The following is a 65,577-nucleotide window of genomic DNA, read 5'->3' on the forward strand; positions in this document are numbered from 1 at the left end:
AAAATGAAAAAAATATGTGCTTTCTATTGTTTGGCTGTTAAGAGAAATAAAGTGAGAGAAAGAAAAAGGGGGAAGGGGATGCTTAGGTGGAGATCTATTCATTAAATCCTTTACACATAAGATAGACCATTAAACTAAACAAAGAAGTTATATTCTTCCCATAAAAAAGAAGAAGTTATATTCTCAATATATTTTATCATTATCTTCATCATTATCATCATTAAATGTTTGAAGATGCAAAGCACGCTTTGACCTAAGTTTTATATCAGAGTTGACAGAGTGAGGTCATATTAGTAATAGGACAAACCAGTATCTAAGCCTAGACTGGCCAACCTTTTCAACAGTTTTCCATATTAATGTATATATATATATCCTCTTCCATCTCCATCAAGTTCAAGAGGGAGATGTCTATGATGAGATCCTTAAGTCAGCTCTAGATGAGCTTATAACCCATCTATAAAAAAAAAAAATTTAAAATAGTTTTCATGTGTGGCCAAAATCATTTTTTAAATCAAATTCAAAAAAGAAGTGGAAGTTGAATGACTTGAGAAAGATAAAAAAAAGGAGAACTTTCACATTCCACAATCAATAAAGCTCTTACCCATTTCTTTCTGATGGTCTTCTCCATTAATTGTAAGCATCACTATACTATTAATATCTTATCATTGGAAGAGAGGTCCACTCAAAACGGCTCAACCATTTTACATCATTCAAAAGCATATTAGTCTTTTTTGTATTTGGTTAATTCGTCTTTTAGTTGCTTGTATTGTTGGTGGAATCATTGCTTACCCTCTAAACACACAAAAAAAAAAACTAATTAATTATGGGCAAGTCCACAAAGGTCTCTTCTTATGCTTTGGAATTGGAACCTCATATAGTCTCTTAGAAAGGACCCATGCAACAAAGACTTTATAAAGGAAAAAGAAAAAAAAAATGAGACAATCATAAGCTTGTTTAATTTTTTTTGTTAATCTAATACCATTTAATAGGGACCCATATATCTTGTTTTGATTCCATACGACCCCACATAATAAGATCAAATACCCTTTGAAATTAATGGCCCTATGAAGGAGTTATTCACTTTTACATGAAAAAAAAAAAAAACAAAAAACAAAAAGGAATCCATTACTCAATTGGTTCATTGGTTGACAGTCCGGGTCACAAGCCACAAACAAGAGATTGGTGAAGAATCCAGCTTACCCACGCCTAATCCCTTCCCTCCCATCAAGCCTCTTTCCATTTTTTTAATACTTGATTGATGGGATAACTGATCATAAACATTCTATTCTGTTTATTTCTATTTATTGAAAAGGATGAATTTATGTGGTAAAAGAGAAAGGGAGAGAATGTAAATATATATATATATATAATCAGATCGACTTTATACAAATGATTCTGGTTGGAAATTAAAAATATTCAAATCTTTTCAAAGTTTTTGTCATTTTTTATACCATGTAGTCTTTTGTGGAACAAAATCTTACTTGTCACAAGAAGCCAAGCATTGGTTCTTGCTTTTATGGGTTGAAGACCTTAAGAATGATTTTTAAGCACTTTTATTCTATTTATCTTCCATTCCTACATATATATATATATATATATGAACAGAAAACAAATTTTCCTGGATAATGGGATTTTATTGTTTTAAACGCAAGTAATGTAGAACCTACATATTGAAAACCCTAGGTTTCATCTATATATTTAAACTGAGTTTGGTATGTATTCTAAGCCTAGAACGCATTCTGAGGTGATAAAAATATTGTTTGTTATCCATTCTTGATCACGGACCTTGGAATGCACTAGAAAACGAGGCTCATTCTTCAATGCACCGTTAAAGTGACAACTGACAACTACCTGATGATCAACTTAATATGCTAATCTAGACCTAATTAATATTCTAATCTGGCATATTAAAATCCTTGTGTTTGTTTCTCACCTCATAAAAAAATTAAATTTGTTGATGTTTTGGTCTCTCCATTTTTTTTTTGTTTTTTTTTTAACTTACGCTACCATGATTCAAGAAAGAAATTGAAGAACAAACAAGAATACAAGCAAGATTTACATAGTCAAACTAATTGTCTATCTCCTTTTAAAAAAAGCGGTTGATTTTACGTTCTTTCCGCGTAAGAATAATTTCTCTTTCCTTTCGAGGGAAAAAAAAATATTAGAATAACTTTTTAAAAAAATATTAGTACTCAATTGTCCTCTATTCTGAAAATTCTTCCACTCCCCCCACCCACTTTCCGTACAACTGATGTATCCTTTAGATAATCAATCACCAAAAAAACGCGGAACACTTATCACAAACAATAATTCATGTAGTTTGAAGTGATAGAAGGAAAAAATACCATGGACTTTACTTCTCTAACTACATTTAATTCCTCATCTAATTTTTTTTTTGGATTTTAAATGTAAAATTATCCTTTTCTTAGAGTTCTCTTCTTCATTTTTAGTGGAGGATGTTGACTAACTATCAAGTCTAATCATAAATAAGAATCTCACTATTGAACTCTTTAAGGCCTGGATTTAGAGTGGTGATCATTCTCAAATTATGGTTTACAAACCTGAAAAAAAAAGGGCACAAATATATCCAAAATACAAAATTGAAAACAAAAGAGATCGAATAGATGCAAATTAAAAGCCTATAGTACACAAAGGATTGATTCAAAAGACTATGCATGGACAGATTCTCTGAAACGAGTTACAAATGAAATATTTTGGGTTTTGAAAAAAAAAAAAAAAAGTTCCACTTGAGAATGTTAGTTGTTGAAGTTGTGATTGGAATAGGTGGTGGGGGCCATCAATTAGGTCATTTGGATCCAACTTGATCTCATGCAGTCTAATTAAATGATTTAACTTTTAGTAATGAATGATTTTTGTCATTTCACACTTTATTTGAACCCATGCATTTAGATAGATAGGTTGGTCCCACTATTATGCAAGTTCACGTTTCCTACAGGACAGCTAAATGTGGGTCACTTTTTATAGGGCCGCCATTTTTTAAACTTATTCATTTCACATCCTATTTCTCAAAGCGATAATCATTGGTTTTCACGGGTTACAATATAGAGAAAGCCCTAATATACGAATGTACAAAATTGCCCCAAGAAATCCATCCGGTCTGGTCTTAAGTACAAACTAATATAAGATGAATAATATATCAAATCGAAGATCTCGACAAGCTTTTCAGGGGATAGAGCCTATTGGCGCTGTTGTATGCACTTTTTGATCATTTTCATGTGTTTTGAAGGTAAAACAGTCCGCCGAAAAATCACAGTACTTTCTGGATTAAAAGTGAGATCAGATTTCTTCAATAACAAGAGATCGATGACCTTAATAATCAACCATTGTCAACGAAGAAAAAGACTGCGTGTAGCATTGCAGACTTTGTGCTTTATTTTGCAGGACAAATGAAACAAATTGAGAGCTATGAAAGCTGTCCACTCCACTCTTGACTTCAACTTAGCCTTCAGACTTCTTAGGCTTTTGGAATTGGAATATCATGATAAGGAGAACTATTGCAAGTAAAATGACTTTCTTCACATCAGAAGAAGAATGATTCTTTTCACTTTTTATCCATAATTCAACTTGATTGCTCTTTATATCCGTTATATGAATCTCTTCCCATGTGTTTCCTTTTGGCTTTTCTTATTAACACAGCTCAGGTCTCTGACTGCTACACATTGATGTACTACTCTTGCAAATGCCTAAAATAGTCTATGTTCTTATCCTTTACTACATTCCATGCATCTCTGTCCACAACAGGCCAGGTCACAGTAAAGGTTCATGGGATTTTTGAAGATTAGAAAATTTTCACAAGTGGGCCTTATCATGCATCATGAAACCACCTCATTTGGACTGTCATCTCGTTATTAATCAATTTGATGGCTTAACTTGCATGCAAGAGTATTCCACTTTGGGAGAATATAAAGGTAAGCTGAGTTCTTCAAAGTGGAATACTTGCAGTATAGCTCCACGTTTAGGTAAAAAATGTAAACTCTTGTTCAGGCCACCGAAGCCCTAACACTCAGCATTTGTGTAATCTGATCTTTTAGCCACAAAAAAAAAAAACAATATATATAGAAAATCTTGTTGTCATAAAGTTTGGTCACTACAAGATTGTAACCAAACTCTTTTGCCCTTTTAATTAGTATAACACATTTCTTTTTTTCATGAGTAAATCATGTCATTTCACATGGAGAATAACAACTATTTTTATCACATTTATGGGGATCGAGTGTGGCCCTGCATGCGCGAGAGGCAATATGAGCACACACATTGGCATCATGGGGGTGGGATTTCGACCTCTCATGGGGGCAGAGCAATCATTTCGCCCCCTGTATCTGGGCGTGTGCGGTATACTCTCCCATGGGCAGTACACTTCCCCACAAAGAACTTTTCTCCCCCATTTATATATGGATATTTCTTAATATCACCAAAATGGTGAAGTGAGAAGTTGTAACCTTCTTTTGATTGCCCCATGTCTTACTCCCAAAAGTTATTCAAGATAGGAGTTAAAAAGTGTTTTCAAAATAATTTAAAATTTACTTACCATTATGTCATTATCAAAAGTTTTCATTATCTTGCACATTTTTTGAGTACGCATGTGAAATAACAAGAGTTATCCTTGATGCGGGTGAAAATTGTTGAAAGATCTTGGTTGTCAGATTGATGTACCTGCAAACATCAAGAAAGGCTTAAGAAGAGGCCGAAGAAGACTTTGGGGGATCTTCTGATGCCAAAGTTAGCTCCCAGAGCAATTAGTCGAAGGTGAGAAAGAATAGTGGTTGGGATAAACATCAAGAAAGGCTTAAGAGGGGGCTGGAGAAGACTTTGGGGGATCTTATAGCTCGGATGCTAAAGTTAACTCTCAGAGCAACCAATCGAACGTGAGAAAGGATAATGGTTGGGATCGAATAGCATCCAAGCCTTTACCTGAGACACTTGTCCAGCATTTATAGTCGGATTGGAGAAAAGATTTGGGGATGGCGGTAATATAATAGTGCTGGAATATCTCAACATAGGAATAGATAGCCTGTCGAATCAGTGTTGAATGCTTAATGATCCGGCTAAAGAGATGTCTGAAATAAATGCCTAATATGGCCCGACAATCGGGCGCCTACGGCTTTCAGTGGGTATAGAACCGACCATATGTGAACTTGTGCCCTATGTCATCATACCAAATTGTTTAATTCGGCCCTGCCTTCAAAGAGACGGGACGTGTATGGAACGTGAACAATGTGGCTTGGCTCCCAAGTTACTCGCCTTAAATGCACATATCGGTCATGTCTCTGCTTTTCTTATAGGCATAAGGCTATGATAATTAGGATAATAGGTCTATAATGATGAGATTATCTCGGGGAAAGTGAGAGAAGGGCTACAAATATCATGTTTTCCCTTATCCCTACCACGTGTCTATCATCCATAGCCCGAATTATTTTTGGTATATCAATCCTCATTAAAAAATAAAATGTGTTATACTAAAAGGGCAAAAAAGTAAGATTATAAATTCTTTTTCACCAACATTGGTTACAACAAGATTTTCCCTATATATAAATGGGATAAAAATTGATATGTTATATATAAAAAGAAAAAGAGCTTTGTACACCCTCACTTGGAGAAGATAAATCTGTACACCCTAGTTTATTTGAGGTGGGAAATTTGTGTATTGGTGGACCCCAAGTTCCTTTGCTCATATATCAAATTTCAATCCAATTGAGTTTTCCAAGTGGTAAAACAATGTATTGAAAAAAATTAAAGACTACTAAGTGACTGCAATGGGGGTGCATGGACATACACGGGGAGGTAATGCCTTCGTGTGAGAGGATACATTGAATCTTGGTATGAAATTTGATGTGGCAAATCCATATCATTTCCCAAAATTTAAAATCAAAATTTCTAGATCACCCTTCCATGTGTCAAAAAACATAGGGCACACTAGTCTACTTTTGGGTGAAAGTGTGCTTGAATCTTTTTACCTTTATTAATATAGAAGAAGTGGAAAGGTAAACCTCAAGGAAAGTAGAATTCATTGTTAGAATTATATTTGGAATATAATTCTATATTCCCTATTATGGACTAATATTAAATAAAATGAAACTCAGGCTAATTATGGTATTGGTCTAATTAAGGGGGTCATTGAGTTATATTAGGAATCCTATGTGGACTGACTTTAGTGTGGGCAGATAGATTCCTATTGGGACTGTGATGAATCAGACCCTTTAGGGATTACTATATAAGGAGAGTTAGGTCCCCCCTCTACCCAACACAACTTATTATTCTCAATTGCTATTGAGGAGTGCATTCTAGTCAGAGAGGGAGATATTCAGTGTTCATCGTCCCTGGGCATTCGGTAGCCTCATCAGGCCAGTTACTTTGGGAATAGAGGGGAAGCACCTAGATCTTTGTTCTTTATTTTTCGCTGCAATCATCATCACTATGGATGCAAAACAAGGTTGATGGTTCTATCCCTATTTTCTATTATTTATTTGATTGTGTTCTTGAACGCCCTATGGAGATCCTGACTTTTGGGATTTTGTCCTATTCGGATCGATTTATTCTAACATGTGATATCAGAGCCTCCATAGATCCATTCTTGAACCTATATGGATTCAAAATAATAGAACATGCTAAGGGAATCGAAAAATTTTCAGTTCGAATCAAGTTTTTTGGGGTTTTTTCAAATTTTAGAAAAATTTGTACGGACACAGCTTACTGCCAATTTTTTTCTCCCGCGAAAGTCGAATCTGATTACATGGGTGGATAGAGCATAAAAAATCAGAAATTCCAGTATGTGGATCATCGCCGACGGCCGCTGGACGTACCCTCACGCGCCGGCGGCAGCGGCGAGTGGATCTCACTCTCCAGCTGGGTTTAAAAAAAGGAATTTCTAGGGTTTTGCTATCGTGCGCCTGTTACTAATTTCAAACTTTGCTAACGTATGACTTCGGGTCGGGTCGACCAGTTTCCCGACCTGAAGACCCGACCCGTTGACCAAAAAATTTGATCAGTTAGGTTTGACCCGATCCCAGTTGGACTGGGTTTGGTCCAGATTTGATTTAGGTTTGACTGAACTGGTTTGACCATATGGACCAGTCAAACCAGTACAGTCAACCACTTTTGGCCTAAAACTTTGACCAGGCTTTCTGGGGGCTACGAGACTCCGTTTGGGGTTTTATTTTTTGCGTTGGCTCTGTTTTTCTGTGCTCTACACAATGGTATCCTCTGTTTTGATCAGATATGCATATTGTAAATATTTTTGATATTCTTTTGATGCATGCTATTTTTTGGAATTTGTCGATTCGTTCCATTGGGAACCGAACTGATTTTTTAACTTGCTGGAATACCTACTTTGATGAACAATACTGTTGGCATATTTGTATTAATTTTGAGACATTAGGCCCCTTGTCATAAATTATAAAATATCACAAATTGTTTAAGGATGTAAGTAATTTTAAAAAATTCCAAGAGAGGATTCCATGGGTTTGACAGGATGCAGCCGCCAAAGTGACCTTCCTTGTTGGATTTGTGAAACACCGGTCTCATACAGTTGTGGGATGTCCTTCAACTCTGATGTGTGGTCATACATCCAAAGGTGGTGGATTTTGAAAGTTGAGTTGTATTCCCATGGCCACTGGTATGTAGGGATTTTTACAATTGCATTTTGGGAATTCAGCCCAAAGGTATTTTCACAACGATGTGTATAAAATTCTCATTAGCTTATAAGGTTTCAAGCTATACTTGCATCATGCTGATTATTGTACTGTTCATTGTTTAAATTTTCAGTCACTTTTTCTGTCAACAATATGGTCACTATTGAGATTCTTATCGGATCAAATTTTAAGAAGTGGAAAGAGGACACTATGTTTGCCATGGAGATGGAGAATGTGCATACGTCCCTTGTTATAGATAAACCAATGGACCTAACAGATGATAGTACTGATGATGAAAAATCTTTGCATTCTGCATGGGAAAAGAGTAATTGCTTAGTTGTACTATCTATAAAGAGGTCAATACCGGAACACCTAAAAAGTGGTCTGCCTGATAAATGTACTGCCAGGGAGTTGCTGGATGCAATTTCTAAGAGATACCAAGTTTCATCGAATGCTGAGATTGGGAGACTTCTGCAAGGGCTATTTAATATGGAATATCATGGTTCTAGGGGTGTTAGGGATTATATTGTTTGGATGGTTGACTATCAAACCAAAATCAAAGCCTTGAATGTTGTTCTTCTTGATACCTTGATTGTTCATCAAGTTCTTGATACCCTACCTTCTGAGTTTGATACCATCAAAACCAACTATTTTTCCCAGGATGGTGTCTGGAGTATTAATGACCTTATTTCTAGGGTTGTATTTAAGGAAAAGAAACTAAAGAAAGATAAACCCCACACTACCCTTGTTACTTCCAAATCCCATGAAAGTAAAAAGTCTAAAAACCATACTCATAAGTGTGCCAATAAAAAGTGCGATCGGATTAATAATTTGGGACCCAAGAAAGACTCTTTCAAGAAAGAGAGTGATCGATGCTTCTTTTGTAAGAAGAAGGGTCACATAAAGAAGGACTGCAACAAATACAAGATTTGGTTATCAAAACCCAAGTCATCAGGTATTGATTCTTTAGCTTTTGTTTGTGAATCTAATCTATCAAAAGCCTCATCCAGTTGTTGAAGGCTAGACGGCGGGACAACTAACTGTGTTGCTTTTATCATACAGGAATTCATAAACCGATAGAGGCCAAATCAGGATGAATCAAGGCTTGTCATAGGGAACGATGGATAGGTTGATGTAAAGTTCATGGGAGATATCATTTTATTACTAGTTTCTAGTTTTAATTTGACTATAAAGAACACCTTTTATGTACCGTCATTCAGGCGGAATTTAATTTCGGTTTCAATTTTGGACATTAGTGGTTTTCATTTTGAAATAAAGAACATTATAGTTAATTTGTTTTTTAATTCAACTAAAGTTGGTCCCTGCCTTATGACCAATGGATTGTACAGATTGTGTTTGTCTCCCAATGATATCTACGTCTCATATAATATTGAAAGCGTTGTTTTTAAAAGACCCTTACCTAAAGAACGGTCTTTCACATTATGGCATAAGAGGCTAGGTCATATTTCTAAGGCAAGAGTGAAAAGGCTGATAAAGTCTGACATCCTACCTACTCTCGAAAGTGATCTAGAAACTTGAGTAGACTGTTATACGGGAGAGATGGCCAAGATAAAGAAGAAAACTGTAGTCCGTAGTTCTAACCTGTTGGAGATCATTCACACTGACAATAGTGGTGCCTATTCAGCCATATTATGTAAAAAATTTTATTTCATCACTTTTATAGACGACTATTCCCGATATGGCTATCTGCTCTTAATTAAAGAAAAGTCTGAACCTCTTGACAAGTTCAAGATTTTTGGGACTGAAATTACGAAACAGTTGGGGAAAGTTATTAAAATTATTAAATTCGATCATGGGGGTGAGTATTATGGCAGACATGGCGATGCTGGATAGCTTAAGGGCCTATTTGCCAAATACCTAAAGGATTCTGGGATAGTTGGTTAGTTAACTATGCCAGGAAGTCCTGAGCAAAATGGTGTCGTCGAAAGGCATAACTGCACTGGTGAGGAGTATGGTTAGTAAGACAAATTTTCTTAAATTCTTATGGGAGAGGTTTTGAAAACTACTCCTTATATCCTTAACCATGTAGTTATTGAACACAGTTTAAACCATCTTAGAGTTTGGGGGTGCCCTGCAGATGTAAAACTATATTATCCGACTTTGAACAAGTTGGATCCCAGGACTACTCGTTACTATTTTGTTAGCTACCCAGATCATTCGAAGGGATATAAATTTTATAATCCCTGCGGAAATACTAAGATTATGGACTTATAGACAGTGAAGTTTCTAGAATTTGATGTGGCCAAAAGGAATGATTGTTCTTAGACTGTTTAAGATAGTGACATGATTGGTACATCAGTACCTGTTCTTTTACCTATTCAGACGAATATGGGGCATACTACGCCATTAGTTACACCTGCTGGAGTTCAGGAGCCTGATATTGATACGGTCCTTGACATTCATGTAGCACCTGATGAGATTCCTCTTAATCAGGATGCGGTTGAGGATCCTATCATTGATGTAGTTTCAGCTGAGATTTCTCAGATTCAGGGTGAGGCAGTGGTAGCACTATTATGAAAATCCATTAGAGAGAGAAATTCAGAAATACCTTCTATCTATGAGGTCTATCTGGGAGAACATGACTACGACATTGGTTGTATGATTACTCCAGTTACTTATTCGGGCATTGTTTCTAGTTCTCAGTTAGATTTGTGGTTAGATGTGATGAGAGATGAGCTACAATCGATGAAACATAATGTTGTTTGGGAGCTTGTTGATTTAAACTTGAGGGTTTTGCGGTGGATGGTTCAGACCATCTTGTGTAGACTCAAGAAGTTTATTTACGGTCTTAAGCAAGCTTTCAGGCAGTGGTATTTGAAGTTCGACAGTGTCGTGACTTCATTCTGTTTTGTGAAAAACAAAGTGGATCAGTGTGTATATCACAAGGTCAGTGGGAGCGAATTCTGTTTTCTCATATTTTATGTGGATGACATCTTGCTTGCTAGCAGTGACCTAGGGATGTTGCATAACTGAAAACAACTACTATCTAGGGAATTTGCCAAGAAGGACCTTGGTGAGGTTTCTTTTGTCCTTGGCATTAAGATCCATAGGGATCATTCTTACCATTTACTAAGTTTTTCTAAGAGGGCTTATGTTGATCGTATTCAGGAGAGGTTCAGTATGCTAAATTGCAAATCTGAGAATGTTCCTGTACTCAGGGGTGACAAACTGAGCTCGACACAATGCCCAAAAATGAAGCTGAGAATGATGAAATAATGAGGTGTCTTATGCTAGCGCACTAGGTAGTATCATGGATGCTCAAGTCTGTACCAGACCGGATATTGCCTTTGTGACGGATCTTCTTAGCAGATATCAGTAAGATCCTGGTCTTAACCACTGGGTTGCTACCAAGAAAGTATTGAGGTACTTGAAGGGGACAAAAGATTATATACAACATAAAGACACATTCTAGTTATGAGGATGCTAGGAGGTCCACATCTGGTTATGTTTTCCTGATGGCAGGAAGGGCAGTATCATGAAACAGTGTAAAACAGACATTGGTAACCATTTCAACTATACAGGTAAAGTTTGTAACATGCCATGGGACTGCTGCTCAGGTTATTTGACTCAGGAATCTCATAAAGTAGTTGACCATTTTAGATTATGTGGATAGATCCATCCAGATATATAGTGATAACAGCTTTGCTGTGTTGTTTATAAACAACAATAAATGACTTAGAGGGTCTAAGCACACGGAGGTCAAGTTTTTTACCATAAAAGAGACAGCAAAGAAAGGTGAATTACAGTGGAGCATATTGGTACAGATGATATGGTTATAGATCCCCTAACCTAAGGTCTTCGCCCTTGTGTTTTGAAAGACATGTCCTAAGCATGGACTTAGGTGCATCATGGGATGCAGTTGGTTAGTGGGAGTTGTTTATTGTTCCATTGAAAAATGAATTTTCTTTTCATCTGTAATTTTTACAGTGTGGTAAACTTTGGCTTATATATATTAGTTGTCATTACATGCAAATTTTTTTTGCACACATGGGTGTTTCATTTATTGACATGATGTATATATATATATATCCGATTTTAAAGACTTAAGGAATGTGTTAACCTTAAGCAAAGCTGGGGCATTAAGTTATTAGCCTAAAGGTATATCTTGTAACACATAAAGTAAAACTCGAGTTATTCAAGATGAGACATACAGATTCGTTGGAATCATAAAGATTATTTCTCTAGTGAGCCTATGCCACTTAAAGAAGAGAAATTTTGGGCTGACAAATGGATAATACATAAGAAATCACCATGTGAGTATTATCTCATTGCCACACTACCACATTACATCCATGTTAGTAGAGTTGAGGGCTCTCGTGACCATGGAAGGTTCTGTGTCGCTTGATCATAGATACAATTACTGCCATGATTCGGTGTCTAAAACTCTATGGGACAGGATTAATTTTCTAATACGACCTCTAGACCAATTTGGTTTTTTAAAAACTGTACACATAAAGTTTTCATAAAGGGTTGTTAGCCTGTGATTTATTTTGGTCAAAACTATTTTTAAATCTCTTTAAAAATGAGTGATTTAATATAAGTCCAAGTGGGAGAATGTTAGAATTATATTTGGAATATAATTCTATATTTCCTATTATGGACAATATTAAATAAAATGAAACTCAGGCTAATTATGGTATTGGTCTAATTAAGGGGGTCATTGAGTTATATTAAGAATCCTATGTGGACTGGCTTTAGTGTGGGCAGATAGATTCCTATTGGGACTGTGATGAGTCAGACCCTTTAAGGATTACTATATAAGGAGAGTTAGGTCCCCCCTCTACCCAACACAACTTATTATTTTCAATTGCTATTGAGGAATGCATTCTAGTCAGAGAGGGAGATATTCAGTGTTCATCGTCCCTGTGCATTTGGTATTCTCATCAGACCAGTTACTTTGGGAATAGAGGGGAAGCACCTAGATCTTTATTTTTTATTTTTCGTTGCAATCATCATCACTATGGATGTGAAATAAGGTTGGTGGTTCTATCCCTATTTTCTATTATTTATTTGATTGTGTTCTTGAACGCCCTATGGAGATCCTGGCTTTTGGGATCATCATCACTATGGATGCGAATCAATTTATTCTAACACTTATGACCTCTTAATTGTGAAGTGTTGGTCCTTGTCAACTGTGCTATCATATTGCCTATCCAGAGCAATTTGAAAACCCCTTCTAATCCCTCCATCTTCAAGCCATAAGACCAATTTAGACATGGGAGCCCTAACTCCAACCAGAAAAAGAGGGTTGGAGAGGTGGTCATAAGTAATAATCCCATAACCAACCCCAATCACTATGCTTTGATTCATTAGGTTTTTTTTTTTTTTGGGGGGGGGGGGGGATGTTACAAAGGAAGATGGAGGGAGGAGGACAAAGAGAATACAAAGGGGAAGGGTTCCCATGAGGTGGTCATAAGCAATAACAGCATAACCAACCCTATCACTATGCTTTGATCCATCAGTGTTATTTATTTATTTATTTTGGATGTTACAAAAAAAGATGGAGGCGGGAGGACAAAAAGAATACAAAGGGGAAGGGATCCTATGAGGGAACAGGGGCTCAAAACCGAGACTCCAAGGGAGCAAAATGCTTTACCACAAAGCTCATATCAACTGCATTAGCAGTTGTTCTTGTGATCCATCAGTGTTGATCAAAATCTACAAGGCTAATAGAAGAATCGTAAGTGAAAATTTTATGAATGAAACAGGTCCCTTGCTCTTGGGTTATCCTCTATAGATTCTGTAATTTCAAAAAACTATAATGTTGATAATAATTTGAGTAGACCTGATAAAAATTTATAAAATATCAATCTGTTGGAGTTATGGCCACGTTGGCCTCATCCAACATCTCTTTTCGAGATCCCGTATAAGCAGGAAAGTGGAGAGATTTAAGGAGGACAATTCCTAATGGATAGGAACTCCGTTATTCTCCAACGGAAACATGATGGAGTCTATAAATAGTAGATTTTGGAATATATCTCAATCCATTATTGTAGAGCCCTAAAATTCCTATGAAAACAAAAGTCATTTTATGACTCTGTGGCTGATTTCTTCATTTTCTACTGGTGCCCATCGTTCATAGTATGGAGTAGAATCCAAGACTCTACGTTGTGCAATGCTAAACGGGTATCAGAGCCAGATCATTAAACGACTCCATCTAAAAGAGAGAAGGTCTTGATTGTGAGAAAAGAGCTAGTAGAACCATTTTTATTCTCAGTTTCGGAAGACTTTGATCTTACATCTTCATCCGCCTTCAAACTTTACGAAAGGCACTTTTTGGAAGCAACTTCGACACTCTTGGTCGCAACTTCAACGTCTTTGATCACCTCTCTAGTGCTTCAACTCTGTTTCTACAGTCGAAGGCACATCGTTGTTGCTCCTTTCGCTACCGCTGCAACTACCCGCTATCTTCTGCTTGAAATTTGGTCGTCCCTTCTCAAAACTAAGGTCAAATAGTCGATTCTCCATTCTTTAAATTTAATATTTTTCTGACATTGGGTTTTGCCTTTTTTAACCATCTAATTTTAGCTGTTAGATAATCTCTAAAATTGCATAGGTATCAAAACTCTGGTTAATAAATCATGCTTACACTCCATTGAGGATCAATTATTTTTATTAAAAATAGACAATGATGTGACTGTGATTATCATTATTTTTTAGGTTTATAGTTCCAAGACTATAAGAGAGAGAAAGAATCATTTTCAAGATAGTTTTATATTTTGTAATTAGTAAGAACTTTTTTTAAGGTAGCTTTGTCATCTATTTTTTGTTTAAATTTTTTTTAACATCACTTGCTACCATGCTTTATATTTATCAATAAAAAAAAGCTCACATCTTACCCATCACATCATTATTAATTTGTTATTGAATTGCTTCTTGATTACTATTAAAACATCATATGGCTCGATTATTCAATGTGTTTTATTGTTTGGATTTTTTTTTAACCTCATCCGTTTTTTTCTCATTGACATATTAAAATATTTTTTTGTGTGCCTTGAGATTACAATTCTGTTGCATACTATTTTTTTTTTTTTATGAAAATCTATTGTATACTGTAATTATAAAATAAATGTTGCATTGTTTTTGTTTGTTAATTCTGTTGCTTCTTAAATAGTGAGATAAAATATTTTTTTTTCTAAAGATTGTATTTTTCCACTTGGTTTTCCCCTTTAATCCTGTCTCTGTTTTTAATTTAAGTTTGCACCATTTTTATTTAATTTATTCATTTTATTAGTATGAATGTTAGCCACTCATATAGTTGAACCTAACCGATTCATGCCCTTAAATATAGAATATTACAGTTAATTTAGTGACTTTTAGAGTAAGATTGAATCGAAATCTAATGTGTGAAGAAGTGTTGGATTTTTTTCTGGAACTAGAGTGTGAAAATATAATTAGAATAAAAAATTAAATTTATTCATTTTAATATACTATTAAATGGTGTTGTTCAAGTGCGGGTACCCTTGTAATCCTGCCAAATGACTAAAATACCCTTATGGCTGTGTAGGTGACTGTTTGACCATTTCAGCTCTTCCAACTCACCAAATACCACTGTCGCACCACCAATATGGCTAATAAGGTTGCCAACAATGACAACACCACTCCAGCAAACCTCAGTCAACCCAGTTGACCAACAATCTCCCCCTTTGGAATTGTTGGCAATCCTTTACACACACACCAACTTCTCCCCCTTTGACAACAAGTACAAAGGGTCATGGAAACTCCCCCTATCTAGAAGTTCCCTTTAAACATGTGCAATCTACTATGCAATTGGAGTCACAACTCCAAGTTTGTCTTGAAGTCGCTCAAAATTCTCCTTGGAAAGAGGTTTTGTGAAAATACCTGCCACTTGTTCTGATGTAGGGACAAAGTCTAATCTCACCTCATTATTTGTCACCTTCTCCTGCAAAAAGTGATATCGAATGTCGATATGCTTTGTTCTTGAGTGTTGCACCGGATTCTTGGAAATGTTGATGGCACTCATATTATCACATATAATAGGAATTGGTTCAGTAGTAATGATGCCATAGTCTGCAACTTGCCTCTTCATCCATATCAACTGAGTGCAACAAGCTGCCGATGCAATATATTCGGCCTCTGTTGTTGATAATGAAACAGACTCTTGTTTCTTATTGTGCCATGCCATCAAACTCTGCCCCAGATAGAAAGCACCACCACTAGTACTTTTCCTATCATCAATGTTGCCTGCCCAATTCACATCTGAAAATGCCGTGAGAGTGAATTTATCAGTTCTGGAGTACCATAATCCCTAATCAACTGTACCCCTAAGATATCTGAAAATTCGTTTGACTGCTAAAAGATGTGTCTCCTTCGGGCTTGCTTGAAATCTAGCCACCAAACATACTGCTTGTAAAATATCAAGTTATGATGCCGTCAAGTATAACAGACTGCCAATCATTGATCTGTAACGTGTCTGGTCAACGGAGGGGGATTCATCATCAGTACTCAATTTGCATCCCACGACCATGGGTGTACCCACTAGTTTACTGTCTTCCATCTGGAACTTCTTTAACATTTCTTTTGTGCATTTCATCTGAGAGATGAAAATACCTTTTTGACGTTGACTTACTTGTAAACCAAGAAAATATGAGAGTTCACCAAGCATTGACATCTCAAACTCATATTTCATCTTCTCTGCAAACTGTTTGCATAGGTCATCGCAATGTCCTCCAAAGATGATATCATCAACGTACACAACAATAACTAGTTTACTGCTATCTTCTGTCATAATATACAGGTTGTTGTCCACCATACCATTGCGAAGCCCCAACTGATGTAAGTATGTATCTAACCTTGAGTACCATGCCCGTGGTGCTTGCTTTAAGCCATATAAAGCTTTCTTCAGTCTACATACCATATTGGGGTCATCACCAAGCTGAAACCCATTAGGTTGTTCAATGTATACCTCTTCTTCAAGATTACCATTCAAAAAGGCTGATTTCACGTCCATCTGATATACCTTGAACCCCTTGTACACTGCTAATGCCAAAAACATCCAAATAGATCCTGCAACTGGTGCAAAAGTCTCATCAAAATCGATTCCTTCAACCTGTGCATATCCTTTGCAAACCAATTTGGCCTTGTTTCTGACAACTTTACAGTCTTCATTTAGCTTGTTCATGTAGACCCACTTGGTGCCAATTACATTTTTGTTTGCAGGCCTGGGAACTAGCTCCCATGTTTTGTTCTTCTCTATCTGATCCAACTCTTCATTCATTGCCTTTACCCAATTTTCATCTTTACTTGCCTCATCAACTGCTTTGGGCTCAACTTGTGACAATAAAGAAAACATCTGCTTGGGCTTCTTTATTTTCCTTGTTTGAATTCTAGCACTTGGGTCACCAATGATCTGTTGAGGAGGATGGTTCTTCTGTATTTGGGTGTCCTTAGGTCTACCATCTCTCTCAGTCTTTGTGTCAATTTTTGGACCATCTGAGCCATAATCATTATGCCTCTGAACTTCTGAATGACTATCTAACTGCTTCTCAACATCAACTGCATCATCATCAGAATCATCATCTTCAAACATTACAGCATGTGGTTGTACTTGTTTGAAAGATCCTATCTGTTCATCAATCTTAACATCAGAACTTTCCACAATCTTACCAGACCTTTTGTTATAGCATCGATAAGCTTTGCTTTTAGAAGAGTAGCCTAGGAAGATCCCTTCATCTGCTCTGTCATCGAATTTCCCAAGGTTATCTTCCTTTCTTTTGATGAAGCATTTGCTACCAAACACTCTAAAGTGTTTCACTGTGGCTCTTCTCTTAAACCATAATTCATATGGAGTTTTGGATTCTTTTGGTCTCAATAGGCATCTGTTACATGTGTAGACAGTTGTGTAGATGGCTTCTTTCCAAAAATGCTTTGCAACATTATTTTCTATTAACATGGCCCTAGCCATTTCTTGAACTGTTCTGTTTTTCCTCTCAACTACCCCATTTTGTTTTGGGGTTCTTGTTGCTGAGTGTTGAATCCTGATGCCATGATCATTACAAAAACTTGAGAAAGCACTCCATGTGAACTCTTTTCCTTGGTCAGACCTAATGCACTTAATTGACCTACCAATTTCATTCTCAACCCTTTTCTTGAATACCTTGAAACAGTCCAAGGCCTCCGTTTTGTCCTTGAGAAATGAAACCCATGTCATCCTAGAGAACTCATACACAAAAAGCATAAAGTACCTCTCACCTCTTATTGCTTGAATCCTCATCGGTCCACACAAATCGGTATGAATTAAGTCTAATGGCTTACTTGAGTGATACTCCTTTGGCTTATAGATAGCTCTTGTTTGCTTACCCTTTTGACATGGTCCACAAACATGATTCGAAGGATTTTTTATTCTTGGAAGATCTCTCACTGCCTTGTTATAACTTAACTTGGCTAAATTTTTTAAGTTGATATGTCCAAGTCTTCTGTGCCATAGATTATTTTCATCTTCCTGATTAATCATGCATTTATCTTCCATACTCTCTGAGAGGACATACAAATTTTTAGGTGTCCTAGAACCATGAGCCACAATTCTTCCATTTTTGGTCCTCTTAATTACATAACCTTTCTTTATAAATACAACCTCATTTCCCTGGTTGCATATCTGGTTAACACTAAGAAGGTTATGTTTCAGCCCACTCACATACAATACATTGTTAGATTTGATTCTTCCTTGGTCCAAGTTAGCTATTCCCTTGCCTTCAATCTTGGCACCATCATTGTTCCCAAACCTAACTTAGCCACCTTTAATCTTGTCAAGATTAGAGAATCTGTCCTTGTCACCAGTCATATGTGTAGAACACCCACTGTCAAGAATCCAAGGAGATGGTTTGTTATTTGTCTTGAAAGTTGTTTGAACAATTAATGAGCTATTGTTGTCCTTTCTCTTTTTCTTCTCAACCCAAACTGCTTTTTCAATAACAGTGATGGGTTTTCTTGCCTTCTCTTCAATAATCATCTTCTTTTTCTTATGTTGCCTATTTGGGAGGGTTTGCTTTTGACTTCTTATGGCTAATCTTTGAGATGGAAGTAAGGTCTTGCAGTTCCTTGCTAGAAATCTTTCCACACCTATAGCACTCTATGCTATCATCTGCAAGAGCTACAAATTTATTCTTGCTTAAAAAATTTATGGGTTTTTCATTCCTTCTACACTTTACCACACGATGCCCAAACATGCTGCAACCATAGCAATACCCATTGAACCTCTGAATCTGCCATAAGTTCCTGTTGTAGCCATTTGACCTATGATGATTGATTGCAGTGAATCCATCCTTATCAACCTTCCTTTTATTTGAATTTTCAGAATTAGAGCCATTTTTCTTTCTTTTCTCCCCAACAAACCGAACTAGATTTTGTGCCATGCCTTGTCCTTTGGTTTTCACACCACTAGAAACTCTTCCTTTCTCATACCCCAAGACCAGATTTGTTATTACTGGGTCTTTGGACACTAAGTATCTCATCCAAGATTGTACTCTCATGAACTTCATGATGATCTTCCTCAGGTACTTATACACTCACTTCTTTGCCTTTTGAACTTGACACTGTAACTGTTGGAGTTGAGGTAACAGCTGCCCGATAGTCAGTCTTTTTCAACAATTCACATTGAGCTCTCAAAGTGACAATTTCTTCTTTAAGTTGAGTGCATTCGTCAATCTTTGAGGATAAGCTAAAGCTTATATTTTCATTGATCTTCTTGGTTTCTTCTATGATAAGTAACAACTGACTGATCTTCTCACTTTCTTCTGCAAGTTGAGTCTCAAGAGTTTTTATCTTCTTTCTTTCTATCTTGAGTTTCTTTAAGGCGGTGTATAGTTCTGCTTGAAGATTATACTCATCTTCTGATTGCTCTTCTTCCTTATCTGATTTTTCTCCTTCTTCATGTATATCATTGGTGGAGGTAGCCATGAACAAAGTCTTATAGTTTTCATCATCAGACTCCTCATCCTTAGATGACTCATTTGTGGTAGTGCTATCTTTGTGTGTAACCAAACTCTTCTTCTTGTAGTTGTTTTTCTTCTTAGGAAATGACTTCTTTTTCTTAAAACTTGATTTCTTCACTTGTGGGTCTTCATCATCTGATTCATCAGTTTTTCCCTTCTTTGGACACTTAGAGGCAAAGTGCCCTATGCCACCACAGTTGAAGCACTTCAAAGGAAGTTTTCCCTTGTATTTTCCTTTTCCACTCTTGAGCTTCCTTGCTAGGTATGCAATTAATTCATCTTCAGAGTCTTCATCACCACTTTTCTGCTTTATCTTGAGTTTCTTCATAGTTTTAAAGGCGGACTCTTTCTCTGTGGGCTTGGTTTTCACCATTCTCGTCTCATAGGCAGTTAAATAACCGTGTAACTCATCCAGACTCAACTCATTCAAGTTCTTGGACTCTTCTATGGCTGACACCTTTAGATTGTACATATCAGGTAAGGATTAGAGGATCTTCTTAACTACCACTACATCTTTGAGAGTTTTACCAAGTCCTCTGATTGCATATATAACCTCATTCACCTTACTCATGTAATAATCAATTGAATCTCCATCTGACATCTTCAAGCTTTCGAACTGTGCCCTAAAATCTTGTAGCTTGGCTTCTTTGATTTTCTCATCACCTTCATGAATGCTTTGCAGCTTGTCCCAAACTTCCTTTGCAGTCTCACAACCCATAACTCTAGCAAACTCTGTATTGATTAACGCACTTAGTAGAGCATTCTTGGCCTTTGAATCATTGTCATATTTCCTCAGTTCAGTTGCATCTGTGATATCTGTTGTGGGGATTGTGTAACCATTCTTCACTGACATCCAAACTCCATAACCAAGGGATTTTAGATATATTTCCATCCTGATGCGCCAGAAAGAGTAGTTTGATCCGTCAAACTGTGGAACCTTGTTGTTGTTGTGACCACTGTTGCCCTCGTCGAAAGCCATTGCACTATCCCTCAGTAATTATCCCAAAGTTGTTAAACTCTATAACTGGGTAACCTAGTGTGCTCTGATACCACTTGTGAATCCCAAGTGCCATTGAGAGGGGGGTGAATCAGTGGAACTCAATAATTTTTCTTCCAATCTCAAGCAAATAACTTACTGGCGACACTTCACCTATTGTAATTCAAGATTGGTCGGGGCAGTCCCGTAATTACCAATCACACACAGACACTTCCACCACACACCACAATGTGGTTGGGTCTACCAGATAGTGTCCCACTACTCTGCACAACAATCACTTCAAGTATTTGTTGAAAATCAAAGTAATGTAATGACACTAGATATACGTGGTTCGACCAAAGTGCCTACGTCCACGTAGGAATACCCATAAAGGGTTTCGTATTTCCCCAATACACTACTCAAATTATGATCTCTACAACGATCTAGGTGCAACAACACCTGCTTCTGACTATGATCCTACACAGTCTAGGGCTACAATTCCAAAGCCAATCAAGCCCCAACTTGATTGGTATTATAATGTTGAATTGAAAATCAATTACAAGCCCTTCCTCAAAAGATGAACAAAACTAAGGGTGTTTTTAACAAATAAGCAAGCCCCAAAAAATTAATAGGACTTGTAAAATAAAAGAATACCTCTCTCTTGTGTATTCCAGAGATCAATCTACTCCAGTACCCCTTCAAGAGTTGATGCACACATCTGAATGTTCATTGTAGCTTCACATATCTATCCATTGAAGTATTCTGTGCATAAAAAAAATTTTCTCTACATTTTCTGCTTCTGGAAGTAGCTCCAATGGATTCCTTTCGAAAAAATACCCAATTTCCAAAAAAATTTCCTCCTATTTGGACACCGAATGAGAGAGATATTGCCTTCCAAAGTTGAATGATACAAAAATGGCAAGTGGAGGGCGAAATTATAATATTCAGAAATATCAGTGACAATCGGCAAGGTACGACCTGCATAGCAAGATTGACCGAGAGATCACTTTCCAAAATATGGTGACAGCTTGTTTCAATGAGATCTTGATTCGATGTAGTGCAACTGTACCCAATACCAAAGAACTAGCCAATGGAGATGCGCCCGTTCGGATCAATAACAAATGACGTGATGAACAACATCCAATGGCCACCATGATTCTGTAACTTTATAAAACAATGGGAAACGTCTGTCTCCAGTAGCACTTAAAAGAAACGACCAAAAAATTTGACGAAGTATAAAACTTTTTGCCTATTCCAGATTTGCTCTATTTTTATGCATTGACACGGAAACAACTGTAACTTTCTTCTTTGACACTTAAATGATGCTAGACTAGTTGCGTTGGAACCATGATTTGATGAGCTTCATTTCTCATGAAGACCACTTCACCCAGAAATACCATTAAACCTTTCAAAAATGACCTTAAAATCATTGTCATTGCATGAACCTGTGAAATCACAACTTTAACAGAATGAAACCTTCACCTGCTGCTTCACCCCTTTTCCAAACACTATATAAGGACTCAATATGCTGTTAAATGGTGTTCTTCAAGTGTGGGCACCCTTGTAACCCTATCAAATGACTAAAATACCCTTATAACTGTATAGGTGACTGTTTGGCCATTTTAGCTCTTCCAACTCACCAAATACCAATGTTGCATCACCAATATGGTTAATAAAGTTGCCAACAATGACAACACCACTCCAGAAAACCTCAGTTGACCCAGTTGATCAATAGTCCATATAAAAACAATTTGGATTCTAGAACGATCAAATGCAAGTTCATAAGATATCCAGAAGGATCAAAAGGGTATAGGTTTTATCACCCTGAAAAAAGGGTTATTGAGAGTCGGGATGCGGAATTTCTAGAGTAACAAGAAGAGGAACCGTAGTAGGGAGGATACAGAACCACTGTATGTTATTGATGATGACTATGGTATCGACCCTAAAAAAATTTTTGATCAAGGAACTTATGTTCCTGAAAATCAAGTTGATCTTCAAGGACAAGGCCCGGAACCTAGGGTAAGTGGGAGTAAAAGAGAAAGAGCACCCCCAACTTATTTAGATGATTACTACCATTATTTATGTGAATCAATTTGTCATACGATTGAAACCGATGTGGAAGAAGTAGTCGATCCCGTAACCTATAGCGAAGCAATAAAATTGCGAGAATCAGGTGAATGGCTAAATGCCATGCGGGAGGAAATTGATTCTATTACAAAGAATCAAGTATGGAAACTAAAGGATAGAAATGCCATAGGTTGCAAATGGGTGCTTAAGAAAAAGTATAAAGTAGATAGGTTTATTGATAAATTCAAGGCCCGTCTAGTCGCTAAAGGTTACCCCCAAAACGGGAGGAATAGACTACCAGAAAACTTACTCACTGGTCACAAAGTTTGCCTCATTAGACTGTTATTGACACTAGTTGCACATCTGGACTTAGAATTGTTTTAAATGGACGTGAAAATCACCTTTCTAAATGGCGATTAGAAGAGACCATATATATGCGACAACCTGAAGATTTTCAGGTAATGGGACAGGAAGATAAAGTATGTAGACTTAAAAAGTTCTTGTACGATTTGAAACATTCCTTACGTCAGTGGTATCTTGTATTCTACAAAACGATCCTTAAGTTAGGATTCGTGGCAAATAAGTTGAACAACTGTGTATATATTTTGAAGAGTGGGAGTAGTTTCACTATACTCTTGTTGTATATTGACGACATATATTGGCTGAAAATGACTTGGATATGTTGAACAAAACCAAGTTTGAACTCAGTAATAGATTTGAAATGAAGGATATGGGGGAAGCATCCTATATTCTAGGAATTCAAATCTTTAGAGATAGAACACAACGTATGTTGTGTTTGAGTCAAGAGAAATACTTGAGTTCTGTGTTAAAGAGATTCAGGATGCAGAATTGCAATCCCTCGTCAACTCCAATTATATTGGGAAAGGCTTTGTCGAGAAGCCAATGTCCTCAAGAAGGACAGAAAAAGTTAAATGTATCTTATGCTCAGGCAATAAGTAGTTGGATGTACGCTATGTTGTGTACACGATCGGATTTGGCCTATCCAATCGGATTGGTAAGTAGACACCAAAGTAATCCCGGTTCTGCCCATTGGAAAGCAGTGAAGAGGATTATGAAGTACATCAAAAGAACTAAACACTTGAAATTATGCTTTCAAGCGAAAAAACTTGAGGTCATTGGATACTGACGTTGACTTTGGAGGGGATAGAGATGACTGTAAATCCACCTCTGGTCATGTGTTTATATATGGAGGTGCAGCTATTTCTTGGGGTGACAAGAAACAGGGGTTTGTTGCTAGGCACACACAGGAAGCCGAGTGCATTGCTTGTAGTATGGCAAGTACCCATGCAGTCTAGATTAGACGGTTCTTAATGGAATTAAGGTTGGATCTTGTAGATGGACCAGTGGAAATATTCTGTGATAATAAAGCAACAATAAGCTTGATACGCAGTGATGCAAATAGCTCAAAGAAAAAACATATAGAAATTCAATACCACTATATACGTGATATAGAAGAAAAAAGATGAAATTAAAGTAACCTATATACCTACGAGCGATACGGTTGTTGATCCCCTCACAAAGGGAATTCATGCGAAAGCTTATATTAAATATGTGAATTTGATGGGACTTAGAACAATCTAAGTCTGAAATTTGAACTCAAATGTTCGAAATATATATGGGACCTAGAGCAGTCTAAGTCTAGAATAGGAACTGATTGTTCCTCGTCATGACAATGGAAATCTTTTTATGACTATTCCTGGAACTAGGAACAAAAATGAAAATGTCATGACGGATATTTCTGGAAAATGGGAACTGAGAATGTGCATTCGACCAACATGGTTAGATGAAAGATGTTGGAGTTATGGCCACGTTGGCCTCATCCAACGTCTCTTTTTGTGATCCCGTATAGGGAGGGGAGTGGAGAGATTTAAGGGGGGCGATTCCTAATGGATAGGAACTCCGTTATTCTCCAACGAAAACATGATGGAGTCTATAAATAGTAGATTTTGGAATACATCTCAATCCATTATTGTGGAGCCCTAAAATTCCTATGAAAGCAAAAGTCATTTTGTGACTCTGTGGCTGGTTTCTTCATTTTCTACTGGTGCCCATCTTTCTTAGTACGACGTAGAATCCAAGACTCTACGCTGTGCAATCCTAGACAATCTCAGGCTATAGTTGGAAAATGAAAGACCAAGTCCAAGATGAGAGATCATATATATCCAATATAATATGGAGAATATATATGACCATGCAATCGATATAAATGAAATGTGTTTCAGACATAATCGGATCCATGATCAAAGAAGGTTATTTGCAAGAACACTCTTTTGTTTATGATAGTTGTTGGTTTTATCTACCATCTTCTCTTTTCAGAACTCTAGGATTTTTTCATCATGCATCTAATGGACTAATCCTGACTATATAAAGAGTAAGGGTATGACCAACCTTTCATAGAAAATAAAAGGTCTCCTTTCTATTAAAGGATATTAGAATCAGATCTACACATATGCATAAATATTTATACTAATTAAGGCGTGTCAAATAAAGCCCAATAACCCAGCATGAGATCGCTTCTCAGTATTGGATTTAACAGACTTCCCCCAATAGTAGTCAACACTTCACTAACCCGGTTTTTACAAACAAAACAAGGATTATACTTGTCGACCAAAAGAAGCCTTATAATGAATATAATCTTCCACTTGGCTAACTTATGTCATTGATTTAAAATTTAAAAACATTTTATAAAATGACTTTGAATTAGACAAATAGAAGGTGGTTACAAACAAGAAGTGTTGAGTGGAGTGTGTACCTTAAGCAAAACATCTTAGTCCAAATGAGACTGCAAACACCCAATCATGTGAATCATCACATATTAGAAGATATGGGATCAAACACGTCAAAAAGCTTATAACCTCATTGACTTGGGCAATATAGTATGAAAGTGTGGTATGGAAATTACATGCAATAGTGATTAACATGACAATGCCAAATTGGTCCAGGCTTCAAACAAATTAAGCCATGTAAAATAAGTATAAAATGTCTCATCAACAATAGACGTGTAGCGACCCCAAACTCGAACAAGGTATAAGGTACTGCCCTCACAGGCGTTGGCCAGAAAACCACCATTCAAGTTTAAATAATAACACAACTCTCATACAACCATAGTTATTAAAGCGTCGCCATGGCGTCCAGGCGGAAATTGTGGAGTCAAAGTGTTGTATTATTTTTTTATTATTATTTTAAATCTTTTATTCTATTTGTGATGTTCCTATTGGGTTGTGTATGTTATTAGTGTACACTGCTTCACACCGAATCACCTAAAAGGCAAACATAAATCAAATTAACCCTTGATGATGCCCTGGCTCACGGGAAGATGAAACCCTTGATTCCTGCTCCAACTCTCGCCTCCAATGACTCCGGCGACCACGAACTTGGCTCCGATTATCCGATAAGTTCTCCTTTTCTATGCTTCTTCTTCTTCCCCTCCTCCGACATTGGCTCTTCTTTTTTTTTTTTCTTTTCTTTTCTTTATTCTGATTATTTTAGTTATTTTTCTGCTCAAGCTCTACCTCCTGCAACTGTGGCTAAGATGAAGTCGAAGAGAAAGAAGAACTTGAAGGGGGGAACTCGATGGAGCTCGACGCTGCTGCAACCGACGAAGATGACGCAGATGCCGCTGTCGAGTTGATTCTTTATATGTTTCTTCCTCCGCCTCCTTTTTTTTCCTTCTTCTTCATTTGCTTCTCCTTCTCCTCCTCTTTTTCTGGCTTCTATTTGTTTGTTTCTTTTCTTCTTCTTCTTCTTCCGGCCTCCTCCTCGTATTTAGTTGTTCCCTTTTTTTCTTCTTCCGGTGTCCTCCTCTTCTTCTTCTGGTTCTTGGTTTCTTTTCTTTTTTTTTTTCCTTCTAATGCTTCTTTGGATACTTGAGTGGCTCCATCTAATGGCACCGCGGCATTCCTCCTTGAAACCCTCTCTACCCCATCTCCTCCTTAAAACCCTCTCTTCCTCTTTTCTTTTTCTTCGGACAAGAAAACCCTCTTTTGTCTGAAACCATCTTTCTGCCTGAACGTCTGAAGCTTCTTCTCCTCTATCTTCTTCTTCTAGTTTTGGTTGCTGCCGGAGTGGCAGCTACTGTAATTTCTATGATTCAATGTAAATTATGCATTTCTTAGTATAATTTATGAAATGCATCTGTTAGTATAAGTTATGCAATCTATGATTAAGTAGCTATTTATTCTGTGATTATGTGAGTCTGTAATTCTTTCATTATGTGAGCAAGTAACTATGTGATTCATTGATTTTGTAATTATGTGATTATGTGATTCACTGATTTTGTAATTCTGTGATTATGCTATTTTGCAATTCCTTAATTATGTACTTCAAATTTTTCATATTTATTTAGTATATAAATATCATTACATAAAAATTAATATGCTATTTGTGTCTAATAAAATGGTTGTATAAAAAAAAATAACACTAGAACGCCTTGTTCGCCAAGGCGACACATCTTGCGGCCGCCCTATCGCCAAGGCGCTTAAGAAGAGCCTCAAACGCCATGGTCGCCTTGCCGCCTTGATAACTATGCATACAACACATATATACACATCAAAAGACTTAACACTTTGAGCCGGATTTAAGATCTACTACTTTGTATAAACAATTTTTTGTAGTAAATTTTTAAAATTCAATGGAGTTATCAAAAGTTATATTACAACAAAATATTGTTTAACCACTTTGTTTATGCAAATATTATAAGTTCTCATGTCCTGTCTCCAAGGTTACTGCACAACGTGCACTCATAGCCTAAAGAGTCTGGAACTGTGCACACCTTCTCTCTGATCTCATCATTTGTCAAAGAAATATACAAAACAGGGATGAGCTAAACAGCTCAATGAAAAAAACATAATATAATACAAAACATGTGCTTGTGTGCAATAAAAAGAATACATAAATTCATACATTAATTTATTGTAAGTTAGGATCCAATCATTATAGTGAAATACCAGCTGTACACATAGTAGTTGAGGTTAGCTTGGCCTTGTATCATTTATTCAACTCTTAATTCCAATACTGCAGTCTGAGAGAGGAATGACACAACTCATACTTGTACTTGTGTTCTCGTAGTCTCGTATGATAGCTTGTATTCTTGTAGTCTTATAGGATCACTCGTAGTCCCAAAGGAAAACTCATAAGAAACCTCATCCAATATCTAACCCCCTACTGGAAAGGGATGGTATGCATAGGATCATGTTCAACATACTATTACTATCAATCTCATACATTTGTTCGAATATTTTGTACTCTTGCTCATATTTTTCGTACTTTTGATTACATTTCACATACTCATACATAAACACATATTTATACAGCTTGCCATGTAACATCAAAACATGTATTTCTCATCTTATTAATCAACTATAAATCATAGCCAATTACTTCAATATACACTACTTAACATTTCATATACATCTCATCATATTCACAGTTCATGAACACAAATAAGCATTCAATAACTCACATCACGCTCATACACTGATTACATTTTAAATGTCACATAACCAATTCCATACGTATACAACCTATATTACAATACCAGTACATATAACAACTTATAATAATCAAATTAGCAATTATATTTAATACATACAAATCATTCATATACTTACATAACAATACTAGTATGATTCCCTCACCTTGCTTGATACAATGATTTACAAATTCACTCCATCTATCGCAGCATCTAGGTTTTTCAAGTCCTAAAATATCATACCAAACTACCATATTAATATATCCTTACAATCACATTAAGTTTTGGCCACTCAAAATGGCCAAAATAGTCAAACAGTGTTGATCGGAACTTATCAGATCCCTGTCGGGCTTGTCGGATCCCCTGGCGGCTTGCCGACAAACTTACCAGAAGCCTCTGACCATTAATTCAATGCAACTCTAGAGAAAATCGGTGTCGTCTCCCTCCGATTCCTCATCCGACTAGCATCTTGAATTTATCAGCTAACTGGATTGTGCCCAAAACTTTACTCGAGAGCGTTGTTCTTCCCCTATTTTGAATGCAATTCTAACCCATTTCGGAGCAGAATTGTGAAAAACTTATTTCTACATAAATTTGTCAAACTTCATTACTGGTGAATGTTGGCACTCATTGATACCATTGATGGAAAACCAACCCATATGGATGATTGGAAAGGGTTGTGGAACCCTAGAACATGTTAAGGGAGTGGTAGACCTCCTAGAATCTATAGATACAAGTCCTCTCATGTTGAGGGGGATCTTTTTGACATAACATATGGAGTCCTTCCTTGGCTAGTAAATATTGAATAGAGCAAGTTTTGGTGCCCTAAGTGTGTGTGTAAGTTGGAATCCGAGTTGAAGCTTCTCTATTGAGTTAAGAACAACCTCTAACCATCTCCTTTATTGAATCTTCCATAAGGTAAGGTCTACGTTGGTATTCATACCCAAAAGGGTATGTGATCCTACCTCTCTAGGTAGTGATCATGCACCCATGTTTTATCAATATTTAGTATATCATTTAGGCTGTATTATTCTTCTAATCTTTATGCATAATCTTCTATATCGTGTTTTTGCATCTCTAGGATAGGTTTTCATGTTTTTTCATACCTTTATACATACTTCGAATAGAACTTCTTAATTTCTTCCTTCTCATGGCAATTCTATGGTAAATTTATCATGATTTGCTCCAGCGTGATGTGTTATGTTCTTTCCATAGATAATTTATTTATTCCAATATAGCATCTCGCTTATTCACTTTGTTTCCATGTATCAAATTCGTGTAGGATGAAATAACATATTATTTCCTATGTTTTCTTAGTTAATCTATGATTCTCATTTATGTTAACTTGTCTATATTTTGAAATGCTATTTGATGATGATGTATGGATTTATGTGTTTTTGCTATCTTAGCATATGAAGGGTTTTTCTTGTTACCATGCATTTCTAGAATGTTGTTCATCATGTTTCCTTTGTTTCATCCATATATGGTGATTTTTATGCATAATGATTTGCTTAATCTTTAATGTATCATCTGTTGGTGATCATAGATTAATATGGTTTGTGAGATTATCTTGACATTGTGTTTCGTCATAATAGTATGCTTGCATAGTCTAGGATACATCATTGCATTTGTACTTTAGTTCATGCCTATTTCTTATTATTAGATTTAGATTTCTTTCTTCTTTGCCATGCATCGTTAGGTATTGAGAGTGTCTCATACATCATTATTTTAATACGCATCTGTCATGTTTTCCTCTTTTATGATTTTCATTGTTAGAATAGATGGTTTGTTGTCTCTCTAGGAATTAGCCTTAATTCTAGTGTTTTATAATTGAAATCATGTTTACATTGTTGATTTGGTCTCAATATGGTTTTTCCTATTTTTAAGTAGTGTTAAGGATTTTCTAGATTTTTATCATATTTTGTGACTTACGAATTTCAATGCATGATCTCTTCATTTTTCATTATAGGAATTAGGGTTCTACCCGTCTCATTTGATTCATTTGCATCCTCATGATTCCCTTTTCATGTTTTATGTATCCACGTATTTGAATTAGGGTTCGCATAATGTTAAGACCTTGAGTCTTCATACTCATGTCATTCATCTTGTGTTATATTCTATTTTCTTATACTTTGTATGCAAATCTTTGTTTTGTAGTCAAACCTCCAGCTGTGTGATATCTAAACTATAATCATCTTTATTTATTTCGTGTTATAGTAATTTATATATATGTTATACAATTTATCCAACTAATTTGAAAACCGGTTTAACCAGGCGAACTGGGTACCCAACACCTTCCCTGGACTGTAACTTAGACCAACTCTCATACTGATGGTTTGACCAATTACCCATTGGATAGGTAATATAAGACTATATCTAGGTCAGAATTAGTCCCCATTAAATCCATAATAGTCAATGAATAAACCCAGGCATAAGGGTTTGAATCAATACAAGTTCAAAATAAATGGGTGGCGCTGGAACTCATGTTTCAGCCAATAGAATGGGTTAATATCAAGATCGAGTTCAAGTAGGGACCAACACAAGTCACTCCCAAAATTGGAGCCAATTTGGATGGCTAAAAACAATCAAGGGAAAAAATCACTAAATTAAAAAGTAGAGGACTTAGCTGTAGAAACCAAACCAAGCACTTGTTTGGGCTAAAACTTAGATCGAGTGGAGGTCCTACAGAGATGATCATTTGCTAAGAATTTCATGCAATTCTACTGGCAGAGGAGTTGCAGGGGTGACACCAAAATAGAAGGTTTGACTGTAACTTGCAAACCAATGGGAGTTTGGTCACCAAACCAGGATCGAGTATAAGGCCTGGCGTGGAGACGTTGTGCTCCAAATCTCTGCAGAAACTGAGGAGGGGTGGTGGAGATTGTGGAGCCTTGAAGTTTGCAGACATCCTGTAGCAAAAATTGGGATCCGTAAAAGGGAGGAGTCTGGAATGATCAGCAGTAGCAGTAGCAGCACTGGAGGCACTTGAGGGGTCTTCTCCAATGGCTGGGAAATCATAAAACACAACAGGAGCACAGAGATCAATGGAGATACGGAGAAGGTGAAGGAGACAGAAAATAGAAGGTTGGAGATAGGTGGATTTAGCTCTCACAGTTAGGCTTCTTCAGCCTTTCAAGTCTTCGCACATAACTTCAGACAAAGATCATAGTTGCAGCAAGCAAAACTAATTTCATTCAACTGAGATAAATTGTGGGGATGGCTACAATAGCCTTATAATTAATAGAAGCAATACTTGCTCCTCAAGAAAACAGAAAAATAGAAACTGACTAAATAACTCAACTTTAAAAATAAAAAACTACCTTACTTACTAATTGACTAACATAGAAATATAAAAGATACTGCACTACACAAGTGGGCCACTATAAGTGACAATCGGCTCTCACTTGTATTACAAATTTTTGTCAAAATTGGATAAATATACCCCCCCGTTATTATGGGTTTGAGAGACCCAACAACTCCCAGCTCAGTTGGGCTAGCTTAGCTTAAAGTTGGTTGGCCCTAGGGCCCATGGGGTTGGTTCACCAGTTGGTGATGTGAACCAACCCTTCTCCCTAATCTAGGTGGCGATTCTATATTTTGATTCATCTCATCTATAAATGAGGCTGAGAACAAAGTAATGCCGACCCAGGTTTTCGATCCATTGTTCTACACCCAGCCCTTCTTTGCCTGAGATGCACCCCAAGACTAGTCAGTGAACTAGTCTATATTTTGATTCATCTCATCTATGAATGAGACTGAAAACAAAGTAATGCCGACCCGGGTTTTCGATCCATTGTTCTACACCCAGCCCTTCTTTGCCTGAGATGCACCCCAAGACTAGTCAGTGAACTGTCCAGCTCGAGTGATTGAGGAGATGAAGAATAAAGATGTTCAAATATACCTACATAATTAGTAAATGATAGGAATTTGAGTTAAGCACCAAAACCCTTTAGTACAATGTTTAACTTGTCATTTCATAGTTTACTTGGGCCTGCATTAGGACCATTAAAACACTTAGGCTGCGTTATGTTTGCATATGTAGAAATGTGTTCTCAGAATGTTGAATGCATTCCTAACATAGAATGAGAATATCATTTGGAAGGTGCTATTCTCGTTCTCAGTCAAAATGCTGAATGGGCTAAGTAGCGTGTTCCATAAACAGGTCACATTCTATAACATCCATGAACAAAAATGCATGCCAACCAACCTTTTTTCTTTCTTTTTGTCTCAGAATGCTTCTCGACCTAGAATACATTCCAAGAATGGATACCAAACACAACCCTAGTTACAAATAAAATTTTAAAGATGCGTGTTCCAGTATAACATCATTTATAATGTAACTCCAATCAATAGCCCTAACATAAACCCATAACATTGGTAAGGATAATACAAATAACACAGTCCCATATACATTCGACAAAAATAAAATGGACATATGCCCTTTCCTATACCATGTAAAGTTTCTTTTTTTCCCCCCTTTTTTCAAAGAAATTGAAGCAGAGTATAAGTTCGTAGGCCATTAAAAAAGACAATCAAGTATGTCAACTCTTGCATGAGTTGATCAGTTTTTTATGTTCATTGGTTTAAAGTATTGTGAAAACCAATATTATTGGGATCTAATGGGTAGTAAGGATGTATCTAAATTATATTAGTACACCTCTTGTTGTGATTGCACATCCAACAAGGTCAAGGTCAGCCTAATCTAAGCCTTCTCTGTGTAAATTAAAGTTTCATCCTGAGCCAGGTCGAACTCTCCATGAGATACATAGTTGCATTACTTATAGTTTCCTTGTTTGTAGGCAAAATGGATTTGGAATTGTCTTTCATTCCAAGACATAACTTGTATCCATGTGCTTCATATTCGCCTAGAGTTCGTTCCCAGAAATATAGCTATCCTGCCCCCTCACACGTCAATCCCATGAGCCTCTTGAAGTAGGCCTGGGCCATAGTTTAGCTAAATCCTGTAAGCCCAATATTAGCCCAGCTATTTAAGGTTGGGCCTAGCTTGGCTTAAACTTCAATCCATGGGTTTTATCTATTAAACAATCAACTATCCAAATGATACGAACTTGGCTAGATCACGCATACTAGTCTCATATTAATGTATGGACCCAATTTTTATGTACAGTACATGGCCGTGTCTTTCAACCATTGGATGGGAGCAGGAGCAAAAGTGTAATTACACATCTTCCTATCTCTCCCCCATCCAACGGTTGAATGCACGACTGTGTACGTACACAATCATGCATAAAATCTTTTGCTTTAATGTATATAGGATTGGGATTCACAAAAATATTAGTTATTAGGGCTGCAGATCTGGGCTGGCCTAACTTCAAGACTGGCCCAGGTTAAGCCAGCCCAGGCCTGCTATAAAAAATTTTGGGCTCCAATTTGATTGGGCCCATCCAGCCCAATCTCCAATCTCCTTGGCCACGACCAGTTCAGACCTCAGAATAGTCAAGTTCAGAGTCTTCAGACGTCAGAATAGTCAGTTCAGCTTCACTACCAAATCAAATTCATCAACTGGAGTGTCGGAACTTAGGCGTTGAGATTCCAATTTTGGGAGGAAGGATGAATGATTGGTGGTGATTGGAAGACTCTGTCATGAATCCCTCCTCGTCGATCTCGTCTTCAACTACTTCGTGGTTTTCGAGCATAGTTCGCGGTCGGTCTGAAAAGCTTGAAAACCCCAATATGACGAGCAACGCTACTGCAAGTGATGGTTGTGGTTCCGTCACTCGCAAGAACCATTTACGAGGCGTTCTCTTCAAGTATGGCCCCAAGCCTGCTCAGGTCTAAATTTCCTACTCCTCCTTTTCTTCTTGTATTGAGTAATTGAGTTCCATTCTACTTTCTCTTTAATCATCTTTCCCTCATCTGGGGTTTATTGAACTTTGCATTTGATGCTTTTTTCTCCAAAATTTTGTGTTCCGAGGCCTTGCTAGAAGCTATTGTCAGATTAAAATGACGAAATTTGTGTAGAATCACAGGTTTGTGCAATCCACTGCAAACAACGCTCTTTATTGTAAAGGATAAGCACGATTTCGCTGTAATATGCGATGCTTTTATTTTTCATTTTTTTATTTTTTATTTTTTCATTTTCTTGACTGAAATGTGAAAACACAACCTCTAGTTCATTCTTCCTGGTTCTAAGTATATTGATTATCTTCTACGGACTGTGGTGGAGCTAATTGATCAGCTGTTCATGGTGGCAAAGTGTACTTGATCGCACTGATCTGGAATGCTGGAAGTGTCGTTAAAAAATGTTGTAAATAGAACAATGATAATATGAGTGCAACGCAGGAATGTTTCATGAACAGTCATGAATTTGGCTGCTGCAACAATAACTTGTAGTTATTAGGAGAAAATGGTGGGGCTGAGTCATGTTTGAACAGTCACAACTTGTCTGCTGCAGCAATAACTTGTCGTTGTTAGGAGAAAATGGAGGGACTGAGTCGTGCCACCGGTCATTCTCTTTAAGACTGTAGATACACCCCCTACGGTGCAATCCGAGTAATGTGAATCAGCCTTCAAGAGGAAACAAGCCCTTCCAATAGTTGTTGCACTTACATACTGGGCCACGTCGAGACACCCATTGGTTGTGTTCAATCAACAAGAACAAGAGTATAAAAACACTTCTCAAAGCAGCAATAACAGGAGGCAAAATTAGGGAGAGAGTTTGCGAGAGTATGTGTGTGTGTGTGTGAGAGAGAGAGAGAGAGAGAGAGAGAGAGAAGTAAAGAACACTTAGAATATCATATCTAATGTATCCTGGATGTCCTCTATTTATAGAGGAGAGATACCCATTGGAAACTGTTGAGTTATGTAACCCGATAATATAAGGGTATTTCTGGTATTTTTTTCTCTTTTTATTTCCTTATAGCTATCATAGTTGGCTATACAGGGATATTATTGTAATTCTGCCCTCTTATTGAAAGTTATAAATTAAGAGGCTGAGTGATCACATTGATCATTCTAGCCATTCCCTAAATTCTGTTTTGTTAACATGGCATCAGAGTCAAACTCTTCTCTGATCTAGGTTTTCAAAACCCACCACCCTCCCTTCGATTTTTCTTCCCTTTCTTTCCCTCAAGTTTCTTCTCTTCTTTCTCCTTGGTTCTCATCCTCACCAAGGGCACACTAATAAGGATCATAAACAGCTGCTGCCCCCCCCCCCTTTTTCCTTCTTCTCTTTTCCCCTCTCCAGCTTTAACTGTACAGATACCTCATTGGGAACAGGCGGGTTTCTTTGTCGGCCCTTTCCCCTTTTCCTTCCCACAGCTTGTGCAAAAGGTATAAACCTTACCCAAAACACCATCGGGCACCTCCCGGACCACTAAACTATGATTTTGAAAATATGAATCTCATCAGAAATTGATGTCCTGAGAGTGTTTTAGCCATAATTTCTCAAGTCAACTCTGATTTTTAAGATCTGAATCAGAAAAAGTGCAACTATATTACCTTTCATATGTCACAACGTCATGCAAAATGGTTAATTCTTTACCAAAAGAAACCAGCATATAGAAAAGTGAGGGAAACAATTCTGATACCCAAAGTTGATTCTTAAAAAGTGAGGATAAATAAAGACGGTTCAGAGTTTATGACAAAATCTGACAACCCAAAATAAGACTATACTTGATTAGACTTAAAGCTGACCCATCTAAATCATTACACTTGCAATATCAAAAATATCCCTACTGCCCCAAAACTAGGATGAAAATAATAAAAACTTGAAGCTATTTTAGCCAACCAATCCCACTGCTTCCTAGAAACTTCGACCTCATTTGGTGCTTCTTGGGTCCATGGCCTGGAGATGCTCCCAGGTGGGCTGCACAAGAAAGGAATTCTGTCCTTGCACTTTCTTTTCACTTCAGATATCCTGTTTCTAAAAGGAATGGTTTATCTCCATTTTTAAGGGGCTTCAAAAATTGAATCATGATTCCTTCAACCTGCATTGTTCAAGTCCTTACACTTTCTCAGCATAAGTGCATTGTGATACTTTCTTCCTGCAGGTTGCGTTCAAAACAGGAGAGTTCAAACAACAAGTCATATTTATTGGTGGATTGACTGATGGTTTTCTGGCAACAGAGTATGTTCCATTACTCATGCCATCAGATTACCGTTCCTCCTCAGCCTTCTCTTTATTATCATTATGTTGTTTGCAGTGTTCTATTTCCTGTTCTTGTATGGTAGTTTATAATCCACTTAGATGTTGTGCTCTCTTGAGTATTAAAAAAGAAAAAGGTGTCTTGTCCACTCAGAAATTGTCATTCTGGACTTTTTTCATGTATGTTTGCTCACATTTTTCTATATTAAATTAATTTTCAAGGACATTAAAAGAATGTGTATGTCTTGGGGGGGGGGGAATGAATAAGAAATGAGGAATGGTCTTTAAGTTGGCCCACCACCCTTAATAATGTAAATATGTAATGGTGTATCAGTGCTGCTAAGACATGCTTTACAACTATTGTGGTTCAGCTAGAGAACCGACCACATGGCTGTGTAATGTAAGGCTAGATTACAAGTAACCTAACCCCAATATTACCCAAAATACAATAGCCCAAGCAGCAATCAAAGCCCTTAGCTGTAGGTCAGCTCTAGGTTTAGTTACCCAGAAATAGTGGGAATAACAGAATTCCAATGTTCAACCTTTTGATGGACCTCAAACTTAGGTTGAGTGTGGGTCTAACTAAGTAGGGTGGATTAACCCTCCAAATTGGAGCTAATTATGGTGGCCTAATGTGAAGATATATACAGGTCACGAAATTAGAAAAAGGTAATAGGTTTTCAGACAAACAAGCCAATGGATTTCTGCCAAACTGATAGACAAGGGGGATATGTTCAGGTGCTCCAATAAGCTGACCCAAGTTGCAGCAATAACTTGAAGGAACAGAGAGCCGCAGGTGCTGATCTTAGGATTTCCGATTTTCCAATATACAGGTCTCAGATCAGATCCTCCTGTGGATCAAGTGGAGATCTAGTGTAGAAGAATGGAACCTCAAAGCATTAGCTCAATAGGAGCTCTGATTATAGAGATCAGCCAGGTTGAATCAGCAATACAGAACTAGAAACTAAGTCTGCCGCCTGTGTGTCTAGTCTCACAAACCAGCAGCCAAACCCCCAATGGTCATAGGTCTATATGGAGGTCTTCAATGGTCTTCAACATAGCTGTCATGGCGTCGCCATGGCGACCCTCTTTGATTTCTTCTTCCTGTCTCTCTTTCCCTCTTCGATTTCTTCTTCCTGTCTTCGATTTCTTCTTCCCTCTTCGATTTCTTCTTTCCCTCTTCAATTTCTTTCGATTTCTTCTTTCCCTCTTCGATTTCTGAATTTTCTTCTTAAAACTTGAGAAACAATAGAGAAAAAATAAAACATGGCTTGAGTATACATCTATTAACACATTAAAAATAGAGAAAATAAAAAATAAAACATGGTCGACATGCTCGCCATGGCAACGCCATGGCGGGCGACATGTCGATATATCGATGTGACACCCCTCCACCGACTTGGATCGCCGTGACGCCGTGACAACTGTGGTCTTCAACAGATTCAGATCTCCGCCACAGTTACTTGGTTGCAGATCAAGGAATGAAAAAAGAAACAAGAAGAAAAAGAGGTCGGATGGAAGGAGTGGGGGTGGGGATAGATGGCTATCTCAGCCTGGGCATCTCGCCCTTCTCAGCCTCTCTCAGGACAATTAACATGCTCAAAGAAATATCTATTCTTCATTCAAAATCGTGGGAAGAGCTCTCTGGCTCATACAATTTTATAGAGTTACTGAAATACAAAATTAGAAGAAATGCAAAAGGAAACTACTAGAAGCCTCTTACAAGAGAATATTGAGGCTTGTACACCAAGTAATCTAAGACTGGACTAAGTAAGATTTAACTAAGGCTCTCTTTGGCATAATTTATAATTATGTTTATAATCAATTCGTGTAAAATCATTTATAATAACAAGTTATGGACGCCCTCCCCCAATGGCCTCTTCAGCACTAGAGCAGCCTGGAACTTTTTTCAGACCCACCACTCCCATCGTCCCCTGGCATAACCTTGTCTGGTTCAAAGGCCACATACCCCACCACAGCTTCACTACCTGGAGAACCCGTCGCCTTTGCCTCCCCACCCAAGCCTTTCTTATCCACCGCCACATCCCTGCTTCCCCTGCCTGCTCCCTTTGTTGGAATGGCCTTGAAGACATTCCCCATCTCTTCTTTGATTGCCCCTTCACCTCTACTATCTGGAAAAAAGCCCTCTCCTCCATCTGGCCCCGCAACAGGAGACCCCTTCATTTTGACAGAGAATGGCTTTGGGTGGCTAAATCCTTCTCAGGGTCCTCGATCTGTGACACCATTGGAAAGCTGGTTTTTGGAGCTGCTATACACCACATCTGGATGGAGCGCAACCTTAGGAGATGGACTTCCAACTCTCGATCTTTTGATCTGATTTGGAAAGCCATCTCCTTTGAAGTGTCTTCCAAGCTTAGCCGTGCCCATCTTCGCGCTGTCAAGGACACCCCTAGGAATAGGCATATTGCTGGTTTTTGGGGCATCGACCCGCCCTTTCTTTTCTCTTCAACCTCTGCGTAGGTTGGTTTGTTTCTCCCCCCCCCCCCTCTTCCCCTTTGTACATTCTTTCCTTTTCCTGCCCCCTCCTGGGGTATGGTAATACATATTATTCACCCAAAAAAAAAAAAAAAGTTATGGACTATAAATAATAATCATTTGGTAACTAATAGACGGAATATATTAGAGAACAAAAAATAAGTTTGGTATCGGTATGTGCAGAATATATTCCTCCTCCATTAGAGCCATTGTGATCTATTTCCCTGCAACCGTCCAACCTGAACTCGTTTGCCCATCTCATTTCTGCCACTGCTAGAGATTTTTGTGGTATCCTTGATGTTGGAAATGGCATCCCAAGCACTGTTTTAAAGAAACTAGGGTTCTTAATGCTTACTCTATTTGGGTTGGATTAAGATCTTTCTCGGTTGAGGGGAAAGGTTCGGAGGAATGGTGAAAGAGGGAGAGGGTTTTTAAGAAATAAGGAGAGAGGGAGGTGGATGACTGTGACAGGGGAAAGTGGAGGAGGTAATGACAAGTGTAGATAGAGAAAGAAGGTAAAGGCTAAGGGGAAAAAAGGGAAATAAATATGAAGAAGAGGGGGGGGGGGGGGGAATAGTGATGGACGATTGTGATGAGGGATAATGGAGAAGAGTTAGGACCGGGGAGTTGGCGAGTCGCCTTAATCAACCAGTTTTTTATTGTTGAAGTACTGTTCATGTGACACTGTTCAAGTGAACAGTGATTTGGTTGATATGTGTATCTTCTATTTTCCTAGTCCTAGTTGGAGTCCTAGTTTCTAATTATGTCAAGTCCTAATTCTATTGTGAGTTGTTAGTCTTAGTTTCAGTTTGAGTTGTTAGAGTTCTAGTTCTTTTCCTATTGTAACTTGGAATCCTATCATGATTAGGAGTTCCCCTTTCTATTGTAATTTGAGATTATAAATACAAGCATTATGAGGGAGACTGATTAATTTAACATTTCTCTCCTCTTCCTCATCTTCTTCTCTTTCTCTCTTCGTCCTCCATTCTCGGTTCTAGTTTTCTTCATCTATGCTCTGCAACTTGGTATCAGAGCATTAACCAATACCTGATTCTATCCTTGATTTTAGCCGGTTTGAGAGTCGTTTCAAGGTTCACTGGTTTAAGGTGAAACCCAAGTTCATAAAAAAAAAAAAAAAGAACTAGGGTTTCGTATGTTGAAGACTGAAGTATTGTATGAAGAATCAAACCTGATCGATTGACTCAGCTACTTTGAAGTTTTTCCTCTGTTTTTGCTTCTGCTGGTTGCTATTGTGCATTTCTTTTGCTGCTACTACTATATTGGTTTCCTCCTCTGGTTCACGCTGGAGATTTCTGGATATGATTCTTGGTTTCCGCTACGCGACTGCCAAGGTTGAAGACAACCTTCTCTTTCATGATATGGTCGATATCTACTTCTGCCTTGGTAGTATTTGGTTGTTCAATCTTCTAGTGAGAATAATTTTTGGGGGATTTGATGCGTTTTTCATAGTCTCTATTTGATATGCTTCTTTGCGGTACTGCTATGGTTCTTTGATTTGTTGCTTCAATTGCTTGTGAGATTTGTTGGGGTTCTCGATTGCAAGCACATCAATCGAGTTTTTTCTGCTGGTTGGACACCTATTTTCTATTATCGATTTGCTTGCTTGGTTCCGCTCCTGCAGCTTGGTGCTAAAGATGGCGATGATGGTTGTTTTCTGATTCTTCGAATTGGTTTCGTCACTGTTGATCAATTGTTGCTGGTTTGTTGTTATCCTTGACATTATTGATTTCCATGTTTACCCTTATCTTTATCATTATAGCCTTTCCTTTTGTCCTCATTACCTTTGGTCTCATGCCCCTATGTTATCCACTATTGCCCCTACACTTTACTTTTACGGTTTTACCCAATCTTCTCAAGTTAATTACAAGTTACCCTTATTTTTTTTATTATTCCAATTTTACACCTCCTCTTGCTTTATTATTACTCCTTATCCTTATTTCACTTTCAATTACATGTTTACCCTTTTGCCTTGCTTTTGTTTTACTTGGATTTCATCTAAATTACAGCCATGCCCTTCCCTTTTCACATTGAAATAATTACGGTTCTGCTATTAACCCTGGCTATTGCCACCTGTGTACTTGGGTGGGTCCTCAGCAAACCCAATTGGGTATTTTGACCCAGTTTTTGCATTACTTGGGGAATGCATGAGTGAGGGGAGATTGGAAATTATTTATTGGGATCTTGTTGCAGCGCTACTCATGATTATTGGATATTTTGTGATGCTGATTATTGGTGGTCATTATTTGTCCACGTTTAATGTTACACATGATGGGGAGATTGGAGCTAATGGATTCTTATAGTTGCTTGATTGAAGACCTTTATTGGTTGGGAGATTCTTAATCTGCTCGTACTCAAGTCATCAGCTCGTATCATTTGGAAATTACCAGTGGGCCGTAGCAACTTTATGCTACACATTACCAGTGGACCGTAGCAACTTTATGCTACATATTATTAGTGGGCCGTAGCAACCTTATGCTACACATTACCAGTGGACCGTAGCAACCTTATGCTACATATTATTAGTGGGCCGTAGCAACCTTATGCTACGTATTACCAGTGGCCGTAGCAAACTTATGCTACACATTTCTAGTGGGTCGTAGCAACTTTATGCTACAATCGTGGTTTTTGATAGTGAGGCTTTATGCCCTTTTGCCCCTGTGTGGGCTTTGATATTATGGCTTTATGCCTTTGTGCCCTTTTTGTGTGCTTGATGCATGGGGTTTGTGTGATTGTGCCCCTTTTGTGCGCAGGGTCTTCTTCTTTGAAGATTTTCTACTTGCCTTCTTTGTGAAAGCCCTATGGTGTTACTGCTAGTACTCTGCTGTTCTGGCATTTAAGAGGTTTTCTCTACTGCCTATATTGTTGATCGTTGCTGAGAGCATAGTTGTCAAGGCGCCGCCTAGGCGTCCAGGCGCCTTGGTCGACTTGGGCGCCTAGGCGGGCGCCTTGGACGCCTTGTTCGCCTAGTTGGTGTCGCCTTGCCCTTTAACCCTCTCCACCGCCTTGGGTTGCCTAACCGCCGTGACAACTATGTTGCTGATTGGGTTTCGCAAATTTGTTCTCTAACTGGTGCTACTGATGACTGCTATTATATGACCTGATGAAGTTTTCTCCAAGGTTCTACACTGATGTTCGTGATGCTTCTCCAACATGCATGTTTTTCAAGGCTCTATTTGGACCTGCTTTTCGTCGAAGTTGTACCAAGCTGGGTCTAGGTGATTTATACGCTCCAGCTTGAGGGGGAGTGTTGAAGCACTGTTCACGTGAACAGTGATTTGGTTGATATGTGTATCTTCTATTTTCCTAGTCCTAGTTGGAGTCCTAGTTTCTGATTATATCAAGTCCTAATTCTACTGTGAGTTGTTAGTCTTAGTTTCAGTTTGAGTTGTTAGTTCTAGTTTTTTTCCTATTGTAACTTGGAATCCTATCATGATTAGGAATTCCTAATCTGATTAGGAGTTCCCCTTTCTATTGTAATTTGAGATTATAAATACAAGCATTATGAGGGAGACTGATTAATTTAACAGTTCTCTCCTCTTCCTCATCTTCTTCTCTTTCTCTCTTCTTCCTCCATTCTCGGTTCTGGTTTTCTTTATCTATGCTCTGTAACATTTATTCTTGAAACAACCCCAAGTACAGCCTCAATCAAGGGCCTTCGTCCTAGATAAAGTTATCAATAACCACCTGTTAACATAGTTATCAAGGCGTCGCCATAGCGTCTAGACTCCTTGGTCGCCTTGGGCGCCATGGCGGGTGCCTTGCCACCATGGCGGTGTCGCCTTGGTTTTTTTACCCTCTAAAACGCCATGGTTGCCTTCTCGCCTTGATAATTATGCCTGATAAAGAGCTAAATTGAGGCCTAAGGAGTGAGGACTGGTACTCATCAAACAGAATCTTATATGGGCGGAAATCTGAGAACCCAGGACTTTTCAACCGATATCCAACCCAAAGAGGTGCTGCAAAGGAGATGCAGGAACATATTCATATCCTTCATTTTCAGGACATGATTGAATAGGACAATTCCTTGTTTTGTTTGTTGAGTTTGTGTCTGTATTGTTGACTCCACTTAGAGATCCAAAAAATCTGCTCCGACAATCAGAAGCGTGGTTGCTAGTTCCAGATCTTACATGTTTTTGCTTGGGCTTGACAGGTTGATCCGATCTTACCTTTCTCTTATGTTTAGGATCCATAAGCATAGAGGAAGAGAGGAGCGGAGAGGGCCTTTGATGCCTTGTCGGGGAGGAAGGTGTTGGAGAGGGAGGAGAGAAGAGGAGATGCAGCGACGGAAGGGGTTTTTATCTGAAAGGGTTTGCACGGCATGATTAGTTAGAAAGCTGGTTTTATAAAAGGGTGATGAAATTACCATTTCATCCTCATTTTTTTAACCATTAGAACATGTGCATATAAGGGTTTAGCGCATAATGAGAAATAAACACTTTATGACAATAAATCATAAACACCTCCTCACCTCTATATGGATTTTAATTTATCTTAATGTATTTTAAATAAAAACAACGGCTAGAAATCATACCAAACACCTATATTTATGTCTCTGTGTCAAATTAACATAAATATAAACCATACCAAAGAGAACCTAAGTAAACTGAAATAAAATTAGAAAGTAAACAAAAACAGAAACTTAAGTAAAAAGTAACTAAATCAGCAAGAAAATCTCCCTTCTCTTGCTTGGGGCCCGCAGAATCTCAAATATTTCCTTGGACTTCCTTCTTCATGCAAGGCTTATGGGTCCACAATAGTGTTCACGTGAACAGTAACTTTTTCTTGAATTTTATTTTGGTCCTTTTCTTCTTATGCTTCAATCTACATCACTGTGTTTGGAGTTTAGTTAGGTAATACTTCTAATCATGTGATTGTTAAGCCAAACTGCAGTATATGGAGAACTTTCTTCTTCTTCTGAACTACTGCTCTAGATTGGGTTCTCTCTTACAGTCTTACCCCTACACACCTTGTGATCATTCCTATACACTTCGTATGATTATTAAAAAATCCACTGGCTTATGTCCAGTACCAGGCTCCCAGATTGACTAATTGACTGCACCCTAACCTTTTTTGTTCATTTATTATCTTACGTCCTGCTATCTCGCATGATCGATCCTATGTTCCCTCTTTGGAAGGTTCTAAACTCCTCTTCCAGAGGATTTTAGTTAGGTAATACTTCTAATCAGTGTGATTGTTAAGTTAAACTGCAGTATATGAAGAATTTTCTTCTTCTGAACTGCTCTAGATAGGGTTCTCTCAACTAATCAACAACAACAACAACACAGCGTTATCCCAACTTAATGGAGTCAGCTACATGGATCCTAGTAGAGGCAGAAAATTAGTATAGAAGTAAAGGGAAGGGGCACACAACAACGACACAAACTCTAGGGCATCGACCCTTCCTTCCTATGTGATGCTTCTTAACTGCCCAACATCCAGGCCTCGAAATTGGAGTTTATTACAACAACAGTATCACAACATCAAAGTCCAACTAAATGAGGTCGGCCACATGGATCTTTGCTCTCTATTCAGCTCTATTTGATGTCATGCCATGAATAAGGCCTAAGCTAAGGATGTCTTTCTTCACCACCTCTCCTATGATAATCTTAGGCCTGCCACTGGCTCTTTTGGTTCCCTCAATCTGAATCAGGCCACTCCTCCGGACTGGGGTTATCTGAAGGCCTCCTGTTGAACATGGCCATGCCACCTCAAATGACTTGCTCTGAGTTTATCATGGATCGGAGCTACTCCCGACCCAGCTCTAATATGGTCATTCGTTACTTTATCCTTCCTAGTTTTCCCACACATCCATCTCAACATCCTCATCTTTGCAACACCAAGTTTGTTTATATGGCACTTCTTCACAGCCCAACATTCCACCCCATACATCATAGCTGGTCTAATGACAGTCCTATAAAAATTTCCTTTTAAGTTTTAAAGGATACACCGATCGCATAGAACTCCAGTCGCACATCTCCACTTCATCCATCCTATTTTAATCCTATGGGCAACGTCATCTTCTATGTTGCCCTCCTTTTTTACGATTGATCCCAGATATCTAAAGTGATCACTTTGTTGGATCTCCGTCTCACCATATTCACCACCTCATTTTCCGTCCTAGAGTTGCTAAAGTTACACACCATATATTTGGTCTTAGTTCTACTTATCTTCCGACCTTTTGATTCCAATGTTGATCTTCATAGTTTCTCATGCAAATAAGTCACTTAGAGGGCTTATTTTAGTGGAAGTAAGTCTTGGGATGGGTTAGGTATGTATTGGGCCTTTGATTCTATCTGTTTATTTTGTAATTGGCTAATGTAATGAGCCTAAAATAGGGGTAGAAAGTAGGAAAGCGGGATTTGCTTCATTAGTTTAGTTAAAGTCCTATTTTGAATCTGTTTTCTTTATTATTTCACTTTCCTAGGCAATTTTGGATTCCTTATTAGTTAAGGATAGGGTTAGGCATTTCTTTTTTAGTGTCTAGGTCTATTTTTTGAGTCTTCTATATAAGCTTCTAAGGGAGGCCAGCATAGTTGTCACGGCGGCTCGGCGACCCAAGGCATTGGAGAGGGCTCAAATTTAAGTGACCAAGGTGCCTGGACGCCTAGTCGACGCCTTGACAACTATGGAGGCCAGCATTGTACACGAATTTGAATGAATAGAAAAGTTGCTTATGCAATGTTGAAATCCTGAGATATGATAGGTGAGAGGCCTAGAAGAGATGCCCATTCCATCGGTTCTTGATTCCAAACCTTAATCCAGTCCAGTCGATCTCAAGAAATCCTTCAAGTTTGCTGGAAATTCTCTGCATGCTGTTCAAATCTCTTGGGTATTCTTATCAATTTCAAGTTGCTGCCTAGTTCAAGATCCATCGCCACTGCAGGGATCAATTCCCCATCATTGATTCTTGGAAGGAATCTTGGGTTTCAAAATCCTAAAGTGTTGATCGGTCTTCTTTTCTCTCTACCGATTGTGATCTAGTGGGATTTCTATATTACATCTACAATATCAGTCAACTGCAGCTTCAACAGGTTATTGCTTTGTGGGATTATTTCTTTTGGTTATCTTTTGAGATCTCATCATTCTTCTTCAACCAATTTTGAGTTCCTATTGTTCTCTTGGGAATCCCATTGCTCTCATTCTTGTTCTTTGGAGATTTTCTATTTGATCGTGGCTGGGATTAGACCTATTCTAGTTCTAGTCTTACATTAGTTCCACTTTGGCGTTAATCCTTGCTTTTGTCTCATCTACCAAAATAATATCATCCGCAAAGATCATACACCATGGGACCTCATTATTCCTCTGATTAGGTTGTCCATGATAAGCGCAAACAAATAAGGGCTTAAGGCTGATCCTTGGTGTAACCCAATTGAGATTGAGAATTCACTGCCTTGGTCCCCCGCCGTTCTAATGCTAGTCAACACATCAGCATACATATCTTTAATTATGTCTATGTATTTACATGACACTCTTCGCTTCTCTAGGAAATTCCAGATTAGCTCTCTAGGGACTTTGTTATAGGCTTTTTCTAGGTCTATAAATACCATATAGAGATCCTTCTCGCTTTCTCTATATCTTTCCATGAGTCTCTTAAATAAGAAAATTGCCTTCATCGATGATCTTCCTAGCATAAATCCGAATTAGTTTTCCAAAATAGTAGTCTCCTTTCTCAGGTGGGTTTCAATAACCCTCTCCCATAACTTCATCGTATGACTCATTAACTTTATGCCTCTATAGTTATTACAGTTCTGAATATCCCCTTCATTTTTATCAATTGGGACCGTAATGCTTCTTCTCCATTCGTTTAGCATTTTCCTAGTGGTCATAATCTTGTTAAACAGCTTGGTTAGCCAAGATATGTTCTTCCATACCTCAATTGGAATCTCGTTTGGGCCTGGAGCTTTGCCTACTTTCATCTTTCGTATAACTTCTTTTACTTTAGGCATCCTAATTTTGCGTATATATCTAAGCGAAGAGGTGTCCGTATGAGAAAAGTTGCTTTCCGCAGCCCTATCACTCATGGAATCGTCATTAAGAAGCCTATAGAAATACTCTTTCCACCTCGCTTCAATGTCCTCATCTTTTATTAGTATTCGGTCATCTTCATTTTTGATACATCTAATGTGGTTTAAACCTCTGGTCATCCTTTTTCTCACTTTGGCTATCTTTTTTTTTTGGGTGAATAAGAAATTACATGGCCCCAAAAGGGGGAGCAACAAAACAAAGAATCAGAGACCAGGCCCTCAGAGATGAGGGTCCGGAGCAACAAGAGAGACCCCAGGAAACAACAATGAGCCTGTTCCTTGGGGAGTCAATACAAGAAGATGTAGGAGCTGAGGCTAATTTGGCCTTAATTTCAAAAGAAATGGAATCTCAAATCTGCTAATAAGAGCGAGAGTTGGAGGTCTATTTCCTGATATTACGCTCCATCCAAATATGGTTAAGAGTAGCATAAAAAGCTAGCTTCCCAACAGTGTCACAGATAGAAGAGCGAGCAAATGTCATATCAATCTAAATTCATTCGCGGGAGAAAGGCAGGATTCTACGATGGGCAGGCCAGAATTTGATCAGGATACCTTTCCAGATTGCTTTTGCAGTAGGGCACTCAAAGAAGAGGTGGTCAGTGTCTTCCACATTGCTCTAGCAGAGACAGCAGGAAGGCGACACCGGAATCTGGCGGTGATGAAGGAAGGCCTGGGTTGGAAGGCTGTTGGAGAAAATCCTCCAAGCAATGAAACAATGCCGAGGGATGTGATGCTTGAACCAAAGAAGCTTTCTCCAAGGAACCAGCTGACCCTTCAGACGAATAAGATCCCAAGCAGATTTTGAGGAGAAGGAGCTGGAGCTGCTTGCTTTCCAAGAAACACAATCGCCTCTACTCATAAGCCTTCTAGAAATGGAGGGAAGGTCATTCCAAATGAGAATAAGATCCAGAGAGGCAGTAGGGGGAGGAGACCAGCCAGCTGGGCCTAAGATATCGGCAACCAAGGAGAGCCTATGAAGACTGGAAGCATAAATGATACGAGTTATCATGTTGATGAGAATCCCCTTAGGGTGCCAGTGGTCAAGCCAAAGATAAGAAGAGAGACCATCCCCAATCTAAGTTTGGATTTTGTGGAGAACCAAATGGCGGGAGTCCAAGATCTTGCGCCAGACCCAAGAAGAATCAGAGGTAGCAGAAGCTGACCAGATGGAGTCCTGACGAAGAAGGCACGAGTAAATCCAATCAACCCAGATGCTCTTCTGTTTAGAGGCAATCTTCCAGATGAGCTTGATGATCCCAGCAGAGTTCACTTCTTTGATTCTTCTAATGCCCAAACCTCCTTCCTTCTTAGGAAGGCACACGGCTGCCCAGCTAAGAGGAAGGAATCTAGAAGACTCATTACCCTTCCAAAGAAAGGAGGCAAATAGAGATTCCAAGGACTTGATTGTAGCTTGGGGAAGACCATAAATGCCGGACCAGTAGATATAAGAAGATTCCAGGACTGATCGAATAAGAACCAACCTGCCTGCATAAGAGAGAAGCTTGCCTTTCCATAACTGGAGCCTCTTACGGATGAGATCAAGCATCGGGGTGCAGTGGTGAGCCATAAGCCTGGCAGGAATTAGAGGGAGACCCAAGTACTTGACAGGCAGGTGGCCCTCTTGGAAACCAGATCTCTCAATGAAAGCCACTTTGTCTGAATCTGAAACTCCAGCAAAGAACAAAAGAGACTTTGAAGGATTGAGACAAAGGCTGGACAACTCATGGAAATGCTGAAGACAGAGCAAGGAAGCTTCAAGAGTGGCCAAGGATGCCTTAGAGAAAATCATCAGGTCATCCGCGAATGCCAAATGAGAAAGCTTGAGGGCTTTACACTTTGGCAGAGGAGAAATGAGCTGCTGGTCCGTGGCAATTTGAATTTTCCTGGAGAGGACATCCAAAGCCAAAGTGAACAAGTAAAGGGATAGGGGACAGCCCTGCCGAATACCCACTGAAGCTTCAAAAAAACCCGTTGGGCTGCCATTGATCAAGACTGAGAACCTTGGGGAGGAGATGCAGACCTGAATCCAGTTGACAAAGATCGTCGGAAAACCCATCTTAGACATCACTTGAGAAATAAAATCCCACCTAAGAGAATCAAAAGCCTCATGGATGTCAATCTTTAGGAGGATAGAGGGGGCATGATTTTTCCTATCAAACCCTCTGACTATATCGTGACAGAGAAGGATGTTGTCAGAGATGCTCCTTCCAGGGATGAAGGCTGATTGGTTGTCACTGACAAGGAGGTCCACAACACTTTTAAGCCTGCGAGCTAGAATCTTGGCAATAAACTTGTACAGTAGGTTGCAAAGAGCTATAGGCCTGAATTCATTCATAGTAGAAGCCCCCTCCTTGGGAATAAGGCAAAGAAAAGTGTGATTGATGCCTTTGACCTGATTAGGATTAAAGAAGAAGCTATCAATGGAAGCAATAAGGTCCAATCTGATGATGTCCCAAGCAGCTAAGAAGAATCCCATACTAAAACCATCCGGCCCAGGAGCACCAGACACCTTGAGAGAGTGGATGGCACCAACTATCTCATCTTCTTTAGGAATGGAGCTCAAGGAGTCAAAATAAGGCTGAGGGATGAATTTATTGAGCGGGTCATCCGGTAAAGAAGAGGAGTCCATCTGAGAGCCTCTAAATAAATCCTTAAAAGTGCTGAACAGCCAAGTGCTTGTTATCTTTTACTGTTGAAGCAGTAGAGCCATCTTGAGCAGTGAGCTTAACAATGGAGTTATAATTGACTCGAGCTTTCAAAGAGCGGTGGAAGTAAGCAGAATTAAAGTCTCCCAAGTCTAACCATTTGATTCGAGATTTTTTCTTGAGGAAGCTTTCCTCCCGGGCCATTAAAGAAGAGAGCTCCAAAGAGATGTCTTTTTCCTCTGCTGCTAGAGCACCATCCAGATTGTTAGACTGCAACCGAAGCTGAATAGAGGCAAGTCTCGCCTTGCAATCCGAGACCTGCTGTGGGATGTTGCCAAAAATGTTTGCATTCCAATCCTTGAGGGCAGCCTTAACATTTCTAAGCTTTTTAGAGAGGGCAATGAGGGGGGTGGAGAAAGCAAAAATAGGCTTGTCCCAAGCTTCTTGGACAGTGGGGAGAAAAGAGGGATGGGAGGACCACATGTCAAAGAACTTGAAGGGCTTAGGACCGAAAGAAGTGAAAGGCTGAATAGCAAGGGAGATGGGGGAATGGTCGGAAATGTCTGGATTGTCAAAGGAAGCATGGGAAGAGGGGAAGGCTGCAAGCCAGTCTTCATTGACCAAGACCCTATCCAGCTTACAAGAGATCCGATTAACTCCAGCCCTTTTGTTGCTCCAAGTAAAGGGGGAAACCAGACCGCCTCAGGTCATTCACTCCAATGTCCTCAATGCATTCAATGAAAGAGTTCATTGCTTCAAGGTCCAAGTTATCACCTCCTTGTTTTTCATGGCTGTACCTCATGACATTGAAATCACCTCCCAAACCCCAAGGGCAGAGCCCAATATGGCTAGCAAGAGATCTGAGAACAGACCAGAGAGGAATCCTCAAAGAATGACTATTGTGGGCATAAACCATGGTGAAAAAGAAGGAGAAAATACCCAAGCAGTCCGAGAAGGAAAGATGGAGGAGCTGAGAAGAAGAGGAAACGAGGTTAATGGAGATTTTACAGGGGTCTCAAAGCAGCCAAATTCTGCCATTAGGATGATGGGAGTAATTAGAGAGAAGAGACCAACCGGGAACAATTGAGTGTAAGATTTTTTGGGAATTTGGCTCTTTAATGTGAGTTTCTAAGAGGCAACAAAAGCTGGCTTGCGAAGAACGCAAACGAGAGCGAACAACAGCTTGCTTGGTGGAGGAGTTCAATCCCCTAGTATTCCAAATGAATCCTTGGATCATTGGAAAGGAGAGGGGAGGGGCAGCAAAGGCTCAAAGAGCCGAGACAAGACAGACCTAGAGTGCGTTTCACTACGGTAGCGCCTGCGGTAGGAACAGCCAAAAGGGGAAGTCGGATGGACCAGACGAGAAGAGGTATTGCAGTGGAGAGAGGGGAGGTTGGAAGTTTTTTTAGGTGAAGGAGGAGGGTGCCCAATCGGGTTAAGAGAAGGGGGTGGGTTAAAGACCCGAGAACCCGGAACAGGAGAGGAAATGGGTTTAAAGGGGGAGTGGACCAGCCCAACGGCTAAAGAGGGCGGACCAGACAGAAGATACGAGTCCAAAGAAGCCACATGCTCAAGGGATAAAGTGGTAGGGCCCACAGATTTGGGATTAAAAGACAAATACAAACCCAAAGCTAAATCACCTTTCGCAGACGAGAAGTCACCATTCGTAGACGAGAGAACACCCATCGCAGACGCAGCCTGGAGTTTAGTCGAAGCCTGGGGAGCAGTCGAGGTAGCAGTACAAAACGTCAGTGGGCAACTTTCCAAGCTGGGAAGAATCCCTGGAATCCTCCATAGGTGTGTCGAGTATTTCATATGTGTTCTCGACTGATGCAGCCCAAATCATTGAAGCAATCATGGACACAGAGCTGGAACCTGAAATCACACAAGTTTCAAAAAGTTCAAATTTATCGCGGATTTCACAATATGCATGATTCCTATTCAACCCATTTGGATGCAGTATTCCGGATCTTGCGTTATTTAAAGGCTGCTCTTGGAGAAGGTGGTCTCATTTCACCCCACAATCACCTTCGTATGAGTTATACACAGATACTGACTGGGCAGGCTGCCCTGATGATAGGTTATCTACTTTTGGCTATTGTACCTATGTTGGTGGTAATCGTGTCACTTGGAGGAGCAAGAAGCAATCTGGTGTGGCTCGATCTAGTGCAGAAATAGAATTTCGTGCCGTGGCCCATGGCATTCGTGAGTTACTCTGGTTGAAGGGCTTACTTCAGGATCTTGGAGTTCCATCTGAGTTGCCCATGCGTCTCTACTCTAACAATAAATCAGTGATCAGTATTGCCCATAATCCGGTTCAACATGACTGAACCAAACATGTGGAGATTGATCGTCACTTCATCAAGGAGAAACTCGGACAGGGTCTTGTTTGTATTTCATTTGTCCTTTCGGGTGACCAGTTGACTGATGTATTTACTAAGGGCTTACCTAGTAAAAACTTTGTTTCAATTGTTAGCAAGTTGGGCATGGTTGATATTTATGCACCAACTTGAGGGGGGGTGTAGTAATATGGGGTACAAGGGTATAATGGTCCAATTTAGTCTGTGTTCCCCTACGGGTATTATTATAACTTGTATTTCATTCAATTTATTATAAATAGAATGGACCTGTGTCTCATTGACACAAGTTCAATTCCCCAAATATTCCATCAAGTATAATCATTATGATCTAAACTTTGTGAATGTCAGTGAAGAATATGTTTATAAACTTCCTTTGCTGTCTATGCTCAAGTGGTCTGGAATTCTTTGTTGGATTTTATGAGGGTAAACAGACAAGAGAGGCAAAGTTGAAAGCTATGCAGTCTCATTGGTTAACCAAGGTGTGTGGCAGTAAAGGGAAAAAGATTTCTCAGCTAACCCTAGCCAAAATCATTTGACCATGTGGCTTGGAACCAAAAGGGTGTGTATTAACAAATAGAACCAGCTTACAGAATCTCTTAACAGGGTCAAATATATTACTATTTTCTGGGCAGTTCTTTCTTTAAAATTTAAAAATGAAAGTGCACAGCACATAGGCTGCAACTGGGCTGATGAATGGGTCTGCTTGTTAGCTTGCTTGAGTGTCCTCTTGTACATATTCGGGTGTTGTGGGAGCTTTGTTCCCTTCAATAACTTGTTTCAAGTTAAACCCCTGCCTCCAAAAAAAATGGTAGAGGGAGCAAAGTTTGATGAGATTTTGAGTAGTGCCCCAGTTCAGAAGTTTGCAATTTGTCCAGACACACAAGTCAGCCAATTTGTCATCTCTACCCATCTGAATTGCTTTTACTTAGATAATGTCAAAAAATCCAGTGATCTTAATTTCTTGTTGGAGGTCTGTGGGGTTCCTGTCTCTGTGTTTGCATTGTGCAGTGAATAGTGGCTTTTTCTCTTTCTTATTCATCTCAGCAGTATTATTGGTTTAGTATTCTTGTAAATGCATTTATGCACCAACTTAATTCACTGGTGAAGAGTTGACAGAAGCTTGCTCATCTAAATTTTTATTGGTGGTAATATAAGTTTCTACCATGTTGCAGGTATTTGCAACCTCTATCAATTGCATTGGAAAATGAAAAATGGTCCTTGGTTCAACTGTTGCTTTCATCTTCTTATATTGGATATGGCACCTCCAGCTTGAAAGAAGTAACTATCATTGTTATTATTTTAAATATCATGGATTTTTTTTTCCATCTAGCAAAAGTTTCTCTAGCTTCTACATTGCATCTTTTGACGAACGACATGGTTCTGCCATATGGAGTTTTTTTTTTTGGATGAATGAAAAATATATTAAAGAAGCACAAAGAATCTTCCCGCCCTCCAATACAAAAGGGGAAAGAACAAGGAAGAATACAAGGAGAAAACTCCGCAACAAAACAACAGACTAACCTACAGCCTGATCAAGCTGAAGGAAGACCACTCAAAGTGGAACAAAGGATATAATCAGACCCAAACAACCAATCACCTGTATCTAAAGTTAACCTTCTTCCCATTAGGATTATAAGGAGGAATAGGAGGTGAACTATCATCCACTCTAGGTGGAGTGGTCACCACGTCCCCATTCGAATTATTAATTGGCACGGCCTGCGCCAACTCAGATTGAAAATGCAGATGAGTTGGCAAAGCTTGCAAAGGACCTCCCAACACGACCGCCATCTCAACATCCATCGATTCGACTTCCAAGACAATTTGAGTATTACCGCCTCTCTCACTAGAGAGATCAGCGGAATACGAGGAGCTATTCCTTTTAGTGTGATGGCTCACCTCACTGTCATATGGAGTTTTGATTTGGCCAATCTGACCTTTGAATAGACAAAGCACACCTTGTCTAATTGTCAAATTTTGTGGCCCATCTCAATCGCAAGGTCCACCATCTGGTGATTCTTCTCTTATTTTTTGCTATCAATTAGGGGGGGTGGATGATGTAGCAATTCTAATTGTTGCATAGATAGGAGACCATTTCAATTGGCCATTTGACAAACTCCAGAGGAAAATCATTCACATGGCTTCCCATGTATCAAATATTTTCCTTCTCATCATTAGCCATCCTTATCTTGACCAAAATTGACCTATTGATTGTTCCACATGTTGCAGTGATTCAGGCCTGAAACCAACCACATGAGTCAAGGCTGATGTGGACAATTTGTTGACCGAATTCGAGCACCAACAAAGCTGCCATGTGTTAGATTTAAAAAAAAAAAATCAAGGGTGCTTACCTGGAGAAACTATGCCCTCAATTTTGTTACTTTTTCTTTTTTTAGTTAGGCTTCATATTTTTCACACTTGTGGTCGTTATCTAGTTGGATTGGAAGTGTTGTTTTCTGATTCTATTTTTGTCTCTTTTTCTTTTTGGACATGCTGCTATTAGTTATATATTCTCAATTAAATTCATTTTTGCTTAAATGGAGTCGGCATTTTGAATGATTGTGACTACCTTGTTTTAGACTATAGGAACCCCCTTCCCCCCTTCCCCCCCCCCCCCCTAAAAAAAGAAAGGCTTCCAAGTGGTAGGAAAGCCAAGTTGTGTTGAATTCTTTTGAAACTACAAGATTAAAGTGGTTGTCATGTTTCCGGGTTTCTAATAACTTTATGCATGATCATTATTTCTGAAAACCTCAAGGATAATGAAAAATGGTAGAAACTTGTCCTTATATTGTTCTATTTAAATTTGTGGGCATATTACATAATTATATATATTACAAAAGATAGAATTTTTTTTCATTTTTAAGTCAAAAAAGATAGTAATTTATCATTTACTATATGATGTGTCTGAACAGTCATTTGGGTGACCTGCATATCTCACTTGTAGTTTGCCTATATGCTCAACTGTTATAAAGCCTCTAATAGGCAGCTTCTGTTTGTGGCTTGCATGCTTACGTGCATTCGAAGTATTGTGTGATTGGCTTATTCTTTTGAAACTGAAAGGAAATTTTAATAGGACAGTCATATGACTGGTTATGATTTATGGTGCGGAATGTTTGGCAGTTAAGAAGCATCATATAGATAAACTCAGTGTATCGGAGATGAGGATGTTGAGATGGATGAGTGGCAAAACTAGGAAGGTTAAAGTAAGGAATGATCATATTAAAGCTGATTTGGGAGTAGCTCGATACATGATAAGCTACGAGAAAGTCAAAGGAGTGATTTGATTAAGATTGAAGGAACTAAAAGAGCCAAGAGCAGATACATAAAATGACCTTAGGATAAGTGGTGAGGAAAGGGATTTTCATCCTCTCAAGTGCGGTGCACTACCCAGTGCACCACACTTCAGAATCCAACCGTAAAAACATGGGCAGTGGCATCTTTTTATCCTCTCAAGTGTTGGGTGGATGGTTGGATTCTTAAGTTTAGCACTTGAGAGGATAAATTTCCTGAGGAAAGACATGCATAGCTTAGGCCTTGTATCAAGTATAACCTTGAATAGAGCTGATTAGAGGACAAGGATCCATAGAGCCGACCCCATTTAGTTGGGATAAGGCTGAGTTGTTGTTGTTGTTGTTGTTGTTGTATATCTTTAAGGTGGGTGAAGTCTAATATTGGGAAGCTAGACACGTTTTTTTGATTGTCATATGTGTTTCGAATTGGGATACAAACAGAGTTTAGCAAGTGGACATGGTCTTAGTGCTGTTATTACTGGGATTCTGCCATCCCTGATCATTTGGGAGCTATGGAGGGAGAGAAACTTCAGAAGACATGATGACAGGAGGTGGACAGTCAACTCCATTATTGCTTGCATCAAAGCCTGGGTGAGGGAGTTGCCCTACCCGACCAAGGTAGGCACCCACGGATCTGCTAGGGAAACCTTGATCTTATAGTGTCTGGGTCTTGCAGCTCCCATCGTAAAGTGCAAACGGCTCATCCCAGTAAATTGGTGCCCCCCCTTCTACTCGGTAAAGTTGAACATTGACGGAGCTTGTTCTGGTAACCCTGGCCTGGGCGGAGGAGGTGGGATCATTAGAGACCGGAATGGGAAAGCGCTGGCAGCCTTCTCTAATTTTTATGGGCCGAGTACCAGCTCACTGGCGGAACTCAAGGCGCTGAGGGATGGCCTAAGGTTGTGTAAGGATTTGGGGTTCACGGATGTTGTGATTAACTGTGACTCAGAGGCAACGGTTAGAGCAGTCAATCAGAGGAGGGGTAACTTATGGGAAGGATGGTATCACTATAAGGAGATTCATGAATTATTAGCTTGTACTCGGGCCAACATCACTTTTGCCTACCAGGAGAGCAACAGAGCGGCTGATTGGTTGGCCAAGCACTCTTGTCTTGCGATGACTCCTATTGTTTATCAACCGGAGAGCTTGCCGGGTGGTCCCTTTCAGGCCATTCTCCGTGAGGACAAGGCTGGCCTTCCTGTCCTACGAAGCTAATGGCTTGGTTGTTTTTACTCTTGTATGGGGTGGCTGTTCATTGAGAGGTGTGATTTTGTCTTGGGAAGGGGTTAGGCGGAATGTCCCCCCCTGTATTCTTTATTATTTGCTCATTGATTTTAATAAAGGTTTAGGGGCCAACCCGGGTCCTAGGTAATATTCGGGTTAAAAAAAAAAAAAAAAGGGGATACAAACAGCCATGTATTCTATTCCCCATTTTCCAATTGGTTTGATAAGAGTCTGCAGTGTGGAATTTTGGATACCTATTCAACGTTTAAAAATTAGACACTAAGGCTACCCTTGCTAGCCTCGCTACATATTTTGTCTCTTTGTGTTTTCCCAGTGTATTGCAGGGAGGATTGAAAAGTTTTGATGTATCTTCTTGGAAGGGGAGGGTGGAAGGAAGCATCAAATGGACATGATATGGAAGTGCAATGAATGAAATGTGGTGAAATAGGGATTAGAGTTTAGGCCTATTAATTGTCAACAATTCTCAGATTCATAAATAATTTGATATGTGAAGGTGTTTGAGGAAAGTGTAAGCATGTGGAGGCTGGTCATAGTGGCTGAGTATAGCTTGGCCATTCAATGCAGGTTGTAACTTGTACGTTATCTTGTTGAGTGGCTCTCTGCTTTGTTTGTTTTACCTTGTTATCTGGGCTTGTTTATGTCTGAAGGGTATGCATGTCTTTGAAGGTTCTTTTTATTTGCGTCTTGGAATGAATTTGAGGCAAGTTCTATCTCTCATGTTGTATAATTATGGCATCTCGTATTAAAATAACATAAGCCCAACTTCCTAAGCTCTTGTTTGTATAGAAGTAGACCTTTATTTGCCGCTTGTGCCCTTGACAAGAAAACTACTGCCCTAGGGCACAGAGCAAGAAAAAGGGATGCGCTTTTAGTCCAATATTTTGTATTTCTAAGCTGTGTTTGTTTGTGTACATATTTTCTGCTCAACTAACAACTCAACAAAGCCTTGCCGCAACTACTGGGGGATTTTCCTTCTCTAATTCAAAACTTTATTGCACGATTTTTCCTGAAGGATGCCCTGGAGCTTGATCAGCTGATTGGTTATTTAATAAATAAGGAAAATTCAGAGGGAGTGGTGTTACTTGGGCAGAGTACTGGCTGTCAGGTGAGTATTTTGAAGTTGTGGTTGAAGTAGATTAGCACTTATTAGTTACATCTTGTGTATGTGAACTTAAGCTTAGCTTGGCAACAAATTTAGGATATCGTGCATTACCTGCATACAAATGCTGCATGCTCTAGAGCAGTCCGTGCAGCCATTCTACAGGTACTATGCGCCTTACAGAAGTTTGTTTTCTTGTTATTCCATGTATAATGTCTCTGATATTCGCATGCCTAGTGTTATCAAATTGGATGGAAACCACTTGACTTTCTACTTGTAATATAGGCGCCTATTAATTTATATCCTTGGTGTACTTGTTTTATATGTTAAATTTGAGAATTTACCTCATATTTATTCGTTAATATTGGAGTTCATAATCTATATTTTAAATTTTGGGAGAGCGAATAGAAGAGTTTCATAAGCTTCAACACCAAGCTTCGGAGAGTAAAGACCATAATTGAGTTAGAACTCTAAGTTGGATCGGTTCTAGGTAATAGAGAAGTGACTTGCAGTAAGAAGGAGAAGGAGAAGGGAAGAGAAGAGAGGAAGAAGAAGAGAGATTGAGAGAATCATGAGTTAGAGAGAAAACCTCCCCTAACTCCTATATATACTTCATTAATAACTCTTAGGAAATTACATAGGACTCCCTAAGGAGGTAAAAGATAAAAAGAGAATAAAATGTAAAATTACAACTCTATGGCTCATATTTCATAATAGAGACAGAGACAAATATACCCCTAACGCATTAACTCTAACACTCCTCCTCAAGCTGGAGAATAAATGTCATACATTCCCAGCTTGCATAGAAGAGTATTGAACTGGTTAAGGATAAGGCCCATAGTGAAAATGTCTGCCAAGTGATCACCGGTCTGCACAAATGGAGTACAAATGCAACCTGAATCCAACTTCTCTTTGATGAAGTGCCTATCAACTTCAATGTGCTTTGTTCGATCATGTTGAACAGGGTTATGAGCAATACTTATAGCAGCCTTGTTATCCCAGTAGAGCCACATAGGTCCCTCACACTCAAACCCCAATTCTTGAACCAATCACCTCAGCCATATAAGTTCACACACCCCATGAGCCATGGCTCTAAAATTCAGCCTCTGCACTGGATCTAGCTACAACTAGTTGTTTCTTACTCCACGTAACAAGGTTACAACCCGCAAGGGTACAGTAACCCGAAGTAGATCGTCTATTAGAAATCGATTAGCCCAATCTGCATCAGGGTAGCCCTCTATCCTCAAGTAACTATGTCTACCATATAGAAGGCATAGTTGTCAAGGGGACTAGGCAAACCAAGGCGACTGAGGGGGCAAAAAATCAAGGCGACAAGGTGTCACCTAGGCGACCTAGGCAACAAGGCGTCACCTAGGCGACACTAGAAATCAAGGCGTGACAAAGGCGCCTGGACGCCAATGCGTCGCCTAGGCAACGCCTTGACAACTATGATAGAAGGCCTTTTCCTGGAGAGGATTTTAAGAACCTGATGATACGATAGACAGCATCAAGGTGTCCACTCTTGGGAGCATGCATGAACTGACTCACCACTCCAACTGCATAACTGATATCTAGCCGAGTCAAGGAGAGGTAGATCAATTTCCCAACCAGCCTCTGGTATTTCCCTGCATCTACAAGAGGAGAACCACAGTCTTCACTAAGTTTGTGATTCTGATCAATTGGGGAGTTAGCTGGTTTACATCCTAACATTCCTGTCTCTTTCAATAGGTCCAGAACAAACTTCCGTTGGCAAATATTGATGCCCTTCTTTGATCTTGATACTTCAATCCCCAAGAAATATTTCAAAAGTCCAAGATCCTTAATTTCAAACTGCTTGGCCAGGTAAGATTTTAACATCTTTATCTCATCTTCGTCATTCCCAATCACAATAATATCATTAACATAAACAATAAGAGTAGTGACTGTACCATTACCTCTCCGGATAAACAAGGTGTGGTCAGCCTAACTCTGGGAATATCCATTCTTTAGAATGGCCTATCGAAACCTCTCAAACCAAGCTTTGGGTGACTGTTTCAGATCATAAAGTGCCTTCTTGAGGAGACACACTGATGCAGGACAATCTAGGACCGGGCCGACCCAACTAGTGTACTACATTGGACTGACCCAAACCCAGTTGTACCAGGTCCAGTTTGAGTGTTCGGATCTAGTAGGATTTTAGGAAGTTTATTTTATTTGGGAAATCATTAGACACAGGGAAATTTCCAATTTGAGTTTTATTGGGTTTCTATTTTAGTTAGCTTGGTTTTAGTAAGTAATTAGGAGTCTTTATTTTTGGGTGCCTTTTATTTCTCTTTATATATGATGTAATTCCCCATCGTTAGAGATTATGTAAGAATGAATTGAAAAAAAAGTGAGTTTGTGTGTGTGCACATAACCCCCCTTCTTCTTCTCACGGCTTCTTCTTCCCCCCCCCCCCCTCTCTGATTTCTTCTCAGATTTCCCCTCTCCTATTCTGTCCCCCATTACACACTTTCCCTTCTGCTGAAAGAGACTTGAAACCAGGTTGAGGTTGCATATACACCATAGTTATCAGGGCGTCGCCTTGGCGTCCAGGTGCCTTTCTCTCTCCTTGACTTTTGGTGTCGCTTTGTTGGTGTCGACTTGATTTTTGGTCCTTTCCATCGCCTTGGTTTGCCTAGGCGCTTTAACAACTATGATATACATCTCCTCTTCTAGATCACCATGAAGAAAAGCATTCTTCACATCTAACTGTTACAGTGGCCATTCTTTGTTGGCTGCCACTGATAGGAGGACTCTGATTGAGTTGTGGTTGGCCACAGGAGCAAAAGTCTCTTGGTAATCAATACCATAAACTTGACTGTACCCCTTGGTTACCAACCGAGCCTTGTATTCGTCCACTGTACCATCTGATCGGTACTTGATTGTATAGACCCACCTGCATCCAACTGGAATTCTTCCCCTGGGAAGATCAATAAGAGTCCATGTACCATTCTTCTCAAGAGCCATCATTTCCTCTGACATGGCCTTCTTCCATTTCAGGTCAGATATAGCCTCAGTAAGATTCTTGGGAATAGTAGCAGATGAGAGGGCAGTGGTAAAGGCAAGACCTGTAGGGGAGATAGCATCATAGGAAACAAACTGGGCAATAGGATTAGTGCAAGCTCTTTTTCCCTTTCTAGTAGCAATTGGGAGATCTAAATCAGAAGGAAGATCACCTGACTGAGGAGGATGGAGCTCAGGATGTGGCTCTAAAGAGGGCTCTTGGCAGGTCTTCTTTCCTGTACTCTTCAAGCATGTACCTTTTTTGTAATGAATGTGGTAATCCTTCTCCTTACCACTTTCAACAACAGCCCCTTGATCACCAATATCGATAACAGCCCCTTCTTTAGGTTTCTCAATATCAAACAGAAATGGGGAAGTAGGCAAAGGTGGGAGGAAAGGGATATCAACATCCTCTTCATTCCTTCTATTCTCCCCCTGAAGAGGATGCTGATGAGAAGGAGTGAAGAAGGGTATAGACTCAAAGAAAGTGACATCTTTGGAGAGAAAGCGCCTTTGGGAAGCGAGATGATAGCACTTATACCCCTTGGTAGAAGATGATTTACCAAGGAAGAGGCACTTGAGGGCCTTGGGATCAAGCTTAGTCCTAGCCGATTTATTGACATGGACATAGCAGACACACCCAAATACCTTGGGAGGAAGAAGAAAGGCAGATGTATGAGGAAGCAGAGTTCCCAGAGGGGATTTGGAGCCAAGTAGCAGAGTTGGCATCCTATTGATGAGAAAGGCAGCAACAAGGAGTGCATTAGCCCAAAAGGTCTTGGGAACATGCATGCTAAAAAGAAGACTTCTAGTGACCTCCAACAAATGGCGGTTTTTTCTTTCAGTCACGCCATTCTGTTGAGGTGTATCAACACAAGCAATCTGGTGGATAATACCATGATCAATAAAAAACTGCTGGAGCCCCCCATACATGTACTCCCCCCTTTATCGGAGCGGACTATCTGGATGCGGGTACCAAATTGAGTAAAAATTAACTAATAGAATTTCTTGAAAGCATCATAAACATCACTTTTTGGTTTCATTAAAAAGGTCCAATTGGTCCTGGAGTAGTCATCAACAAATGAAACAAAATAACGGTATCCAGACAAAGAAGTAGTGGGAGCGGGTCCCCAAACATCAGAATGCACAATATGAAAAGGAACAGTGGATTTATTACCATGATAGGGATAAGATGTGCGACAATGTTTAGCAAAAATACATGGTTCACACTAAAAAACATGAGAAGAAGAAAAAGAAGTAAACAAGTGAGGCAACTGTTTCCTCATAACAACAAAAGATGGGTTACCTAAACGTTGATGCCAAAGCATCACAGAATCCACAGTACTCCTATCAGTCTGGCCACAAACATAGGACTGAGCAGCAGGAAAAACAGGTGGTTAGGGCTCCAAAAGGTAGAGTTCTTTCTCCTCACATCCACTGCCAATAACCCTCTTCGTCACCAAATCCTGAAAGAGACAATGAGAAGGAAAGAAAGTGAAACAACAGTTCAAGGACTTGGTTAAATGACTGGCAGATAACAAGTTAGTGGCAAAATTGGGAACTTGAAGTATAGAGTCAAGAGAAAGGGAAGAAGTGACTCGAACATTGCCCTCACCAGAGATAGAGGAAAGAGAACCATCAGCAACTCTAACCTTATCTTTACCGGAGCAAATAGAATAAGAGTCATAACACTGAGACATACCAATTATATGATCTATGGCACCAGAGTCAACGACCCAAGTGGGAGCAGTGGAGGGGCAGATGTAGAGGCCTGCAAGGCTGAGGCTGAGTCTGACATTGCAGGAGCAATAGAAGACTGACCAAGTCGAGACATCATCCGACGTAGTGCTGCAATATCTTCTCTGGAAAGAGGATCAAGATCAGGTTGTGGTTCAAGTGACTCTGTATCAGCTGTCACAGAATGAGCTCGAGCTCCCACGGTCTTACCACCTCGGGCACCTGATGATCCACCACACCCACTAGGAGGCTGCCCATGAAGGGCCCAACACCTGTCCTTAGTGCGCCCCAACTTTCCACAATGGTCACATTTAAATCTGTCTCAACCTCTCCCTCCACCTCTCTGGTCGCGGTGGGAACTAGAAACGAGAGTAGATCTCTCCAGTGATGGTACAATGTCCATGGATCCTCTTCTATTCTCCTTACTCTGCAAGTAGCTACACACTTCATCCATTGATGGGAGAGGAGACCTCCCTAAGATCTGCAAGCGAAGTGGCTCAAACTCTTGGTTAAGACCACCAAGTAGAATAAGAATCCTTTCTTTTTCTTGTTTCCTGTAGACTTTGGCCTCATCTTCCGAATTAGACAGCTGGAGATTGCTATAGTGGTCAGATTCCTCCCACAAGCTTATAACAGTGTTATAATAGTCAGTTATGCTCCGATCACCCTGTTTCATATGGATGATTTTTTGGAGGGTTTGATACACCTTTGCCGAATCACCAACCCTATCAAAAACTTTGGAGGCATTGTCCCAAATATCCTTCGCAGTTTCCTTACTCATAAGTCTTCTTCCTATCTCAGGCTTCATGGAGAATATCAGCCAGGTCATAACAGTGGAGTTCTCAGTCTCCCACTTTAGATAGTCTGGCTCAGTAGAAGCGGGTGCCTTGATGGAGCCTATAATATACCCCAACTTTCCCCTATTGCGCAGGGACAACTTCACTGATCGAGACCAATCCAAGTAGTTGGTACTGTCGAGTTTCACAATAGAAAGTTGGGCGTTAGGATTATCAAAGACAGCCATGGTAGGGAGAGTTCCACTTGAGCTGCCACTAGTAGCTCCCAAAGACCCACTAACTTCAGAGTCGTTTCCAAACATGGTGGAAAATATGCCAAAAAAGACTCAATATAGTCTTGCACAAGTGAGGAGCAACCTCAACCCAACCACAAGAATCAAATCAGCAAGCTACAGGAAAACCGAGAGCACACTTTTGATGGAAAAAAGGGAACGTAACACTTCCAAAGACCAACATACAGCAGTGCAGGGCCATAACAATGCATATATCTGTCACGCAAAGTAGCTAACAAGAGTTCAAAGCATCAAAGGGACCTCTGGTTCCAGTCCACAATAACCAAGGCATACATAACTCTTTCATTCTCATTCACTAAGAGACATCCAAGGCAGCCAGCTAGCAAAAAATTGCAACCAAAGGACAAAAAACAGAGCAGGCAATACCTATTCAGCAGCCAAAAAAGGAGCACCACTCTCCAGCCTTTACTCTTTTGAACCGAGCCCTTGGGGCTTCATAAAGGCACCTCTAGACTCAAAGGGGCCTAGCTTCAAGACCAAACAATCTGCCAAGGGGCAGAATCGAAACTGAGACAAGGAATGGCTGGCGGAAATTTCCGGGTAGCTCTTCTAGGGCTAAAACACCTTCAACAGCTTCTAGACTCCCTCCGTTGCAAATGGATGTGAGGAATAGACCTCCAAAGAATGTAGGAAGGTATGCTTTACATAATACAGCCTCTAGTGGAACTCTTTATCTTCTTAGGGTTCCAAAGAGAGGTGAAAGAAGGGCCAACTAGGCTGAATCGACTCTCAAACTAGAGGGCTGTGCTCTGATACCAAGTTGGAACTCTAAGTTGGATCGGTTCTAGGTAATAGAGAACTGACTTGCACCAAGGAGGAGAAGGAGAAGGGAAGAGAATAGAGGAAGAAGAAAGAGATTGAGAGAATCGTGAGTTAGAGAGAAAACCTCCCCTAACTCCTATATTTACTTCACTAATTACTCTTAGGAAATTACATAGGACTCCCTAAGTAGGTAAAAGATAAAAAGAGAATAAAATGTAAAATTACAACCCTATGGCTCATAATAGAGACAGAGACAAATATACCCCTAACACATAAACTCTAACAAATTGACAGTATTCACAAATGCCCCCAGGTCTGTATTTGAGGAAAGTCTTACTCTCTAGGTTGAAGTTCTTGCGTAGTTGGCAACTCTTGAAAGAATATCACTCACAATAACCACCTAAAGGATCGATGTGTTAGAATCAAGGTGGAAAACTAAGAAAATGGAGGTGAGTTGGAACTTTCCTAGTTACCTTCTACCGGTGTTGTTGGAATGGGGTGGCAGCTGTCCATTTGAGGGAGGATGGAATCTCTGTGCAGATGGTTCCTTTCACATTCTTTTGGTGCATTTGGAAGGAGTGAAATGCTCATGTTTTTGTGGCAAAGGAAGAGACAGCTGAGAAGATTGCTTTCCAGGCTATGACTTTACTATTTAGTTGCTGTTCGGTTATCCCTGTTTAGAGGGAGAATACTTTTTGTATATGGGATTGATGGGAGGATGTTGTGAATTATTCCTGCATGTAATGGGTTTTTTCTTTCACTTCATGTTGGATTCATGTAAGGGGTGCAGGCTGTATTTTATACACTCTTCCATCAAAACACACCAAAAAAAAAAAAAAAAAAACAATGCAATTTGGCTTGGCTGTTCCTAATAAAAGATCCAACTAATCTCTGTGGACCTGATTACCTGAATATGTAGAAGAAAACCTGCTAATAAAATCTGGGACAACCATGTACAAGCAAAGAAGCCCATTTCAAAGATTAAGCAGACATTATATCCTTGCTCAGAGATCTGAATTATGCAGGCCTGTTGGGTCTCTTTGTGCAACCTAGGGTCTTTGTGATGCAATATGATGAGGTTTGCCAGGCTAAGATTACATGGTAGGAAAGACTGAAAGAGAAAGGCTGCTGGAAATGGATAGAACAGTAAGGAGAAATATGAACAAGAGAGAAATGAGATGGAGAAAACTGGGTATCACCACCAACCAACCAGAGGAATCTCAGGCCTGCAACTGAATCACCACAGCAGCAAAAACTGAAAGAGAGCATAATTTTGTTCATTCAAATCGTCCGCAGTGTGCCTTTCCTCTTTTATTTATAATAGCAATAACCCATTACAAAAATAGTAACCACTTATGCATGGGGAAGGGTTACTTTGCTGCCACAATTAATTAGAATCTTCTAAACTGAGATCCATAGCTATTACATGGAAATAGAAAGTAAATAAAATAGAAACAATCTACTTAGCTAAACTTAACTACTAAATAGCTGATTTTTTTGCTAACGATCAGAAAAGAATATTAAA

At 39.2% G+C, this 65,577-nt stretch overlaps 1 protein-coding gene across 1 annotated transcript; it reads left to right on the top strand.

Moving 5' to 3' along the window:
• Window positions 1-33,680: 33,680 nt before the first annotated feature.
• Window positions 33,681-57,683, top strand: LOC122647385 (UPF0613 protein PB24D3.06c-like). The gene is made up of 5 exons (XM_043840803.1): window positions 33,681-33,948; window positions 36,168-36,244; window positions 52,981-53,086; window positions 57,353-57,445; window positions 57,539-57,683. The coding sequence occupies exons 1-5, from the start codon at window positions 33,760-33,762 to the stop codon at window positions 57,650-57,652; spliced, it is 579 nt and encodes a 192-aa protein (XP_043696738.1). The 5' UTR covers window positions 33,681-33,759; the 3' UTR covers window positions 57,653-57,683.
• Window positions 57,684-65,577: the final 7,894 nt, after the last annotated feature.

The sequence above is a fragment of the Telopea speciosissima genome, unplaced genomic scaffold, assembly GCF_018873765.1.
Source record: "Telopea speciosissima isolate NSW1024214 ecotype Mountain lineage unplaced genomic scaffold, Tspe_v1 Tspe_v1.0040, whole genome shotgun sequence".
Lineage (NCBI taxonomy): Eukaryota > Viridiplantae > Streptophyta > Magnoliopsida > Proteales > Proteaceae > Telopea > Telopea speciosissima.

What these genes read in the sequence shown, in the direction of transcription:
- LOC122647385 (XM_043840803.1), top strand. Translation starts at nt 33,760, where the DNA reads ATGAATCCCTCCTCGTCGATCTCGTCTTCAACTACTTCGTGGTTTTCG. An exon ending in GATGGTTTTCTGGCAACAGA is followed by an intron (nt 36,245 to 52,980) that starts GTATGTTCCATT and finishes ACCATGTTGCAG; the next exon opens with GTATTTGCAACCTCTATCAA. An exon ending in GCACCTCCAGCTTGAAAGAA is followed by an intron (nt 53,087 to 57,352) that starts GTAACTATCATT and finishes TTTTTCCTGAAG; the next exon opens with GATGCCCTGGAGCTTGATCA.